The sequence below is a fragment of the Miscanthus floridulus genome, chromosome 1, assembly GCF_019320115.1.
Source record: "Miscanthus floridulus cultivar M001 chromosome 1, ASM1932011v1, whole genome shotgun sequence".
Taxonomy (NCBI): domain Eukaryota; kingdom Viridiplantae; phylum Streptophyta; class Magnoliopsida; order Poales; family Poaceae; genus Miscanthus; species Miscanthus floridulus.
Window position 1 is genome coordinate 96,190,563 of NC_089580.1, and position 72,089 is coordinate 96,262,651.

At 41.1% G+C, this 72,089-nt stretch overlaps 1 protein-coding gene, 2 non-coding genes and 1 pseudogene across 3 annotated transcripts; all 4 read left to right on the forward strand.

The window, feature by feature from the left end:
• The first annotated feature begins 10,463 nt into the window (after positions 1-10,463).
• Positions 10,464-10,572, forward strand: LOC136511902 (small nucleolar RNA R71). The gene has a single exon (XR_010772900.1). It is a non-coding gene; the product is annotated as a small nucleolar RNA R71 (small nucleolar RNA).
• A 7,129-nt stretch (positions 10,573-17,701) lies between these two features.
• Positions 17,702-21,924, forward strand: LOC136538017 (probable glucan 1,3-beta-glucosidase A). The gene is made up of 8 exons (XM_066530004.1): positions 17,702-18,017; positions 18,211-18,330; positions 18,420-18,608; positions 19,478-19,636; positions 20,446-20,615; positions 20,712-20,867; positions 20,986-21,338; positions 21,442-21,924. The coding sequence occupies exons 1-8, from the start codon at positions 17,802-17,804 to the stop codon at positions 21,627-21,629; spliced, it is 1,551 nt and encodes a 516-aa protein (XP_066386101.1). The 5' UTR covers positions 17,702-17,801; the 3' UTR covers positions 21,630-21,924.
• Positions 21,925-40,422: 18,498 nt separating this feature from the next.
• LOC136460616 (uncharacterized) lies at positions 40,423-45,148 on the forward strand (annotated as a pseudogene).
• Positions 45,149-69,705: 24,557 nt separating this feature from the next.
• On the forward strand, positions 69,706-69,812 carry LOC136511764 (small nucleolar RNA R71). The gene has a single exon (XR_010772831.1). It is a non-coding gene; the product is annotated as a small nucleolar RNA R71 (small nucleolar RNA).
• Positions 69,813-72,089: the final 2,277 nt, after the last annotated feature.

Sequence of the window (72,089 nt, forward strand, 5' to 3'; positions counted from 1 at the left end):
ACATAGGCATATACTTCGGCCTTTTATAAATGATTGTAAATCTAATTAATGTGCAACTAGCTTTCTAAATTAATTGAAAGCAATATAGGTTTTCCACGTCGGCCTTAATAAATGAATATTAAACTGGTTATATCGATTTAAATATATGTTTTGATTATAATTGGTTTAGCTGAACTCACATCATATTCAGTTATAGTGTAGATGCTCTTACATGTTCTTTTAATTTGAAAAGTTAGAGTTTATTTTGATTAAATAATACATGCACATCCGCTCCTTAATACATTATTAATTATTCCATTGATAAATCCTAAACTGATGTAATGCTTACATCATTTTGGTTTTCCTTTTAAAAATAATAAATGCTAGGGCTTATACGTGCTATATATGTTTTGAATATATACTCTCACTTGTTATTATATCTTTGTAAGTCAAAAATTTAAGTTGCATAAATGATATCAAAATAACTATAATTAAGATATGAATAGTTTATCTTAGTTTTCTAAATCTAATAACTCAAGTATAAAATGACTTAACTCAATTTTAGATATTCACCTGAGATATCTTATACATGTTTTATGATCATTAAAATAGATAAAGCATATAGTTTTCTTTCCAACGCAAATCCTTCGATAGATGTTTCTGTTTTACCGTAGCTCCGATTAGTGTGCCTTTCGCGTGTGTGTGATCGTAGCAATGCGTAGATTAGATTTCGAATCTTTTCATTGATTGGTGTATTGTTCTAATCTAGTATGTTTGCTATGCATGCTTGTTCAGATGCTTGTGTGGTGCTTTTCGGTCTTGTCCAGTCAGTGAGTTTTGCGTTGGTGATCTATAAGAAGTTGGAGATCAAGAAGAAGAAGAAGAAAACGTTAAAGATTAAAGCTTACCGAAGGATCGATGTTTAAGGCAAGTATAGTTTGGGTTTTCTTTCTGTGACCATGATCTTGAAACTTGATTAATGAATATGCTACAAACATAAAAGATGACTTGTTAGCAACAACAGGAGGGTTAAATTCCCTCTCCACAAGGTCTCATTTGTAAGTGATCATCCGGGACTTACAGTACAGCTGTGAGGGCTATATGGCTCTGGCTCTAGTTGCTTGGGAGACCTTTTCTAGCAGGCTTAGAGGATACTGTGAGTTGGGTATAGGACAGCCTCTGTCCTGTTGTGCCTTGCTATGGAAGCAGCCTTTTAATGGAAGGGGGGTTCCTATATCCGATGACCCTGCGGCCCTTCCCGGTTAGACAAACTTCTGAGTAGCTTTATATGATTTCCGGTGTTTGGACTTTGCAAACCCGTACATTTGGAAATCATGACTCACAGTGAAAGTGTACACCTCTACGCAGAGTTTAATAAACTGATATATCAGCCGTGCTCACGGTCACGAGCGGCCAAGGGATTCTTATGCCAAAGATGAGCACTTGTTAAATCATGCTTAACTGAGTTATTTTGAGCTATTTATTATTCAATTATACTTGATCATGTGGCTATGGAATGCACTACCTTGTTGCTATATTTGCTGAGTTCGACATGGACTCACCCTTGCAATTTCCCCCACACCTCAGGCTGGATGACAGTCTGTTAGAGACTTGAGAAGTTGGGCTTGTGGTCAACCAGTCAGTTGGATCCAGTGGAGTGAGGTCTGCACCCGGAGATCAGAGTTGTCTATCCGTTGATTGTTTTCTAAGGTTATCTCTTTTGCTAAGTTCGCTATATATTAAGCATTGTGAATTGATACCGCCCCTTCATTTGTAGCTATATGTGAGGTTTGATTACCAGGGCTCACATATGGTGTGCATTCGGCTTTGTCCTTAAAACCGGGTGTTACAAGTGGTATCAGAGCAATGCTAACTGTAGGACGCAAGCCTAGTAGAAATTGGTTGTTCTAAGGTTTAAAAGTTGCAACAAAAATCCTTGCTCTATAAACCTTGATATTATCTTCCCTACTACATTCTTACCCTTGATATTCATCCCCTCCTTGATCTTCTTTAAAAGCTTCTTGTTCCCATCTACTCCTTGCTCTGATATGCTTTTAGAATCTTGTCTTACCACCTTCTCGCGCAATTTGAAGTTAAGCTATAGGATCTTTACCCATAATATGAAGAAGACGATAGTATCGCAAGTGTAAGTCAATGATTGAATTGTGCACCTTAATTGCTTGTTGGCTTGTCATTATGATTATGTTTTGTTTTGAATCTTTGTAATGAGTGCAATGATTTTGTGGGATTTTCCACAAATTCATTTAGTTTATAGGCATAAGACATAAGGATTAATGAATAGATAGTTGGGTTTTGGTTTTCTCCTGTTTTCCTATCCTATCTTTCTGGAGCAACCTATCATCTTTGGTTTATATCTCTATTCTTGGGTAATTAAAAATCATGACAAAATTCTGGAGAACAGTAGACTTCAACATGTTTCTTTGACCGCAAGAATCACCCTGATATCTAATTTGGTTATGGAGTTATCAAAATCTCAAGAGGATATAGCTGTGCTGACTGAGATCTGGAGCAGTATGTGGTTTTCTGGTTATATCACAATACCTGTCCGAGAAAATGTTACAAAATTTCTATGGGATCAACTGGACTTCTGTACCTATCATATGCCTCCGGATTCACCCTCATAGCTATTTTAATTTGGGAAATATAGTCATCACAAGTTGAAGTTTCTGTGCAGTCTGAAACCTGGTACAGTTTCTGTTGTGCACTATTTTCGACCAACTTAGCTGTAGAATCTGGAGAAGTCTTCTACATGAAAGTTATAAAGGATTTAATGAGCTTTCCAACGGTGTAAAGTACGACATTATTGGATTTACAGAACAGGAATTATAGTAGTTTTACTGCACTGCTGTTTTTCTACTCGCGGATAAACTGAGGTTACTTGTTCCTACTTATACACATGAGTTCCTCTTGGTTATCAAAGGTCATCCTGATAAGTTAACTCACTTAGAAGAAGATTCAAGCTATCCTTTGGTGCCCTACTTGATCTTTTCTTAAGGGGGGTAGCCAAGGCATAAAGGAATCGCAAGATGGAGGTCTCATGCAATCTAGAGCTTCACTTGGAAGTATCGGTTATTCCTATGGTTGAGAAATCACTATCAGACACAAGGATCTTTGTTCAAGATTGTTAACAGGTTGGATCATCTACAAGGAGCTCAAATATTTTGTCAGGATTGGTCTTCGCTTCAAGCTATCATCACTTGGGAGTTCAAACTTCAACTCAAGACAAGTTGGCACTGTTGGCATACGAAAATATGATGATTGGACTTCTCTACAGTTGGTTCTTTGGCAACTTAAGTGAGTTTAGTGTGGATGGAGTTCTCTTTTTGGTTGTGGGATATCTCTACTGATAGAATCATACGGACAATCGCTCAAGAGAGATGTGTTGAGCTAGAACCCGCTTAAGTATGCAAGAGTGATTCAAAATTCCTTGGAATGGTAAGATTCTATCACACGTTCATTAGAGGTATTATAGTGTTGAACACAAGAGTTTCTTTTATAAAGCGGTTGGCAAGGATATGGATGTGCTCTATGTAAGAAAAGCAGTGAATTATGCATCAAGTCAACTATGGAGGCTTGAGATGGGCTACTTGACATATGAGATCTGGAGATATCCATTGTGGAGCATAGTGGTATTATCTACTTGGACATGAAGAGTGATATCTACGTGAATTATAAGAATCTAAGGGACACTTTCAGTAAGTTGGTTTGAGATGGTGACATCAGTGTTGGGTTCAATTAACCAAATGTTTTTGGTTTAGAAGTATGTGTTATCTTTAGAAGAAATAAAAGTCGTTGCCAATGCCGTTAGCAAATTGGAAGAGCTATGCTAAGAAGATTGAACGACACCATGGATTAAGTTTTGTGTTTAAGAGTCACAACTCAACCTGAGCATATATATAGTTAATAGTGTTTTGAAGTTGGAATCTATTTTGGACCAAGAGAGTAATACATGAGGATCAATTGGAATATGGATGTATGAAGTGGTCGATTTGATATCTTGGACTAAAAAAATCTAGCAAGACATGTTGAGAAGTATTGTGTTACATTTTGGAATTAGTGAGGACAAGAGTTTGTCACTCAATGGATTCCAAAGTGGTCTTTGTGAGAAGCATATGGAGTGTCAGTGTGAAGAATAAGCTAGCACCCAGCTGCAACAGTTCATTGAGGTTGTTAAAAAGGAAAAGCGAAGAGGCCTAACAATTGGAAGAGTACCAGAGAGTTGGTTTGTGGATACTTGAGAGTTAATTAGAGGGCCTATCAACATCTGGGGATCAGCAAGTATGCTATTTGGAGTAAAAGTAACAGGTGTGCAAAGTCAAGAGAAATCTTTGTCAAGACGGTGGAACTACTCGAGAAAGTGAAGATCCAATGGCAGTGTGCATTCCAGTGTCTTGATCATCATCTTCCGAATCTTGAGGACGAGATTCATCTTAAGGGGGGTAGAATTGTAACACCCTAAAATTAGCTACTTTCTAAAAAGAGTAAAATGATTTCTGTTAATTGTTTTGTGCTCATAAAAACATAGGTAAAAGAAATTTTTCTTTAAATTAAAATCCAACGTAAGGGTAACAACATGTTTGCGCATACATACCGTTGCATTGATACTTTTGTGATGAGTGATTTGGAAAAAAAAAATTCAAATCTCAATCTTTAAAATATTGCTTTCAAGTAGTGGTTTAAAAAGAATTTGAAAATTTGCAAAAACAAAAGTTAGATAAGATGCCTTGTTTTTAAAATCTAAAGGCTTGGAAAAGGTTTTAAGACACGTTAGGACGATGCCTCACTTTCCGAAAATCTTTCTGACCTTTTTCGGGATTAAATTCATATTTCTTGGAGTTTTATTTTTTTCCTTGATCAATGCAAAAGTCTTTTTCGGGAGCTAAACCACTTTGGTTGTGTTCCTTATCCTTTCATCTATTCCTGGGAATTTTTCTAGTATTTTTCGGAGCTCAGAGATATTTTTCGGAGCCTAAATAGTAATTCCCGATTTTCTGTAATTATTTTAATTCCGAAAATCAATATTTACTAAAATATCTCGGATTTCCAAAATATCCAAACCCTACGTATATATATATGCCGGCGTAGCCCTCGACGCGAGGATCCCAGAAGTACAGCCCGTTTTTCGAGCCGCCACTCGTAGCCCCGCAGATCGGACGCCGAAGTTCTCCATAGCTAGGTTTCCGGCGAACCTTCGACGAGCTTTTCCGGCCACCTCGGACGTCTCCGACGAAAACCGTCACCACCACGAGGTAGATCTCATCGTTCTCTACGACGTCTTGTCATCCTTTTCGCGAATCCGTGCCCGTTCGTCGTTTCCCTAACCTTTCTTCTTCTTCTCCGGTAAGGAACCACCATGGCTGACGGAGGTTCTTCATTTTTCGTTGATCCGCGTTGCAGCACCGTCTCCGGAACTTAGCCGCACCCCTGCGCTACCTGCCATCCGCCTGGACCGGCTGCGCTCACCCCAGCCCGGTCACCTCCTCGCGGCCCCTCTCCGAGCAGGCCACCGGCGCTGTGCTGGTGCCGCTCGGGCTTGCCGTGCAGGCAACCGCGGCACCCGCGGGCCACCACTGTGGGAAGGAGCCACGGCGCCGCCGTCCAGCAGGCCCCGTGGCCGAGGTCCCTGCCCTACTGCCGGCCGTCCTCGACTTCCCCTCCGCGAGCAACAGCAGCACCTTCCATGGTCATTGAATGTCTGTGTACGTACAAACAGACAGGAAGAAGATGAGAGAGCAAGGTAGATGATGCAATAATTACAGTTTTGCCACCCAACGTGTTTAGCCGCAGTTTAATCGTCTTAACTCCGTTTCGAGCGATTCTAGTTGCGTTAGTTTCGTAATTTTGTGCTCTACGCAGTAGTAGTAAAGTTTATCATGTCAGTTAATTATGAATTTATTAATTTAATACTAATTACATTAATAATTAGTTAGTGATTTTCCAATTAAAAACAATCAGTTTAATTTCGTTCTTGTTCTTTCACGACCGTGCTGATCATGAGGTACACATTAGTAGGAAAATTTATCATGTTTCACATCTTTGAATTTTATAAGTAAATATTAATTTGATTTGTGCTTATGCAATTGAGTTTCTAATTAAAAGTAACATAGGCATATACTTCGGCCTTTTATAAATGATTGTAAATCTAATTAATGTGCAACTAGCTTTCTAAATTAATTAAAAGCAATATAGGTTTTCCACGTCGGCCTTAATAAATGAATATTAAACTAGTTATATCGATTTAAATATATGTTTTGATTATAATTGGTTTAGCTGAACTCACGTCATATTCAGTTATAGTGTAGATGCTCTTACATGTTCTTTTAATTTGAAAAGTTAGAGTTTATTTTGAATAAATAATACATGCACATCCGCTCCTTAATACATTATTAATTATTCCATTGATAAATCCTAAACTGATGTAATGCTTACATCATTTTGGTTTTCCTTTTAAAAATAATAAATGCTAGGGCTTATACGTGCTATATATGTTTTGAATATATACTCTCACTTGTTATTATATCTTTGTAAGTCAAAAATTTAATTTGCATAAATGATATCAAAATAACTATAATTAAGATATGAATAGTTTATCTTAGTTTTCTAAATCTAATAACTCAAGTATAAAATGACTTAACTCAATTTTAGATATTCACCTGAGATATCTTATACATGTTTTATGATCATTAAAATAGATAAAGCATATAGTTTTCTTTCCAACGCAAATCCTTCGATAGATGTTTCTGTTTTACCGTAGCTCCGATTAGTGTGCCTTTCGCGTGTGTGTGTGATCGTAGCAATGCGTAGATTAGATTTCGAATCTTTTCATTGATTGGTGTATTGTTCTAATCTAGTATGTTTGCTATGCATGCTTGTTCGGATGCTTGTGTGGTGCTTTTCGGTCTTGTCCAGTCGGTGAGTTTTGCGTTGGTGATCTATAAGAAGTTGGAGATCAAGAAGAAGAAGAAGAAAACGTTGAAGATTAAAGCTTACCGAAGGATCGGTGTTTAAGGCAAGTATAGTTTGGGTTTTCTTTCTGTGACCATGATCTTGAAACTTGATTAATGAATATGCTACAAAATAAAAGATGACTTGTTAGCAACAACAGGAGGGTTAAATTCCCTCTCCACAAGGTCTCATTTGTAAGTGATCATCTGGGACTTACAGTACAGCTGTGAGGGCTATATGGCTCTGGCTCTAGTTGCTTGGGAGACCTTTTCTAGCAGGCTTAGAGGATACTGCGAGTTGGGTATAGGACAGCCTCTGTCCTGTTGTGCCTTGTTATGGAAGCGGCCTTTTAATGGAAGGGGGGTTCCGATATCCGATGACCCTGCGGCCCTTCCCGGTTAGACAAACTTCTGAGTAGCTTTATATGATTTCCGGTGTTTGGACTTTGCAAACCCGTACATTTGGAAATCATGACTCACAGTGAAAGTGTACACCTCTGCGCAGAGTTTAATAAACTGATATATCAGCCGTGCTCACGGTCACGAGTGGCCAAGGGATTCTTACGCCAAAGATGAGCACTTGTTAAATCATGCTTAACTGAGTTATTTTGAGCTATTTATTATTCAATTATACTTGATCATGTGGCTATGGAATGCACTACCTTGTTGCTATATTTGCTGAGTTCGACATGGACTCACCCTTGCAATTTCCCCCACACCTCAGGCTGGATGACAGTCTGTCAGAGACTTGAGAAGTTGGGCTTGTGGTCAACCAGTCAGTTGGATCTAGTGGAGTGAGGTCTGCACCCGGAGATCAGAGTTGTCTATCCGTTGATTGTTTTCTAAGGTTATCTCTTTTGCTAAGTTCGCTATATATTAAGCATTGTGAATTGATACTGCCCCTTCATTTGTAGCTATATGTGGGGTTTGATTACCAGGGCTCACATATGGTGTGCATTCGGCTTTGTCCTTAAAACCGGGTGTTACAGTTTAGATAGATTTTCTAATGGCAGAATTTTAACAGGATGTCTATCTAATATTTTTTGAATTTTTTATTTGTTTATATGCAAGAAAGAAAATATGTAGGCATAGTATATATATGTATTTTATTTTTATGCCACCATAGTGAATATTCCTTGGGCTTGTTACACCATAAAAATTATTCACATGGGGCTTAAAGATGCAATAATATTTTTCTTTTCTTTTCTTATGGGATGATGATCTGTAGTAATAAAACTTTTTATTTTTCTTTATATGCAAAAAATGAAATATAACTAGATGTAAGCATATATTTTTAACTAATGCAATGCTAATGTAGAAAAGTACATATGCTAAAGTAAGAACAATTCATGCAATACTGAAAATAAATATGGATAACTCCGATATTACCTCACGGCGAGGGTTCAGATTTTTAAGTCCTCCAGATAGGACTTTACTCTAGTCTTATTCATTTTTTGGGTGCATCATCCAATCTCGGTGATGGAGACCCTGATGGTTGCACCTCTTTGTGATTCTAATGATGTCACCTTCTCCTTCCACACCTGCTTGGTCGGTGGGCTTGACTTAGGCGGTGTAGGTTCCTTTTTCACAAATTCTTTAGGTTCTTCATCTTCCTCTCTTTCATTCCATAGGGTTTGGTTCCCTTGATGTCAGGATGATCGATGTCTCCTCCTGGAGCAGTTCTTCTTTGGCTACTCATAAGTAGTATAACTATTGAAATAACAACATACCTTTTCTCTAGGGAATTGGAAGTGGACTTGTCTAGATCCGACGTAGATGATCGCGTTGGTGGTGTTGAGGAACGATCTTCCCAGGATGATGGGTGTATCTTCTTCTTCTTCTTCTCCCATGTCCAATACCATGAAGTTCGCAAGGGCAAAGTGGTCGTGTATTCTTACATAACATCCTTTGCTATTTCTTCTAGGAATCAGATTGATTGGTCCACCATCTACAACTGCATATATGTAGGGTACAAGGGTTCGTTACCAAATAAATATTCATATGTTACCTTGGACATTATGTTGACACTCGATCCAATGTCGTAGAAGGTCCTGTGGAAGATTCTTTTTCCAATGGTACACTCGATCATTAGTACACCAGGATCATCCTTCTTGGCAAGGAATGGTGAAGCGAGGAGGTGGTCATACTCTGATCTGAGTGTGTTGATCATGTAGACTAATTCTTTTTTGTGGCTGCCTGACCTTGCTCTTCCTTCTTCTTCTATTCTTCTTCTTCTTAGCCACTGTTGTCTCTTCGGACAGGTACGACGTCTGTAGATGTCTAGGAGATTGTAGGATACGATTCTTGAAAGAAAACATCTCTTTCTTGTCCTTGATTGTGAAACAGATCTTGGCACTGTCCACATAGATGATGGCCTTTGCAGTGCTTAGGAAAGGTTAGCCCAAGATGATGGGTGCCCTTTCATGTCCACCTGTTTCCAAAACCACAAAGTCTACATGAACATATGATTGTCCCACTCAAATAATGGCGTCTTCAAGAACTCCCTTGGGGTAGCAGAGTGATTGATTTGCAAGCGGCAAATGCATATTTGTGTACAACAAAGGATCTCCTAGGATTTTCTCATAAATTACCTTAGGCATGATGTTGACACTTGCTCCAAAGTCACAGACAGCTTATTGGAAGATGTGAGGTCCAATGGCGATGGGGATGACAGGTCTCCCTGGATCGCTCTTATTTTTTGGCATGGTATAATCTATCCACCTTCTCGTCGATGGCTCCGTGTAGTAGTAAGCTGCATTGTGAATATCGACAAGATTTGTAGTTTTTAGATCTTCCGGTTGCCCCAAAATCTTACCTTTGTCGGATGGAGGAACAACAGCCGCCAGCTGAGCTATTTATGATTCTATCATTTTATTAAAGCTATGCTGGTTCTTAATGGCATAAGCAAAGCTATCCATTCTATTACTTATATTTTCTAGAATTTTATCATTGGTAGCTACCTTCTTAGATAATCCTTCCATGAGTCTAGATTGGCTAGCAATTAATTCTCTCAAGGGTAGTTGATTGAAGTTATTATAATTGTTACCTTGAGGGTCACCTTGGTAGTTACTTTGGTAGTTCAGCCTCTGTTGTTGGTTCCATCCTTGATTTTGTTGAGGACGATAGCAGTTGTTGTTGACAAAGTTCACATCCTCATGGGTTTTAGGGCAGTTGTTCCCTGAATGCCTAGTGTTTCCACGCTCTTCACATGTCATGCGGGAATCATGAATGTGCACAATTTCTTTCTTCTCATTAGCTCGGTCTTCGAGCTTCTTCATCAGTAGGTCCATCTTAGCAGATAGCATGTCTACCTCCTTGAGTTGATGCATACCTCAACCCCTCTTGTGGGTCTAAACTCGTTCTTCATTTCAACATTGGTTGGAGGTTATCTTCTCCACGACAGCTATCGTAGCTAGAAGTGTGAGTGATAGGAAAACACCTCCAACAGCAGCATCCATAGTCTCACGGGTACTGTTAGTCAACCCATGGTAGAATGTCTACATAAGTAGCCAATTTTCCATCCCATGATGAGGATATTCTAATATGTAATCTAGAAAGCGTTCACATGCCTCAGGGATAGATTCGTCATGTTGTTGCTGAAAGCTCGAGATTCTCCCACGCAGAGCTTTGGTCTTGCCTGTGGAAAAGAATTTGGCTAGGAAGGTAGTGGAGCAGTTATTCCATATAGTATTTCTATCTTTGTTGGCATAGAACCACTACTTTACCTTCCCCAAAAGTGAGAATGGGAAGAGGCGAAGTAGTATGGCATCCTTGGTTACTCCTTTGATGGTGAAAGTGCTACAGATCTCCAGAAAGTATTAGATATGTGCACTCGCATCTTCATGTGCCTTTCCACAAAACTGGCTAGCTTGCACCATGTTGATGAGAGTTGGTTTGAGCTCGAATCCATTGTCTCTAACTTTGACATTAGGTCCAATATGGATATTGGTAGTGGTTGGAATAGAGAATTCATGAAGAGTCTTGTCAGCCATGGCTTCAAATTTAGGTGTTAAGCTTTGCCTTATCCGGTTGTCTTCTGATTTTGAAGCTAGGACTTTCTTGAGTTTGGCACTAATTCTCCTGATTAATGCTTCGGGACCTTCAACGTAGTTTGTCAGAAGGTTAAAACCGATCATACATCACCCTACATAAGATACACAAGTAGACAAAACAAGGGTAAGCCTGTTTGAGCAGAGGTCAGTGGTTTATCTTGATCACATTAATAAGCATAAGTTTATCAATACCTCCTTTGTCTAGCTATCTTCCCCGGCAACGGCACTAGAAATGCTTGTTGGTATTTATTAACTTGTCACTTGTTTATCAATAAAATTATTTTACTAGGTTGTCATCCCTAGTGATGGTGCCAGAGATGCTAGTTGGTACTACCTAGCATCACTACTAGAATGATACTAAGTAGTTCTTTATTATTTTATGTGACTAGAAAGAATATAAAGATATATGAATCAAAAGGAATATGCAAGCACACATATAATTATACCATTGTAGCACTTTACCTGGGAGTATTTCATGTATCGTTATTTATATTTTACCACATGGAAGGTCTAGCATGGATAACTATTGATAACTTATACTATTGATGGAGAAGTAAACCATAACCAATATTCTACTCATAACAGGGGTAAGTCATAGGATAAGATGTATATATATATATATATATGATAAGTATTGATCATCAATAATGATAAATCACTCAAAATACTCCTTTCTATGGCATTAGCATGGTTAGGTAGAATATTAGAGGAATAATTCCTAAGTCATTCTTAATTATAAGTCAAAGCATACAATGATTAGTGCAATTACACCTAGTAACCATAGCTAAGATCATCTTTATATCTACACATAAGGGATATTACTAAGGAAGATTAAGAACAGAGCTTGTCTTCCTTTGTAACTAGATCCTACTTGTATACCTATATTAGGGGAGTGGACCACAAAGGACTCAACGGGAATGTCACATCTGTGATCTACCACATGGCCTAGAATATAGGGTGTATCCACAGGTAAACAATGTATAAGCACCATGCTTACACAAATGTTGACCACTCACCCCATGTACTTTGGAGTGAGCGTTATATGAACTTATGCAAAAACATAATGATAAACTAGCTATACTAAGTATATAATCATAGTAGATGAAGAACATTATAACAAAAAACATGAATAAGATAAATACTAATATTGTCATAACAATTGTAGAAAGCATATAAAAATAATGGATATACAAAATAGAGGGGGTACAAGGATTATATCAAACCACACTCTTGACACGATCAGAAATCCAAGCGAAGCTTGCTTGCCTCCCTATAGATCTAACCTAACTAGCTATGCCCTAGAATTGATGAAGCTTTGAGGATGATTAGGGTTTTTGTCTTCTCAAATGACTTGATGCCTCAGGGGGTGGCAGGGGCTAGTATATATAGCCCAGGGCATCAAAGATGAGCCCTTGGATCAAACCGACTTAAGGAATGGCATAGATGCAACCTAGGAGGTGGTGGAGAACCGACATTGCAACACAGAGACTGACAGTGGGCCCCAGGGTCCGGGCGGCCTGTACGTGGGGCCGACTGACCCCACTTGGTAGCCTCTGCCTCTCTGCGTCCGCATGGTGTCCTCTAGAACCTTCTAGTGTCCATGTCATGGTGGATAAGCACAATTAAATCTAACATGTTGGTCCACCTTGACGATTTTCTGGTTAAACCCTATAGAAAATATAGATTCACCAAAACTCATTGAATTTATTAGTTTAAACCCCTAAACCTTTGTTGGTGATCATATTTATGCCCTTATGCATATTATATTGATAGTTTATAATGGTTGTTAACTACCATCAATAGACATATCACTGTCGGTTTAAACCACCAGTTGATAGTGATCTTGATGTGGAGCCTATCATTGCTGGCTCATGGCTTGAGGCGGCAGTGATATATCCTCACTGCTTGTAACAACCCGAGTTCGTTACATCATAGGCAGTCATTTTTTACCATCTAAGTGAGCAACCATCTGAGCTCTCGTATAGATCCCTAATGCCTTGAGCTAAGTCAACCATTGAGAAATCTATCAAATCACCCCACAGAATGCACCCGGAGAGCCATTATCAAGCTCACACCCGAAGTGATGGAGGAAAGCCCGATTGGATTGAGGAGACATCCTATTGACATCATCAGCACCAAGTCGAGCTCAAGGAACACATTAAGATATGACAACTTACTTCCCAAAACCATGCCACTCGATGATAGAATTAATTTAGCAAAGACAGTGAAGTACCGTACAGTCTACCAGCATTACCAGACCATCCGATGGAACTCAGATCAGTAGCAAAAAATGGAAAATGAGTTGTTTGCCACTTAAGTGAGTGGGACCCTCATGTCATCACGAGTTGGGATATTTCATCAGCTGAAGCAACACCCTCTCACCCAATATCTCACTCATCCATTCATTTACCACTCTCCCTCTCTCTCTACACCCCAAGAACAAGGATGAACCCTAGAACTAGAGAGAGAAAGTGTCAGTACAGAAAGTGACCAACTAGTGAATATTTGTAGTTTTGTCGTACGTTGTGATCAGAGGTGGCCTAGCACTCAATGACACAGGGTTTATACTGGTTCAGGCAATGTGCCCTACATTCAGTTTGAGTCGGTCGATGACTTTATTCCTGAGCCTAGGTGCTCGAAGTCTGCAGTGGGGTTACAAACGAGAAGGAGAAAGATGGGGTGTACGAGAGGTCCGGTCGGAAGGGCTAAGAGCGACAGGAGCTCCGCTATGAGCTAAGTGTTCAAGATAATGGTAGGTGCCCACAACACTGTTGATGTCACTGTAGAATGTTAGATGCATGTGGGAGGTTATGTCGTCTTGTTCGGGTATCTCGGGTATGGCAGATATCGGTATCTGCTATACTATTGATGCCTAGAGGCATGTGAGGGGTTTTCACCATGTTTACTCGGTACGGTAATTCTAGCGCCCACAACACTATCGATGCCCAGGGGCATGTGGGGGCCTTACTGTATGGGAGTCAATGGCGCCCACAACACTGTAGAGGGAAATGTCGGCGCCTACAATACTATTTGTGTTAGGGCGGTTATGGAGTACTGTTCCGTGTAGGGTATGGTCCCTAATACAGTGGTTTTGACTTGTGAGCCTTGCCTTGCTTTTCTCCGCACGTCTCCTGGTCCCTTCCGAGCGGGTGTCCCCGGTCGGTTGATCTCAGTCGGCTCTGTTCGTGCCAGTCGGAGAAGGACGGTGAGCAGGGGCTGGGCATATCGCCGGTCAGAGAGAGCGGGGTTAGAGTTGGAAGCGGTGCTTTTGGCCAGTCCTTCTGGTCGAAGAGGCCGTCCGGAGGTGGGCTGGTGACTGAATCAAGCACTTCGATCGAAGAGGTGGGCCGGAGTTGAAAAATAGGTGTTGTTCCTCCTCGGCCTGACCTTCTGGTCAGAGATCGCACCACTCCCCCGGCCTATTGCTCTGATACTTGGGCCAGCCCATGAGTTGTGCGTTGCCAGTTTGGGCCGAGCCTTTGTCTAGGAAGCTGGTCCCCGAGGGACCCCGGGTCTATGAACCCGACGGAAAGGATTGGAGGGAAGATTGAAGAAGAAGAAGAGGAGGAGGAAGGAAGCACCCACACCACTCCATGAACACCATCAACATCTTTAATCTTGTTCATGGTGAGCTCAAGAAGAGTAGCTCTCATTTCTTGGATTTTCCACCAAATGCTTAAGTTTTGGTTTTGGTGAAGGATTGAAGGATTTCTTGCTGCTGGTGGTTCCATATGTAGAGAAGCTCATTAGTGACCTATCTTATGGATGAAGAAGCAAGAGTGAGGAAAGCTTGGATCTTCATGTTTTGGCTATGAAAGCTCTCAAATCTCAGAGCTAAGGATTTCATATCTATCTCAAGATTGCATCTTCATATCCTCATATCTCTAAGTTTGATCCTAAACCTATAACTACACTTAGCAAACTGAGCTATAAATCTAGCTATCTTGAGCCTAGTGAGCCACCTAAGCTACCCCTAAAAAGGTCTTGCACATGCACAAAGCACAACCCAACACATGTAAGCTTGAACCCCAAGATCATCCAAGAAAATAGGTTCTATCGACAGCCTGACAAAGCGTCCGTCAATCTGACGGAGTGTCCACCAACCCCAGAAAGCCACCCATCAGAGTCTTATTTGCCATCAACCTAAGTCAACAGAGCGTCTGTGGCTCCACCAGAGTGTCTGTTGATTTATAAGAGTGTCTAACCAAAGAACCTGAGAGCACCGAGTTCTTAGCGGAGAGTCTGTGACCTCTCACGGAGTGTTCGTTGATTTATAAACTCAGCAACCCAGAAAACCCGAGGCCACCAAGTTCCTACCAGATTGTCGTCAACCCAACCAGAGTCAAACCAGACCTAAGTCTCTTCAAAGCCCAACCCGATGGAGTGTCCGCCACCTGGGTCAGAGCGTTCGTCAAGTTAGCAGCAAGGATGAAGTTGTCTATATAGCTTACCCAAGAGGTCAAAAATACTGGGTTAGGCTTAATTGGAAATAGTGCAATAGTATAGCCACAATTAGATGTCTCTTCCCAAGTTCCAAAGCAAGCCTTTGCCTTCAAGTCCCCATCAGTTATCCTCAATCCTGATCTTTGTCTTCCTTTAGGAACAGAGTAGCGTGAGGACATGTTTGAGTTATCGTCTACAACCTCGAATTCGTTCGAGCGGCAAACCAGGCAGGCACCCCACTACTATGAACCCTATTTTGGATACTTATTGTGTTTCATTATGAGTTATGCATTTCATGAGGATTGGCTAATCAACTTAATGATGTTTCACTAAGTTAGAACTACTCACCTTTTAATTAGAGCCTTCGTTTGATCAATGGGCTTGGTAACGTTTAAATGCTTACTTGCTTAGTAACGGTAGAAGTCAAGTATGAGAAGGGAACTCATGCTTGCGCGTGTAGGAAGCTACACTAGGATAATTAACTACTAAAAGGAATGAGGATTACAACTTATCTATCTTCCCTAATATTGACTAAGGACTCAACCTAATCTTGATGTGTGAACTTGATGATCAATTTGGTAATATCTTGCTCAGGCGAGGGGTGGTCACTATGAGTGTGGGATCTCAAGTGACGTAGCTCGTGGAGCAGTTAAGGACCGAGCATTGGGATACGTGAGTCTTAGTAATCGCCGGTACAGACCACATGTCGCATATGGGGGCAACAAGCCTAGTAACTAATTGTGACCGGTCTGGCGCCGGTTAGCTAGTGGTAGCACTAACCCAGCACTAGTCGACCATTTCATGTGATATTCGGGCCGATGTAGGGAAAGGTTAGAAATCATGAGGCAACCCTTATTCCTAGATCCGGACTATGGTGGTTAGTCCTGCATTTCCGTATGGGTACAATTTGTACACCTCTGTAGAGTTTTGAAAGTCTGAAGTCCCTCGGGACGGAACCCTTTGGTTGTTCCTACTTTTTATACCCATGGTAGTGTAATGATGAGACATGACATGAAATGGTTTACAAATGTTGATCACTCTTTTGGATATCGTACCTCATTAATGTTAATACCTTTAATAATGAGATCATGAGCATGTCATTTAAGAGACGCCATTGCTTTTCTGTAAATGTACAAATGCTTGATAATAGCCTTGCATCCACCAAATATTTATATGTTGGAATTAAGTCCTGCGAGTACGAAATATACTCACGGTGCTGCCGTTAATTTGTTTTGCAGGTGTTGTTGCCTTGGTGGACGGGGGGTAATGCTCTATTCATGGCTTCATAGTCAACCTTGGATTGGACGAATCCAAGATGAGCTACAAGTTAACTCCGATAAGTATTTCGAGTGATTTGCCGAAGAATTAAACCTAGAGGGAGAAACAAAAATTGTGTATACTCTATGTATCATGTATTTTTTGGTAAGTATAATGATTTTGATAGTTGGGCATGATGTTGGGCGTTATATGCGTTGGTTTGTCACTTGGGGTGTTTTGTGTCACTCGACCGTTATAAAGATCCTGAGTCGCGACAGGCGCTGTGTCAGTTGGGCCGGCCACGACACTGCCAGTTTGTGGCTTGAGCTGACAGTGTTAAGGGTCTTCACTGTCGGTTCCTTAGGGCCCCGAATTATTTTTGGGTTTTCAAGTTACGAACCATCAGTGAAGGGTTATCACTGCCTGTTTGAGAGCAACCGGTAGGGATGGTCCAGCTCTGTAGTAGTGTGTGCATCTTAGTTATGCAAAAGGCTGAAAATGTTTCAAGATCCTTGTATCAACTTGATATAATGAACTTAAATATAATAAAGCTTGCCTTATCGAAAAAAGAGGATACAACATAGTGTTCCATTGCTAAAGAAGATAGAAGAAACTCTACTGGAATATCTGATTGGAATAGAGCAGGACATGAGAATGAAATCGGATGAGCATGGCCTGAACTAAGCTACACATATCAAGTGGATAACATGCTTGAGATATAAGTTGGACAGACAAAACAAAAAGGTAGACTGGGCATTCAAATACCCACGACCTCCAAACAGATGGCCGAGTACAAACCAGAGACCGGATCGGCCTAACTTGTGGCCGGTTCTGGACGATTAAGCATGCACGTCATTAAAGCCTTCAAATGTTTGACCTGGAATTGGCATAGAATTAGAATCGTCGAAACGTTGGTCAATCAATGGACCTACCGCTTCTTAAAGAAACTCACTAACATCTCCCTCGATCTGTTGTGCCATTCACAAATCACACCACAACGTACGTCGCGCGCGCGGCGACGCAACGGTGGGCAGGGCAGGGGCAGCGGCAGCCCGCTGCATCTATATAGGCGAGGGTCTTGGTTAGTTTAGTGGTCATCTGCCCCATGACGAGCGCGGAAACCCATATCCTCTGCCGCGTGCGACTCCCTCTTCTCCTCCTCCTCGTTTGCTCTTGGTGGCTCCTCCCCCAGTCCGATGCCAGGAGGACGCTGGCGGCGCAGGAGCTGCCCATCCGGGCTGTGAACCTCGGCGGCTGGCTCCTGACGGAGGGCTGGATATTGCCATCCCTCTTCGATGGCATTCCCAACAAAGACCTACTGGTTGGTACAGTACATTTGTTTCTGTAAACGCTTACAATCGTGAATCTCATGGCGAAGGCGCGAAGCTCGATTGAGATCGCCGCCCTACCAAAGTCCACTGGCACTGCATAGACGACGATGTTAACTACTACTCCTAGTCTTGCTGAATCCTGCAACTAACGTAATAACGTCCGCCTTCAAATAAATTGTACAGGATGGCACCCAGCTCCAGTTCAAGTCCGTAATACAGAACAGGTACCTCGTCGCTGACCAGGGCGGCGGCGCGGCCATCCTCGCCGACCGGGTCCAGGCGTCCGGCTGGGAGACCTTCAAGGTTGTTACCTATTAATTAGTTGGTGATTGGTCAGAAATGTGCATATGTAGTTGTGGAGGATTTAACCAAACGACGTACGCATGCTGCAGCTGTGGAGGATTAACGAGACGACGTTCAACTTGCGCGTGTTCGGCAACCAGTTCGTGGGCGTCAACAGCACCGGCGGAGTCGTGGCGACGGCCACCACGCCTGGGCCCTCGGAGACGTTCCAGCTCGTGCGCTGGGACAGCGACAAGAGCCGGGTTCGCATCAGGGCGCCCAATGGCCTCTTCTTGCAGGTAAACACAGCTGCTGCCACTAGGATTTGGCATTCCATTGGCATGTGCAAGGACACCAAGTTGCCTGCACGCGGACATATGGCCGGCCTATAGTGGCGTGCATGGCTAGCTACCTTCCGCGAAGTCGCATGTATGCTGCCTGTATGCATTTTGGATTCGTGCGTTGACGGCGATTTGTGCCGGCCCATGGAGGTCAGAACTGGAGTCTAACAATCTGCGAGCGACTTGTTAGTGGTGTGAGCACGCTTAAATTAGCTTACGGTACAAATTATATCTTCATAAACATGATCTCAACCTAACTTTTCATTAGGGACGTACTTTGGTCTATTTCAAAATATTAAGACGCCCGCATATTTCAAAATCCAAACCAAATCTGTGAACAACAATTGGTCGCATCACGTTTAATTTGGTATAAATTTTATTTCACACAAGTTATATAGTTGTTGGATTAACATTTATTAGAAACAATTCATAGTGTTATTAGAAGTTTGTTTTCAACAAAAGAATATCGCATAGGTGAAATTAAGTATCAAATTCTAGTTCCGCAGACAGTGATAAGAAAGACCACACCTTATTGGAATGGAAGGCGAGTATAGTAACCTAGTTAGCACAAAAAATAACTCTCTGTTAGTCTAAGTACGTAAGATCCAATTCGATTCAAACAAGTGGGCCAGTAGTGCCGTAGTGGCGTACTACTGCCCTGCTGATAATTAATGAGGACCAAAGTCAGAATTACTATACTTTGTCTAATATTCAAAGAAGCCAATATATAATGTTCAAAGCCAATAGTATATATTATCGCTGTCATGTTCATTTGAATTTTTCTAGTTGTATTTCAGTTTTTTTTCTCAAAATTCCAATATATGTAGGCCAAGACCATGGAATCGGTGACAGCAGACCACAACAAGGACACAGACTGGGGTGACGATGACCCATCAGTTTTTCTGACAAATAATGTGGGCGGCTTACAAGGGGAGTACCAGATATGCAATGGCTATGGCATAACAAAGGCGACACAAGTGCTCAGGGTAAGAAACAAATTAATCGGCGCGGTTCGTCGTCGTACATCAGTTTCCATCAGTTAGCTGATGTACTTCTTCCGTTCCAAATTACAAGACGTCGTGGCTTTTTCAAATATATTATTTTTGCTATGCTTTTAGACATAGTGTATATTTCAGTACATATAGCAAAAACTAGAAAAGTCAAAACATCTTATAATTTGGAATGGAAGGACTAGTATTTTTATGATATGCTGCATGAAGAATAGTTCAGTAGAAAACAATGCAGAATAGTCGTGCATCATTTACCCAACCTATGTTAGTTAGTTCATTGTTGAGAATGACAGGTGGGGTAGTTTGCAGGTGTGAGAACATTTGCATGAATTATATTAATTGTTTCTACTATATTGATTAAATATAAATGTTTGTACTAGTTTAATTTAGTTTACAAACTAGAGATCCAATCTAAATGTCAAAACTATAGCTACTCCGATACAAACGGGAAGTTAAGGCCTTGTTTTGTTTGACTTATTCATTCGATATAATGTCGACCATGCATACTGGACAGCGAAGGACAACGACACACTTCGTTGGCATGCATGGTCGAATTGTGCAATGATTATAAGGAACCGCTGGCAGGGAGCCGGCACCTGCGCTTGCGGTATATATATGTATACATAGCTTATATATTAATCTGATTGGCATGTGTGGAGTCCGATTGAATTGAACCTTTAGAAACTCTTTTTTTTTATCGATTCTCAGCAGTAGCGAATAATCGTGTGCGCCTTGCTTCCAGGTCATCAGTTTATTTGACTCTTCTTGTTTGTTTGTTATTCCAGAATCACTGGAGCACATACATAAATGAGAGCGACTTTAGCTTCATCGCATCAAGCGGACTGAACGCGGTGAGAATCCCAGTTGGATGGTGGATTGCCAGTGACCCCTATCCTCCACTTCCTTTCGTTGGAGGATCTCTGCAGGCCTTGGATAACGCATTCAGCTGGGCAGAGTAAGTATATATACTACATGTTGAGATGTATATCATCATTCCATTCATTCGTGTCTCTCTAGAATTCAATCAATTGAACAATGCATGCATGCACAGGAAGTACAAGTTGGGTGTTATTGTGGACTTGCACGCTGCACCGGGGTCACAGAACCCGTATGAGCACAGCGCAACCAGAGACGGGTCGCAGGAGTGGGGCACCACCGATGCAAACATCGCTCAAACCGTGCAAGTCATCGATTTCCTCGCGGCAAGGTCGTACGTTTATCGGATTTCATCATAAAATAAAATCTAGCTAGTACGTACTAGCAAAATAACCCATTTTTACTTGCCGTTTTGTTGGTTACTATCGATCATTTAATTTGATGTACAGGTACGCGAGCAGCCCTAGCCTCTTGGCGATCGAGCTACTGAACGAGCCGTTGGCGCCGGGCGCGATCCTGTCCAGCCTGACCAAGTACTACCAGGACGGCTACAACGCCGTGCGGCGGCACACATCCGCGGCGTATGTGATCATGTCCAACAGGCTATCCGCAGACGCGACGGAGCTCCTCCAGTTCGCCGGAGGCTTCTCCGGCGCCGTCCTCGACGTGCACTACTACAACCTGTTTAGCAGCGTGTTCAACAGCCTCACGGTGGAGCAGAACATCGACTTCGTGAGGAACAACCGCTCCGCCGACCTCGCCGCCGTCACCAACCAGAATGGGCGCCCTCTCACGTTCGTGGGTACGTATGTAATAACGACCTCTTTGGTGGCACACTTCTTTGAAGTGGCACACGTACGTCTCGTGTGGTTTTTTGTTTGATGTATGTATGCTACTATTTACAGGGGAGTGGGTAGCCGAGTGGGACGTGGAAGGTGCGAATAAGACGGACTACCAGAGGTTTGCGCAAGTGCAGCAAGATGTTTACGGGCGAGCTACTTTTGGATGGGCTTATTGGACGCTCAAGAATGTCAATAACCATTGGAGTATGCAGTGGATGATCCAAAATGGATACATCTCACTCAAAACCTAGTGATATGCACACCAACAATAGGTAAACTAAATACATAGCAACACAAAGACGAAAGTCGCAATGGGAAAATAAATTACATACATGTCTCGAGTGGTTTCCGTTTTATGTATGGTATATATGTACGTAATGGGCAGTGGCACAAGTAGATGTAATGGGGGGAGCAACTCAAAGAGGAAAGCCGTCTTCTACGGGGCGGCCTGAGAATACTCAAATAAATTTATATGCTTGTTGTAGTTGATGGCTTTTCTCGCTACTTTTGGATGTTTTTCATGGAAAGCAATGATAAGGATTTTCACATGCTCGAGATTTGATTCTTCGGTTGCAAAATGAGTTTCCAAAACTTGACATGAGAGCGATTCGCAATGGCAGTGGCACAGAATTCAAGAATACTCAATTTGAGACCTTTTGTGCTTCTCTTTGGAGTCGAGCATCAGTTTTCTCCATATGTGCCTCGACAGAATTTTGTTGTTGAACACAAGAATCTGACCATTGTTGAGATGGCTAGGATTATGCTCAATGAGCATATGACTCCTAGTAGTATTGGGCCAAAGCGATCAACACAGCTTGCTATGTGTCAAACTGCATTTTTCTTCGAGCTTTCTTGAACAAGACTTCGTTTGAGTTGCAACTCGGACATTGCCCAAGGTGAGCCACTTTTGAGTTTTTGCCCCAGAACTCTGCTGGCATCTTCTTGGCCTTCATCATGATCCTTGACATGTCGTCGACCATCTGGTTCTGCTGTTCCACCATGTCGTTCTGCAATGGCGAGTATGGCACGGAGAGGTGTCGCACCAATGTCGTGGTCGGCGCAATATTGGCCAAACTCCACCGAGGTGAATTCCCCACCTCGGTATGTCCTTAGCATGTGTAACCTCTTGCCGGATTCCGCCTCCACCCGTGCCTTGAAGTGCTTGATCACAGCCGCCAACTCATCCTTGCTCGCCAGCAACTATACCACATGAAACAGCTATAGTCGTCCACCAGTTGCAGGAAGTAGCGGTGCCCTCCATGCATCACCGAGGTGTCACAGGCCTGCAGAGATCACCGTGCACGAGCTCAAGGAGCTCACCGGCATGGTACTTCACGTCTTCGGGAATGGTAACCTCCTCTGCTTTCCTGCCAGGTAGTTGTCACACAGCTCGATAGTGTGCTTGATGAGCAGGGAGCCCATGCACCTGTCCACCCTCACCATCCTCCCAAACGCGTCGAAGCTTAGATGCCTGAAACTGGCATGCCACAACCACGGCTCCTGGTCCACCTCCGTCGCGAGGCACATCGGCTGTACAATGCGAAGATTGAGGATGTGCAGTTGATTGCTTGATAGCTTCACCTTGGCGAGGAGGTGTCACTGTCGGCCACGGATCCGAAGCACGCCATTGTCAATGAGGACTTGGCATCCTCGCTCGTCAAGTTGGCCGATGCTGACGATGTTTGACTGGAGCCACAAGATGAAGTAGACGTCCATCGGTGCACAACGTTCACTATTTTGGCACTTGAACAACACTGTGTTTCACCCCGTCAAGTCCACCGTGGATCCATCACCAAAATTCATGGTTCCAACCACGCCATAGTCGAGCTCAGCAAAGGCGTCTCGCTCATCGGCCATGTGGTTGCTGGCGCCTGTATCCAGTACCAGTGTCTCTCTCCATCACCGCTGCCCTTGCAACTGAGGTTGAATTGCGTGCATGACATGTCGAGGAGGATCCCCTACTTCCTCTCAAGCGCCAAGCCCTACTCTATGACATCATTGAGCGCGCACACTTGCGCCATGAGTAGCGTCGGCTCTTCGTCCTTTTCCTGAGCTGCGAGATGCGTGTGCTCCTCACTAGTACACTAGAGATTTCTCTTGGCGCCATGCTTTTTTTCACTAGTGGATGGGAAAGAGGTGGCGCCAGTAAAGAAAAATGTGTGGGCCAGTACAAAGGACCGCCTGTGTAAAAGCATTTACACTGGCTGTTCCTATAATAAAATCGCCAGTGTTAATGGTCTATTTACACTAGCGGTTTGCATTACCCAACCGCCAGTGTAAAGGCCATTTACACTGGTGGCTTGCTTACGTAAATGGCCGGTGTAAATGAACATTTACACTACGGTTCCCTTATGTAAACCGCTAGTTATTATCATTTACAGTGGCACTTTTTTTTGTCAACAGCCTATAAGACATCCCCTATAAATGCTGCTTCTTCCTCCCCCGACCAGTACTGTTCAGCCGAGCCATCTTCGGTTGGGATCAATGACTTCAGCGCCGTTGTACCACCACTAACTTTTATGGGTGGCCCTAGCAAGGTTATGGTTGACTTCAAGGACATTTGGTTGATGTTTGACCTCAGCAAACTCGACGTCCAGCTCGTGAGCGTGTGGTGCCTGTGAGTGTCGCTCGTACATAATTATGTTTTATTACTGATATAATGTTAGGGCATATGAAGTATCACCTGACAAAGTCAGACGCTTTACAAAATGCAACAAGCCGACCAGGACATGCAGTTTACTGAGGATCCGTTTGTTCACTAGGGGAAAAAGGTTGGGTATCTCGACCCGGCCAGAATAAGCGAGAACGAGCACACATTTGTTATGGGTCCTGATCATGACTTGTTTTTGGGCAAGACCGAGGCTGAAATAGCAAAAATTAGAGTGCAGGAGCAAGATAGGCTGGAAGTCGCAGTGGCCACCTACATAAAAACGCGTTTCTTCGATACCAAGACAGGAGAATTATATTTGCACCATACATGTTCAAGTATGTGTTGGTCGTAAACTCCCTTAATAATTTTTATTTACAAAGTTCTTACTGTCTTAACACATGGCTTCATTGAATCCATGCGGGACCATTGGGTCTATATATACATTTGGCTCTACGATGCACGGATTTTAATCCTCAACTCCGCAAATTTCCTACAGAGCGGTTATAAAAAATTCATCAATATTTTACAACAGTAAGTCAAGATTTGCATGCGTGCTTTTTCATATTTCTATACTATCTACGAGAGTTTGAATATGACATGTTGAATTCATTCGAGCTCTGCAGGGCATACAAGTTCTATAAGTTCAAGGGTGGACAGTACGATTTAAAAAGGCCAGAAAACCGCTACATGTGCAGACTAACTTTAAGGTAAATTTAAATAGACATACATATTTGTCTTGTATATATGTATATGTAGCAACTATGTAACCGCTTGCCAATTCTTATATAGTGCCACAAGCAACCACCAGGATCGTAGCACTGTGGGTACTATGTGTGCGAGTTTCTCAGAGAAAACAGGAGATACACCAACAACTCTAGCAAAGTAAGTAATAGTCATATGTCAAGTTTTGTCACTACTGATGCCTTCTCCGTATTTGTTAGTTGTAAATGTATGATGACTTATTATATTTTGCAGGTATACAAGTGTGACCTCCAGAATAAAGAGCTCATGAACATTTATGAGGACTTTAGCTGGTTCATCGTGAAAGAAATAATTCACTTTGATGGGAAATATTTTGATCCAGAGTCAGAAATAGCTCGACCACAGAACAAAGATCTCGTAGATATTGCCAGGCTAGAGCTAAACCACGACGATTATTATTAGAGGAGGACGTCATGGGACCGAGCTAGCTATGAGTGGAAGAAACTTTGTTTTATGTATACATTATTAGCGTGTGATGACCTTGGTAGACCACAACAAATATTGTTTTTTCATGCATGCAAATATAATTTTCTATGATTTCTATTTGGATTCGTTTCAATTTGTATACAATAATTCACTGGTGGGAAATATATGGCGCCTAATTTTGAATTTTTAAAAACAATTCACTGGCGGTTTTGCTAATAAACCGCCTCTAGAAAAAATATTCCACAAGCGGCAGATTTAGGTCAACCACCTGTGCTAAAACAGTTACACTGTCGGCTGACTTAAACAAACCGCTGGTGCAAATACTTTAACACTAGCAGTTTATTTACATCAACCGCCTGTGTAAATATTATTATCACTAGCGGTTGCCTTAGAGGAACCATCGGGACAAATGTGTTAACACTAGCAGATCTTAACTAACCACCTGTAATATTTTAGTTTTCCATTGGCCTTTCATACTGGCAGTGGGTTCAGACGCCAGTAGAAATGCCTCTAGAACCGCTAGTGCTGAGCTCCAGTCTACTCGTGCCTTCTTCTTGGAATTCTTGCAAATCTTGGGCCTAATGACCTGTCTTCCCGCACCTACAACAAGTGTCCTTATCGAGTGGATGGGACGAGTCACTGATGTTCGTCTTCTTCTTCTTCAAAGGCTTTGTTGGTATTTCTTACATCACGAATAGATCTACAAGCGTATTGATACCGCTGTAGCTTTCACCCGAGAGTATTCAAGGATATCAAATCCATAGGGAACGTGTGTACTCTTCTAGCTAGTTTTTCCAAGGACAGCACAAGGATAAAGTTCGTAATGGTAGAGATGGATTCCTATGGCTTTAGGGTCTATAGAAAGATAAACTCTACTTTTTCTTGCTTACTTCGGGCACCGGATCACACCTGGTCTGCCAAGCAATCCAGGCCTATAACTCTATGCCGAACCTAAACGTGGGGGCTTAAAAGGGATAGACAGGGTTATCACCACCTGTCGCCTACACCTTAACCGTGTGGAACGAGGCAAACAAAGGTAGCCTCTATCCTAGACACCATGTCTACGCTATCGACTACAACTCTAGCATCGTACGTGGTTATCGGTCTTTATCAGGAGCCCTCTACTAGAGTATCTGCTACGAGAACAGACGATGAACCCACAAGCAAATAAGAGTAAAGCTTAACTAATCAAGAGACTCGCTACCATAAGAATCACCAACACTCACTTAGCGAAAGAATCCGTCGTGGTACAGAGTAGGTGTTCATCAGGGTACACCCTAGGGAAGACTACTGACAATCCTGTTATTTCCCCGTACTCTCCCTATCAACTCTAGCTAGATACGGCCTAAGCCCTTGGAGTGATCTTCTTGCTATTCTCTTCTTATGTGTTGTGTGACTGGGGGTCTCCTCCTCCTTTTATAGTCTCCCAAGGATAGTTCTAAGGGGAATATTCGAGGGAATCATCCATAACCACCTTAGGGCATTGAAGTGGAGGGCCCACATGTAGGCTCGCTGGAGGCAGTGCAGTTAAGGGGTCGGGTGCCCCCTGGGTGCGGTCGCCCCCTTATTGAGCCACCCTAGCACCACCTTCATCTGGTGGGCCTTTGGTTGCGTCTGGGCCATGTCCCTATGCGCTTGGGGCCCAAATTCCTCAAGTAGGTGGGCCTTTCCCTCTTTTGCTTTGCGCAGGATGGCATTACGCTTTGTCCCTTTGCGCATTTTGAATGTGTTTTCCTTATTATTCAAACATGTGTCCTACAAAACACATAAGCACCAAAACTTGTGGAATTTGATAGTTATAAACCCTAATGCTAAGTTTGGTGTTTCAAATAAATGGATTTTATTTGAGAGTTGGTAGTTAAAAATAGGAGTTAAGGACCGCCAACAAGCTCCCCCACACTTAGCCCTTTGCTCGTCCTTGTCTCCTCGAGTAAAGTTCAAGGAATAAGGTGGAACATCCCCTCAAAAGGTATGATGCCTGCATATAAATTATTGCAAGCCTCACCTATACATGTGAACTTTGAAGTGTCTAACACACCCTCTTGGGTGGTTGAGAAATGGAACAGATCAGAATCCAATTATCTTTACTTCTCTTGCTCAGACAACTTGAGTTTTTCAAAGATTTTCAAATTAAAACATAGTCTTGCTCCTCAAATGATTCTCTTAGATCGCTCAATGTGTATGATTCCTCACCAAGGCATTGTTTTGCCTCTTTTCATCCTACTTCTAATAAGACTTTTGTGGATCTTGGTGTAGAGAATGAAAAGGAGGCATACTTGCATTGCATATGTTGCTAAGTCAAAACCGGATCCGAGGAGAAGCAAGTCATACAATCTAATCAAGATGTGCAAGTGTATGGATATGTGAATTAAGATAACTCATATTTTATTCATGATCTCTCCTCCTTAATAAACTTTAGAGGGCATGCCAATTTTTTGCTTGGGACTTCATGTGCCCAAATATTTTCTTTCTTTCTTGGACCTTCACGTGTCCAACCCCCCTTTTTCCCATTGCCATGCCTCTTCCTCATAGATAATTGGGGATTGAGGTCAAAATTCCCATGGAGTTCTTATTTGGTGGATGGATGGATGGCATGTTTTTGCGCAACTTCTAGTGTAGAAGTTGGCATATAAGGGTGGAGTGTACATGATCTTGATCATGAAAGCATGAAGAGTTTCTCACAAGGGTCAGAACAATTTGACAAAGCTCAATGCAAAAGCATGTAGCATATGTGTAAGTTTTCATGAGACTAACATATGGCCTTGGTAGGAATTTTCAACATCACTGAGGAGACAAGCTATTGATTTTGAATTTTTTTAAGATAAAATTCACAAGTACTTTGCAAAAAGAAAGCAAGGTTACTTTCATCACACCATATCTCATTCATCAACTACTTAGATAGCATGCTTTCGATCCCAATGATAGATTGTTCATGAGTGATAGGAATATAAGCGAGGAATAATGAATATGTGAGCCAACCATAGAAACACATGTTCATCATGAGGAGATAGCAGGGATAATTGAGTTTAATTTTAGTGATCAAGGTTTATGTTTGTTTAAACTCCAAATTTTAGGGAGTTGAGGGTACTGTTGCACAAACCATCATTGAAGAGGAAGGAGCTAAGGGGAGTTAGAGGTGGTTTGGCTGAACCAGAAGTTCAGCTGACCCTCCCTGGAGCCCATCTGTCTTGTTCTTCTACATGCTGGATCATCCGATGTTATGCAACATGTTGGTGGGAGATCTCGAATGTATGTTTGTTATGCTTGAGAGATCAACCCACACTTATTCTTGTACCTGTTTATTCAATAGAAAAACAAAAATGGTAACAAGCAAGGGCTCTACCAGCTAAAACACTAGGGAGCCTAAATTTTATTAACTCAAGGCACAACAGTGTTTGAGGTGCTTGATTGATTTTATTTATTTATTTATTATTATTATTATTTTGAAATTTGTTCACCCAACTTTTTATCTTTTCACATAACTCAAGCAAGGCTTAATGTAAAGTTGGAGTGTAATATTGGCCTTGGTGTATCCCCATCATAGATTACCTCCATTGTTTATGAAACTAGTAACTCAAAAGTTCATTAATCAAAATTCAACACCATGTCAAATTTTGATTAAAGAAGGTTATTTTAACCAAAGTACCATGCTTAATTTAAAAAGCCTATGGATGTACTATGTATGAATACGCCCAAATCAGAGCATACGACATAAACAAGGGAAGCGTGAACTTGTATGAGCAAGTTTTTTTTCTTATGGAGACAAAAATGAGTAAAGGGGTTGGTGAACATTGAGTTACCTTTGCATGCCAGACTATACTTACCAACAGTGTATGTAGATGGAAGCTATGAAGTTGCTGTAGCGGTTGCATGATCACATATGGTTGCCATTGACTCTTTTGGGCTGAAGTAGAGGAAGGCACACCATACCGACTCTGCCTAGCAACAAGGCAAGGCCACACACACAACAAGTGTGTAGGGACCATGGGCCTTGGTGGTAGTAGCAAAGGCTTAGAAGAGGAGAACCCTTTCTTGCTTGTATGTGCATAGGATTTTCTTAGAGCAAAACTATGCAAGGCTGGTAGTGGGTGGAAATTATGCTAAGACCTACATGCGCGCAATAGTAATACTGGGTGGAGTCAGGCAGCACATTGGCATTTTATGGTGGCCATGTGGGGCTAACCGGCTCCTTCTCTCTCTTCTTCTTAGTTTTCTCTCTTTTTTTATTCTTTTCTCTTTTTTAGCAAGGCAGAGCTGATGTCACCCTTTTTTTAACCGGGATAGCCTTTGGTGTGTATAGAACTTGTAGTGAGACTCTCACCATTCTCCCCCACACTTAGACTTTTGTGTGAAAGTCAAGTGTGCAACTATCGGGGTCTCCTTTTGAGTGTGTTCCATCACCAAAGAATATCAAGGTGTATAGTTGATGCAGCTCCATGCTCTCTAGCATTGTATGTCCCCTGTTCTTCTTGATCTTTAACCTAAAAGGGTTAGCAATCATGAATACCCAAAGGTGCATACTATCTTGATATCATGTTCTTGCTTTAATTGATAAGAAAGTTAATTTATGATAATCTGGGCTATCTCTGGTAGTGCTTTGTTTATGGTCACAAGCTCGACCATGGGAGCTTCATCCTATAGCTATCAATGGTGGTGTAGTTCCCAGCTTCACCACCAAGCATTTAGCATTATCATTCAAGCTGCAAGGTTAGTGCCATAGTGCAACTATGAGATTTGCAATATTTATGATAAAAAAGCATCCACAACCATCCTTCTAAAAAAGTTTGTAAACAAGAACTGAGAGAGATGGTTGTGATCCTTGAAAGAGCACACGGTACTAAGATAGATGAAATCTGGACATTCTTGGGGTGCTTTGAAAGAGAGGTTTTCATGCTTGTCTATGGAATCCTTGCCCTTGGACTCTAGAGTTAGTGCTTCAGGAATGTCCATAGCACAAAAGTTTTCTTTCTCAAGAGATATATTGTGTAGGATCAAAGTTGATTCTTGACCACTATCGAGAATAATATTTTGATGGCTAGAGGGTCATGGATTAAGTTTGAGTGAGGGTGATGATGGACGTTCTGTTTCATAAGGATGAGAAGAAAGCTTAGGTGAAACGAACAGGGATACAAACTTCACCTCCTCAATCGGGACATGGTTGGGATGATGCTTTGCCATTGGGATTTTTCAGCGTGAGATAGGAGTGGCGAAAGCAATTTTCCCAAACTTTTCATTAAGGCTCCCATGGGATGGTTTTTCTTGAAAAAACTTTTCCAAAGAGTAGCCTATGAGAAGATCAAAATTGAGGATCGCAAAGATGTGGAAGTCCAAGCGAACCTTGGTTTTGTCTATTTCAATTAGCACGGCCCTGGCAATCCCACAACACTTTGAGTCCTAAAGGACTTTTGAAGAGTTTGTTGGTCAGAACTAGCGGCATATTTCCCAAGAGATTTTCCATAAGGAATTCTAACATGATATTAGTCTCCATAGTGGCATTGTGAAGGGCTTCTACAATAGTTCCCCTTAATGAGCAAGGCATGGTCATGGAAGGTGGAAGAATCTGAATTGCTTCGTTAGAGCATTTCATTTCCATTAACCATTCCTTTGATGGTTCCACTTTGGGGGAATCTTCCTCAGGAAGATCAAAAGGGTGAGAGAGAGGAAGTGTCATAGGCTTCTTGTGCCAAAAATGATTCGAGGTATTACCATAATCCTCGAATTTGATAGGGAACTCTGAAGGATGAATTACTCCTTGCTTTGGTGTTCGTGGTTCGGGTGAGGGCTCATGAGTTGAATCTAGGAAAAAGGTAGGTACGGATTTGGATTTGGCTGATGAGGGCTTCTCAAAGTTTGACATGACTTTCTCATGCAGGGGTTTGGTTTTAGATGGAGGAAGTGTATTTTTCTAGGAAGTGTTCAAGAAATTTCACTTGTTCCATCATAGTTTTGTGTGTAAAACATCCTCTAGTGGTCATGTCGAGGTATAGGTCAGCCTCTATGTCAAGACCCCAGCAAAAGAGTTGCAACAGCACGCTATCAGGTAAAGACAAGTTTGGGCTAGAGTGTATTAAAAACAAGAACCTAGCCCAGGCTGCACCTATAGACTCCTTCTCGTACTACTCAAAGTCGAGAATCTCCTTTGGTAGAGATGTTACGGGACATTGGGAAGAACGTAAGATAAAACTTATCCTTAAATTCATCCGAATCTCCATTTGTACTTTCTACGGCATGAGCATACCATTGCTTCGCCCTCTCTGTGAGAGAGAAGGGAAATAGTTATCACTTTAGAGTTTCTTGTGTCATGCTAGAAATGCTCAGGCACAAACACATTTCCTCGAACTCTCATAGGTGATGACATGGGTTTTTGTTATCAAGCCCAAAGAAGGATTGTGCTCGAACCATGGCTATTAAGCTAGGGTGGAGTTCATAGCCAGATGAAAGGATTGGTTTTGAAGGTGGTGGCTCAGAGAACTCACCCTTTGAAGTGGAAAGGTTTTGAGTAGGAGTTGTCTTCATGGTAATTTTTTGAAAAGAAAAGATACAATATACGAGTATGAACTAGGTTCAAAGATAATACAACAACCGTTCTTCGGTAATGGCGCTAGAAAGCTTGTTGGTATTTCTTATATCACGAATAGATCCGCAAGCATACAGATACCGTTGTAACTTTCAACCAAGAGTATTCAAGGGTATCGAATCCATAGGGAACGTGTGTACTCTCCTAGCTAGTTTGTCTAAGGGCAACACAAGTATAAAGTTCAAAAGGGTAGAGATGGATTCCTATGGCTTTAGGGTCTATGGAAAGATAAACTCTACTTTTACTTGCTTACTTTGGGCACCAGAACACACCTGGTCTGCCAAGCGATCCTGGCCTATAGCTCTACACCAAACCCAAACATGGGGGATTACAAGAGACGGACAGGGCTATCACCACCTGCCGCCTACCCCTTAACCATGGGGAATGAGGCAAATAAAGGTAGCCTCTAGCCTAGATACCACATCTATGCTATCGAGTACTACTCTAGCATCGTACATGGTTATCTCTTCTAGAGTATCTGCTACAAAAATGGACGACGAACCGGCAAGCAAATAAGAGTAAGACTTAACTAATCAAGAGACTTTCTACTATAAGAATCACATACACTCACTTAGCGGAAGAATTCATCGAGGTACAGAGCAGGTGTTCGTCAAGGTACACGTTGGGGAAGACTACTGATGTTGGCATTTCTTAGTGCAATCACCAAGTATGGAGATATAAACCATCCCCAGTAATAGCACTTGAAATGTGTGTTGGTATTTCTTAGCACCATCACTAAGATTTAGTAAACCTTAGCGATGCCACCCAGAAACACCAACATGATAGTTCTCAACGATTATAGAAAATATCTGCAAGCACATAGATCTGTCATTGAAGCATTTCACCCAGAAGTATTCAGGGTACCGTTATTTATATTTTCCCAAAGGAAGGCATGGTGTAAAGATTCTAGTATAGATTTGAACAAGATTACATGCTTGAAAAGTGAACCAAGGTCTATGACAGGGGTAAACATGGTATATTCAGTATAGTGGCCACTACTAACTTCCAACCCTTATGCCACGCTTTTTTGTCATAACGACAGGATTTAGTTGCAACAAGGTGTGTTATCGCAAACATTTGCACTTTCGGTTGTGATAGATGGGATTTTTGCCACTCAAATTTTTTTGTGGCCATAAATTTGGAGATCGTTGTGAAAAGTAAGTGTTATCACAACCAATTATAGAACGGTTGCAATAAGTGATCACTATTGCCACGCTTTGATTTGCATTGCGAGAAGTTTTATTGGCGTTGTAATACTAAGATGATATTGCAACTCTTTAGTTGATGGTTGCGATAGCCCGTCTATGTCGAAATGAATATGTTTTATTGTATGTAATAGTTGTTGGTGTTCACTACAAGGTTCTACCTCTAATGCCACGCCACATGATTGCAACACCACTAATTTGGTTGCCATAGGTGGGTCGTATTACAACCTTTTCAAAAAATGGTTGCAATATGTGCCTATAATGCAATGGACTAAATTTGTTGCAATATGTGTGGTTTGTTGTTACAACAGGCTTGTGCTATTGCAACCATTTAAGAATTGTGTTGCAATTAGTTGGCATTATTGCAATGGCATTTTTGAGTTGAAATAGTATTGGTTTTCATTGCAGTTACTTTGTGTTATTGCAACTATATTGGATTTGGTTGCTTCTGCTTGTAACTATTGCCACGGTTATTATAGGTTGCAATAATGTTCCATGGTGTTGCAATTGCTAGGGTGGTTATTGCAACAAGATTTCTGAATGGATGCAATAGCATGTTCCTATTGCCATGGTTTTCTAGGGTTGTAATAATTTTTGTGGCGTTGCAATTGTTAAGTACTTATTGCAACTACAATCCTAAATGGTCGCAATATCATGTTAATATTGCCATGGTTTTTTTGTGTTGCTATAGGCTACCGCTGATGCAACATCCTAAAAGTGTTGCAATATAAAAAATTGGTTGCAATATACAAAATGCTCCAAGCATTAGACTACCCCTGATGCAACGGCCTAAAAGTGTTGCAATATACCAAAAATGGTTGCAATAGACAAAATGCTCCACACATTTTTGAATAATGTATTCTATTGACAAAAAAATGTTCCACAGAGGATTTGATCCTAGGAACTAAAGTACAAGCAAACACTCATCTACCACTAGGCTACTAAGGTGTGTTCAACATTAAGCCACCTTTATATTACTTGTTTACATGATGAAGATGGCTAATTCACTTCATATGTCAACAAGGATGATAACCATCCGCATCTTCCATGACAATTTCAAAAAATAAAAAAATTGTCCAGCTTGCTGATATTTGTGCTTATGATAGAAAACAAACATGAGTATAATAGTTTAAAGACCAACTATAGCTATTCATTATCCCAAACAATGAGATTGTTTTAAAAAATCTAGAAAAAACATCATTGTTGTACAAAGGATAAGTATTTAAACAAAGAAATCATCTTCTATGCTTTCTACCGCAACTGGTGCAACAACTCCATCATCAATGTAGGTGTCATCTTCATCATCATCATCCTCATCAAGTAAGACCGCATCATCTGGTTCGAGAACTGCTTCGCCACACACCTAATTAATAACAGAGGCATCACCAGTTTTGCCTTCCTTGTGTGGTCTTGTCCAATTTGACAAATCCTCATTTGGGCCTAATAGATTCATGTCTTGGATTCCCACATCAAGTAGATCAACTTCCATGTCACCCTCATTTTCTGCTTCTGGCATGGCAAACAAATTTCGTGGTCTCACCGCAACAACACTAGACCATCTTAGCTTGTTCGCGAGGTTGACAAAAAACACCGGTTCGACCTGTGTTGCCAGAATGTAAGGTTCATTTGAATATCTGAACCTAGAAGTATCGATATCGATAACACCATATTTATCCCTACTATATCCTCTACTTCTGCTGGTACTGGCAGCCGGCACATCATACCAATCACATTGAAACAATAAAACTTCTTTTTGTGCAGGGAACTCGAGTGAGATCATTCTTCTAATCACTCCATACCAGGTCATGTTGCCAGTAGTACCATCACCCCTCACAAGCACACCACTGTTTTGTGTGACGAGGTTTCTCTCAATGGTAGTTGTTCAAAATAGCCAGTTATTGATGTAGCATCTATTGAACACACGAGCTCGATGGTCTGGTCCTTGAGAAAGGGCATACATAAGTTCACTTGCTTCACCTTTCTCGTATAGTTTGGTGATTTGCAAACATAGTTTGAAAACAAATGCCAGTTAATAAGTACATCATTCTAACCATCACATGGAATAAAAAAATTAAAAAATAGAACTAACCTTGCCCTCGAACCACCTTACAAAGTGCTCCTCGTGTCGTTTATTAAGATTCCTTGTACTATTTTTTAGTTCTTCCATCTGCTCGCTGCATTGAAATAGCCAATTAATTAATTAGTTGATGCCAGAAACAAAAAGTAGATTAATTAATGATGGTATATTGCAACTTACTCGACCCATAGTGTGGCTTCATCGCAGTTACTAATTATGTAGTGCCTCATCTTCCGAACCTCATCTGCACCAAATATCTCGGTAGTCTATCCTCTCCTCTTGTAATCCATTTCTCCAAATATGATCCGACCAGATGGCGGCTCATTCACTATTGTACTTTCATGACGATCAACACGATTCAGCTTGGTGTCGACGTCCAAGAATCTAGAGCAAAATGTAAGGCACTCCTCGGCTATGTATCCCTCGGCTATTGAACCTTCTAGGTGCGCCTTGTTTCTCACATAGCCTTTAACAGTACGTAGATACCTCTCAACTGGATACATCCATCTATAACACCTGGCCCCTCCAAGTTTAGCCTCTTCAGCTAGGTGAACCGGCAAATGAATCATGATATCAAAAAATGCAGGTGGGAATACCATCTCAAGCCGGCAAAGAGTCTCTTTAATTGAACTGCTAAGTTTGTCAAGATCTTCTTCCACCAGCTCCTTCGAACAAAGTGCACTGAAGAACCTACTAAGCTGAATCAATGGCATGACAACTTCTTCGAGCAAAATCTTTCTAACGACTAAGGGTAATAATTTCTGTAGAATAATATGGTAGTCATGTGTTTCTAGTCCAGACACCTTACATGCATTTGCGTCAACACATCTCCTTATATTGGAGGTAAACCCATCAGACATCTTCACTCCATGTAGAAATTGGCATAAACTTTTCTTGTCAGCCTTATCTAAAAAGTACAAGGCTGGAGGCAAGCTATAATTATCATTGTTAATGACAGGGTACTAATCTTGCCTTATCCCTAGTTGTTCCATGTCAAGTCGGGTCTTCTCGTTGTCCTTACATTTACCTTCAATTTCAAGCAAAGTACCCAATATGCTCTCGCATATGTTTTTCTCAATGTGCATCACGTCCAAATTATGCTTTATGGGCAAAGAAGACTAGTAAGGGAGCTCAAAAAAATACTCTTCTTCCTCCAATTGTGCCATCTTTTATCTTCGTAATGCTTCCTCTTTTTTGATGTCGCCTTTCCAAATATCACTTGATCAAAAGTTTCATACTAGTCCAATACCTATTGACTAGACAGTGGTACTAGAGCCTCCCTGGTTTCCACCTCATTGTTGAAGCTCATCTTGTTCATGTGCCAAGGATGGTCCAACGGCAAAAAACAACGATGTCCCATGTAGCAATGCTTTTTTCCAAATCTCAACCACAAATAATATGTATCCTTGTGGCAGTATGGACATGCAAATTTGCCTTTTGTGCTCCAACCAGAAAGCATCGCATATGCAGGAAAGTCATTAATTGGCCAAAGCAGAATAGCATGTAGTTTAAAATTCTTCTTTACCTTGTCATCCCATGTATCAATTCCCTTTTCCCAAAGATCCTTCAGCTCATCAATGAGGGGCCTCAAATAGACATCAGTATTCATTCCAGGAGATTTTGGACCAGGAATCAACATCGACATAATCCAATAAGGCTGTTTCTCAAACAACCAAGGAGGCAAATTGTAAGGGATGAGGATAACAGGCCATGTGGTGTATGTAACATTTTGCATGCCAAAGGGTTGAAGCCATCAGAAGCAAGACCCAGCCTAATATTACGAGCTTCCTTTGCAAACCAACCATACTTGTTATCCACATGCTTCCATGCCTTCGAGTTAGTAGGGTGACACATTTTGTCATCATCGACCAATTCTTCCTTATGCCATCGCATTTGTGATGATGTGTTCTCTGTCATATATAATCTTTGTAGCTGAGGAGTAAGAGGAAAGTACCGTAGGATTTTACGTGGGACATGCTTCTTGTTTGTTGTATCAGCATCACCATCTGCAGCGTCCTTGTGAGGACCGTCGTCGGTCGTTTTCCACCTAGACTCGCCACATTTGGGACATGTATCCAGATTTGTGTTTTCCTTCCAAAATAACACACAATCCTTCTCACAGGAGTGTATCTTTACATAGTCCAAGCCTAGATCTCAAACCACCCTTTGCACTTTCTCCATTGTGTTCGGGACACAGTGGTCTTTAGGAAAAAAAAACCTTGTGAATAGATTAAGTACTACCCTCCAATGCTCTGTTACTAATACCGTGTTCAAGCACTTAACCTGAAAAAGTTCCACAATAAAAAAGACCTTAGTAGCATTCTCGCAACCTGGATACAATTTCTTTTCTACCTCCTGTAATAATTTGAAGAATATCTTCGCATGTTCATTGTCATCAGTATCTCTGATCTCTCCATGTATAGCACCTCTGATTAGGGATCTAACCAAATTAGTGACACCACGGTCATCATCACTCGGTGCACCTTCTTCATTGTCTACTCCAACTTCATGTGGTGCGGATTCATTGTCTACTTCTACATCAGCTGGTGGTGGTGCGTCATTGTGTACTTGTACATCAGCTGTTGGTGCGTCTTCGTTGTGCAATCCCACATCTGAACCTTCCCCTTCCCTCATAAAGCTTTCATCAAACCCTCAATGAAGCTGAACCAGAGGTCGCGGTCTGTATGCCATGCATACACATCTAGGACATGGACATGTAGCAGTTCCACCTCTCGATGTGCCACTAAATGTGATGTCTAGAAAATTTTAGAGATTCTCCTGCCACTCAATTGAAGAACGAGGCAAGCGCATCCAACTCCTATCATCACCTGACATTATTCTGCAATGACGAGATGCACCAATCGCGGTGGACAGGTGGAGGAGTAGTCGAACGAGCGGAGGAGTCGGACAGGCACTGGATCGACGGCGATGCTCGGCACCAAATGTCGCGAGAGGAGGCAGCATCGATGATGCAAGGGTTTCAACCGAACTAGAACAGGAGAACTCTGTGTCACACATAAAAAATTGCATCCATGTGCTACGCTACTTGCAGGGCCCATGTTGCTCTCATGGATGGCCCCTCTGGCACAGGAGCGCTATGTACGAGAATTTGTGATCCGAAGTCCAATTTTTTTGGGAAAATTTTAGTTGGCAATAGGTGTTAAAAAAAAGATCACCCGACCTAGCGTTTCATAGCCTCAATGATGGAGCGTCACCCATGCTACTCCTCACCTCTGCCATCGTCAATCTTTAGGACTGTTCATAATTTAACTCAACGACCAAGGGTTTGTAGCGCAGGAGCTGACGCAGACATGACAAAAACCTGCACCAACACACACATTTGTAGGTTACCTAGGAGCTAACACATGCATGACACGATGAAATCTCACCCACTTCCACAAATCCAAAGCAACATAGCATGCCCGATGCCTTGGGAACTACCGAAGAACAAGCGGAGGAGACAAGGAGACGGGGAGATGTATGTGTACATGCATTCATAGGCATACATCCACATGCATTCAAAGGGGTAGATGGTGGACATGACAGATCAGTCTTAATTCCCCATTGTCGATGCCTTGGGAACTGCCAAAGAACAAGCGGAGGAGACGAGGAGACGGGGAGATGTATGTGTAACACATTGACATAGGCATACATGTACATGCATTCAAAGGGGTAGATGGTGGACACGGCCAGTGACATAGCAAAACATGACATGCCCCGAGATGGTAGATGATGGACATGACAGATCAGCCTTAATTATGAAGATAGCTTTCACATGCCATATTATGAAGGACAATGAGTTTGATGTTGTATTTCAGGAGCCCACTGAGTTGCCTCCTCCTCGCTCATGTGATCACTCTATTCCACTTATTGAAGGTGCCAACCCAGTCTTCATAAGGCCGTATCACTATGCTCTAATATTGAAAACTGAGATTGAGAGATTGAGCGTCAAGTGACGACATGCTGCAACATGGTATTATCTAGAAGAGCAACAGTCCTGTTGGCCCCTTGATCTTCGGTACGTAGCATATCATATACTATGGTCTTTGTGACAACGAGTCAATGACCAAGATGCATCGCCACATACAATACCAATCCAAGGGACGATGTAAGCAAAGCGAGGTCATACAATGCAACATCCAATATGTAAGCAAATAAAACAAGGTCATGCAATGCAAGTATCAACCCAAGGTGACGATGATCAAACAAAGGATTCAACGACATAGTTTTTTCAGCACCAGTAAATTATTACATCGACCTAAGACATAGATTAATCACGGTTTTTCAACCCTGCTGCCGGTGCTCCTCTTCATGCTTCTTCTGCTCAGCCCTGTGCCGGCGTCGTTCTATGTCCATCGTGAGACACCGCTCGGTCTCCTCCTCCTAGCGGCAGCGCTCCTCCTCCTCCTCGTGGTGGTGCTCCTACTCCTGGCGGCGGCGCTCCTCCTCCTCCTAGCGGTGGCACTCCTCCTCCTTGGAGATCTCGACGACGTGCTTCAGGATACAGTCATCGGTCTCCTTCTACGTGATGGCATGGAGGCGCTAGTCCTCCTCCTTCCGAGCCGTCTCCAATGAGTCGAAGACGACCTCCACCGGAAGAGGTTCTGGCTCCTCCTCTGATGCGGTCTCATGGTCCGAATCATCCTCAATGTTCACCTTGAGGTCTAACTCAGATGACGGCACCGGTGGAGGCATCGGGGGCAACATGAGGACAATGGGTTCAACATCGCCCATGTTGTCTTCAAGTGGTGAGGCATTGTGGTGGCGAGTCGAGGGCCGAAGCGAGGTGTGCGTGGGAAGGATGCTTCGCTTTCTTAACGCGCGGTGGTGCAATGGTGTCCGACTATGCATGGGGACTGGGCTTATATAGGCGTGTCGATGGGTGGAACTGATAGTCCAATAAATCGCACCCCTCGGAAGACAGAGCATGCCTGCGTTGGGAACCGGCCCGAGCAGCCGATGGACTCCTAGGTAAACACGGTGTCTCTTTGTGGGGAACTGAGGGGCCGCGACCAGTCCAAGGACCGGGTAAAATGGTGGCTCTTCATGGGAACCGCGTGACCAGCGTGGCTGGGGAGTTGAAGGGTCTACACGCAAAGTAAGGGACAAATAATCACTCAAAGGAATAAATTCCTTCAAACTTACCGAAATCAGGTGATAGCTCAATGGTTTGTCTGCTGCTCTGGAACTTGTAGGCTTCGGTTCGATTTAGGGATGCAACGCATTTTTTTTGCATTTTCTTTCAATTTATGTTCCTTCATTTTTAATTTACAAGTTTTTTAGTCCTAATTTTTTGCTAATTTAGGTTTATACAATTCCAATATATAATTTCTTAAGTACTAACGCAATGTGCATGAGGGAGTGGATGCTATCGCAAATACAAAGGTAAGTGTATATCACTAGCTTGGTTTATCACAAATACAAATACAAAGATAAGTGTATCTTGGTGTCACTGAACCCAAACCTAGGTAAAGATGTCACGCTGCAAAAAGATGGTTTGTGCGATAAATCCTATCCTTGACGACATCGATTACCAATTTGCACTGAAACATTGTCTTAGCTCCCACATGAAATCACCTCAAGGCAAAGAAGGTGACATTGAACATGATACACCTATATGATATGCCATATATATGATACACCTAACACATTTTTTTTGCATTTTCTTTCAATTTATATTCCTTCATTTTTAATTTACAAGTTTTTTAGTCCTAATTTTTTGCCAATGTAGGTTTATACAATTCCAATATATATTTTCTTAAGTCCTAACACAATGTGCATGAGGGAGTGGATGCTATCTCAAATGCAAAGGTAAGTGCATATCACTAGCTTGGTTTATCACAAATACAAATACAAAGATAAGTGTATCTTGGTGTCACGAACCCAAACCTAGGTAAAGATGTCATGCTGCAAAAAGATGGTTTGTGCGATAAATCCTATCCTTGAGGACATCGATTACCAATTTGCACTGAAACATTGTCTTAGCTCCCACATGAAATCACCTCAAGGCAAAGAAGGTGACATTGAACATGATACACCTATATGATATGCCATATATATGATACACCTATATGATACACATTTGATCAAATAAGATTCCAACTTGCCTATTCATAAGCCCCTGGTACCTTGGACACATTCGAAAAAGGTCTATTCATTGTAGAGTACGTAAATAGTAAAGAAAATGACAAAATGTTAATACAAGGGGTCGAGTAACACAATGCAAATAAAACCACGTGAAAGGAAAAAGTTTTTCGAGAAATTGGAAAAAAGAATCACCTGATTTGGACAATAAATGCGAAACCTAAACATGTTTAACGTTTTTACAATAAATCAAAGTAAAAAAGATGAACACCATGAACCCGGTGCCAACAAGTGGGTCCCTCATGTCAGTGGCACACCCTTTTCCCACTTATTTTTTTTTGTAATTTTTACCGAAAATTGGCTTGGCGCCCGCTTGCAGCCATTTACCACCTAATACCCCGCACATTATGTGAACAAAACGAACCTTAACCTCCCCACTTCCTCATTATCCTCCCCATCTCCTCCAATTCTTTCCTTTCCCTCCTCCAACTAGGTTCCCGATCTGCACCCACCGCCACCGCTTGTCTTCGCTGTCAGCGTCATCATTGGACGGTCGCCAGTTCAGGATAGGCCGCACCCTAGAGGCCGCCACGACATGCCTCCCCATCGTCGGTGCTCAAACCTCAAGGACTCCTGGACTTCCTCTTCGTCAGAGTTACGGCAACCCTAAAGCCATTGATCTATTCACTTTTCACTTACAAAAGAGTAATGCATGTACCTATGTGTCTATGTAGTTAACTTGTTGAATGTAGCTGGACTATAGATTGCATCAATGGAGACTCAATCGATGTCACCTGCGTTCAACACGCCAACACCTGCTTCATTGTCTAGACCTAGGGCGATGATGTCGCTTTTTGAAACACCTTCATCTAGGACGGCGACACCTCCTACCGATGAAGATGGAGGTGATGGCAGCCAATCACAAGAAAACCTCTAGGAGTTCCACTAGGACGACGACTAGGTAATGGCATAATGTATGTCTGGATGCTACTGCAATGATTTAGAATTCGACAAAAATACTTCAATAATAGTGAGATCCTTCAATAAACGGTAGTGAGATGCTTCAATAATATGAAGGACACATTATTGTTTGCCATTCTCAAGTTGTTCCTTCTTTAAATATTATTTAGGGTGTTCTTATGTTTCTCATTACATTCTGTGACAAGCTAGGAACAAACATGGACTATTTCTTTCACTTGCAAGGGGGCACCGGGGGACAACAATTTGCTCAGTATACAATAGCCAGGGATGACCTCACATTTGGTAACTTAATAACAATGAAATCAAATTTCAGGTATGGTACCAGGGACTACTTGTACTACAAGAGGAGAAGTGGTAACTCTGTAGCAACACTAAATGAGATCGAATATGATGTCGAATGTAAATGCAATCATATCAAGTAATGCAAGAGGAGAGGGAGGTCAGATTAGTATTGTCAAGGGATCAAATAACAGAGCGAACTGTGGACATAACACCCATTAAATTGCCAAGAACTATGGCATCAAATAGTGAACATTCCATAGATGAGTCACTTGATGATTACAAGGTGTGGCTTAAAAATATGCATAGACAGGGCCAAGGCATGGGTAAGTTATGTTGCTGCCCTATTATGAATTGTTATATTATATTATATTGCAATGGCCAGATCACTAATAGCACCATGGCTTTCATAGATTTTGAAGATATATACAGGGATGACATAGTCAAGACTTACAAAGAATGGTTAAGGGTGCAAGGACAACTAGATCAAATTAGTAATATATACCTTCTTTTCCCAAAATGTCAACCAACTTATTATTAGTCCTTCGCAATACATTTATAGTTTACACTTGTGACCTATTGTCTGCAGGTGCATATGACAACCCTACAAATCAGATAGATTTACTAAATTCAAGTCAAGATAGCAATCCAACACCACCTCTAAACCAGCCATCACATGCTCGGCGTGAGAAAACACAGGGAGATAGTAAGTGATGCTTATTGTGATTTTATTTTGATGTTCAGTTCAGTTTTCCCTATGTAAATGATTTTGTTTAATCTCTTGCACTGTATATTGTTTCGATGGACAAGACTCCCAAAAGAGGAAGGCATGAGGTACTATGAAAGGATTGGCAGCCAGCCATAAGAGATCAAAGTAGGGCAGTTAGAAGCTTAAAGTCCAATTCTCTACACATGGAGGAGTTGTAGGTGAGAACACACGCACATTTACTGATGAAATAGTAGTGTACACAAGGAAAAAGAGCACCACTCATTGGGGTGAGAACATGGAAGGATATCCACCAAGATGTCAAATATTCAATAGTATCTGATATGATGGTAAGTTTCTGATTTGTTTGTGCTAGCATACATAGTTTTGTTACCAAATTAGTTAAGAAGTGACCTAGAATTTATGTTTTATATGTTGAACAACATAAGTGGGACATTGAGAATAACGAAGAAAACAGGAAAAAAATATGGACCATCACTAATGAGCGTTACAAAGGATGGAGAGCAACATTAAGTGCTACGTACAGGGCGTACACCACCTATGAGGAGAGAATGAGACATAAGCCAGAAGAGTTGGACATTGTTGAATGGCACTATCTGGTTTTGTATTTTGGCAAGACAAGTTTTTAGGTTTGATGACCTTTACTTTATTCTTGCCATTTGCACTTGATGAAATAAAGGCTATGTTTTGGTACATTGCAATATTTTTTATAATCAACTCCTTGTGCAGAGGGTTAGTTGCAAGAATTTTCGGAATCAGTAGAATGTAAAAATACACCATCGGGCAGGATCAAAGACTTTTTCTCAATGTGGCTTTGAGAAGGTAATAACTTCAAAAGCACATGACCATTCTTCCTTACCTTTTGAAACATTGCTAATTTGTTACATTCTTGCCTAATTAGAGGGACCCAATAACTGGTGATGAGCCAAATGATTTGGAGCTTTTCATGATCACGCACAGTAAGAATGGGCAATGGACAAGCCAAGAATCTAGGAATGTCTATGTGAGTATATAACAGTTTGTACAAACCTTATTAACTGATGCAAAGTGACCACCTACAAAATCATTTTCAATTAACTACTTCAACTATCCTCCTTTGTTAGGATAATGCATGCAGCAAAATTTCGGAGAGGGAAACAAATGGAGAAGCACTCATCATCTCAGACGTGGAGCAAAATCAGATTTTCTAGTCAGCCTACTAGGAAATAAGAAACTACAAATCAACCAAGATCTATGCTAATGGATACTTGGCAAAATACCCAACTAGAAGGCAACTACTATCTGAGGATTACCAGTACCAAGTGCGTCAGGAATCGGCACTAGCCGAAGCATTTTCAAAGCTACAAGAGAGATTAGAATCTCAAGAGGCTAAAAGGGAAGCTAAAAGAGAAGAACATAGGCGTCAGATGGAACAAATGATAAAGGCAAGGGAGGCCAATAGAGAAGCTCTTAGGCAAGAGTTTATGGCAATGATGCAAGCAACACATGTACAAGCATCAATACAACAGGTAATAGTCGGCTACAAACCATGCATCATTTTTGTAGTTTCAAACTCCACTCATGATTTTTCTGGCCAAAATTGAAATGCAGGCTAAAAAAGATGGGGGACAAAATGCAGAGGTTGCTGCTACAACAAACATGGATGAAGAAAATGTAAATACAGAAAGTGAAGAAATATCACATCAGCATGTAGTTTGAGAACTGAAGAGTGTTTAATGTTGTCATGTGATAGTCCTTAGTATGAGGCATAATTTTCCCTCCATCTATTGATTTGCAGGAAAACCAAGATAGCATCCCACCACAAACACAACTCGAAGCTACAACAGCGGCAGGTACAAGTAATGGTCGCACAATTAGAAATAGTGCTACGAATAAGACTCAAACTGACCAAAACAAAGGAGGGGATACGACAGTTAGTTTTACTACTACTAAAGCACTGAGGGATGCTGCGGCTAAGAAATGAGCATTATCCAAAAGGAATCAACAAGCTAGCAAAGCATAGGTGATTTTTTACTCCACTACTTGTGAATATTTCTGAATCAGATTTAGTTGCCTAGTTCCTATTACTGTAAAGTGAAATGATACTTAGCTAAATACTAAGTTTATGTTTGCTGAATATACCAATGTTAATGATTGTTTCAGGAGCAAGATAGAGTTTGAGTGGAGCGCACAACGGATGGACGGTCAATGTCAAGCCAACCTTTGCTACAGTACTACACATAGCTTACTACATTTTGAACTGTTCAAAGTAGCTACTGTGCGTCAGATACCTTATGTGTTTCAATTGTTGTGCGTGTGTGATCAACTAAGTTTGACATTGGATGTGGTTTCATTAAAGAGTTGTACGAACAAAGCATATTTTGGATTAATGGATGTCTAAATGCTTCTTTCAACATATATTGTTCGGCATGCAATTATTGTTTGAAGCAAACAGAGCATTGCAATATGGACTATCGACAAAATAATTTGGCGTTCCAATATATGATATAGCAACAAACAAACGGTGTTGCAAAAAACATCATACCAATGGAATAGTGGGCGTTGCAATAGAGTCTCCAAACTATAGCAACACAATAGTTAGCGTGGCAATAGAGGGTCCAACAATAGCACCAGTATTGATCATTGCAATACAGAGGCAACCTCTAGCAACCAAACATTTACCGTGGCAATAGACGGAGCCACCTATAGCAACCACAATGTTTAGTGTTGCAATAGAGAGGCTACCTCTAGCAACCAAATATTTATCGTGGCAATAGACGGTTCCACCTATAACAACCAGTATTGATCGTTGCAATAGAGCGGCTACCTCTAGCAACCAAATATTTATCGTGGCAATAGATGGTTCCACCTATAGCAACCACCGAGATAGCGTGGCAATAGAGGGTCCATCTATTGCAATGCTATTGATGCATGGAAATAAGGTCTATTGCAACACCCAATATCGTTGCTAGTGCACCTATTGCCACGCTTTGGGTACGTGGCAATAGGTATTTCTAGCAACACCGGGTGTGTTGCAATAGTAACTATTGCAACACCCACCATAGTTGCCTATACTATGGGTTGCAACACTACATAGTGTTGCAACAACACTCCTTGGTGTTGCAATAGGGGAAACCTATTGCAACACCAAAATGAGTTGTTGGGCAAACCTTTTGCCACGGTTACTATGGCAACACTGGCCAACGAAAAAAAAGTGTTGCAATTTTGTCTATCGCAACCATTTTTAGTATATTGCAACGCTTTTAGGCCGTTGCATCAGGGGTAAAACCTTGTAGTGGTTGCAAAAAAGTTGCACGTATAGCAACAAAAAAATAAATCGTTGCAATCACTAAGGTTCTAGAGCACAATGCTTTACAAAAATATAAGAAAAAAGAATTGTAACCAGGTTTTAAACCACTAATCTCACACTCTAGAGGAAAGTTATTTACCACTAGTGTATACTTGTGTACTTGACATTGGCAGCCATAAAAGTTTATGCAAACTAGTGGTCATGCAAGTATTTATATTTGTGATGTGTGAGGAAGGAAAATATAAGATTTGATCAAACTTCAAATCCCAATAAAAATCGGGAGATCCATATGCATGAAGCATAGCTTCACTACCTAGAGGTAGGGCACATCTTCAAAAAAAGTTATATACACATTTTTTTAATTTTTTGAGCTATAATGAATTAGTATGAACTTTTCTAAAGATTTAGTGAGGTTTTAATCATTTTTAGAAAATAATTGAAACTCCTTATTTTTTAAAAATGACAGACTCACACGGCATGCACTGACTTATGGTCTATGCAAAGAAAAGCTATGAAGCGAATCTACAGGAATGGAAATAAATAACATTTAGCAAATACATTTTGAAAATCGGTATGGCGGCCTCCAACTAATATTAGCATCTTGCAGAGAATAAAAAGGAACCAAAGAATAAAAGAATGTCCCTAAGTGGAGCAGGCTTAATCTAATATAGCCATGCAAAGAATAGTTGATAATCATACAAATTACATGGTTAGGGCTAGACCTAAGTGTAAGATGGATGGGGAGATCTCTGGGCACTGGTCTGCCAGCAAGCCAGGGAGACTTTATGAACTCCTATATGAATACCCGAACATGGGGGATTACAAGGGATGAATAGGGCTATCACCACCTATCGCCTACCCCTCAACTATGGAGCACCATCACATCCGAAGGTTTCTGTGCACCTGGGCACCACGCCCGTGTACAAAGAAACTACACATATCCCTCTGGGACTCCGACCCTATGGATCGACAAGCATAGGACATGGCCAAACCCGAAGGAACGACAAACCACCACCTCAACTTAGCTCTAATTCTAGTCATATAAGTTATACGAATGATTAAGCATAAAGTTCTACATGTTAAGTTCATAACATAGAAACCATATGCTAGTTCATATGTCAAGAGCATAACATGAAAACTATACTTGTTGACGGTAGATAACAAACATTATAAACCATCAATATAACATGTATAAGGGTATGAAAGTAATCACCAACAAAGGTTTAGGGGTTTAAACTAATAAATTCTACAAGTTTTAATGAATATGTGCTTTCTGCAGGGTTTATGCAAAAAACCATCAAGGTGGACCTAGATGTTAGATATAATCACGCTTAATTGCGGCATAAACAACTCTAGAAGGTTCTAGAGGACACCACACCATGACAGAGGGCGAGAGGCCACCAGGTGGGACTGCCCAGTCCCACCTACAGACTGGCCATCCTGTGGGGCCACTTGTCAGCCTCCGCCTTGCTACGTCGGTTCTCCACTGCCTCTTAGGTTGCATCTACGCCATCCATTCAAGTCGGTTTGATCCGAGGGCTCAGAATTGAAGCTCTGGCCTATATATACCAGCCCCTGCCATCGCCCTGAGGCATCAAACCCTAATCAAGTTAGTTGAGAAGATAGAAACCCTAATCATCCTTAGAGCTCCACCATATTCTAGGGCATAGCTAGCTAGGCTAGGTCTAGAGGGAGGCAAGCTTCGCTTGGATTCCTAATCTTAACAAGAGCGTGGCTTGATATAGCTTTTGTACCCCCTCTCTTTTGTCTCTCTCATTACTTTTATATGTTTGCAAAAATTGTTATGACATTGATTCTCATATTAATCATATTCCTAGTTATAATGTTCATCGTCTACTTTGATTATATGCTTAGTATAGTTAGATAATCATTATGTTTATGTATAAGTTCGTATAGCGCTTGCTCCAAAGTACAAGGGGTGAGTGGTCGACATTATGTAAGTGTGGTGCTTATATGTTGTTTACCTGTGGATGCACCCTATATTCCGGGCCATGTGGTATATCATGGATGTGACACTCTCGTTGAGTCCTTTGTAGTCCACTCGCCGAATATAGGACAAGTAGCATTTCTAGCGTCGTTGCCGGGGAAGGTAGCTAGGCAAAGGAAATATTGATAAACTTATACTTATTGATGTGATCAAGATAACTATATACTCCTGCTCAAATAGGCTTACCCTTTTTCTGTCTACTTTTTATATCTTATGTAGGGTAATGTATGACCCGTTTTGACCATCTGACAAACTATGTTGAAGCTCTAGAAGCATTAATCAGGAGAACTAGAGCTAAACTCAAGAAAGTCTTAGCTTTAGAATCGGAAGACAACCAGACAAGACGCAGCTTAACACTAGATTTTGAAGCCATGGCTGATAAGACCCTCTGTGAATTCTCTGCTCCAACTACTGCCAACATCTATACAGGACCAACAGTCAATGCTAGAGACAACGGATTTGAGCTCAAGCCAACTCTCATAGACATGGTGCAAGTTAGCCAGTTTTGTGGAAAGGCACATGAAGATGCGAGTGCTCATCTCCAACACTTCCTAGAGATCTGTAGCACTTTCACCATCAAGGGAGTATCTAGAGACACCATACTACTTTGCCTCTTCCCATTCTCACTCTTGGGGAAGGCGAAGCAATGGTTCTACACCAACAAATATAGAAACACTACATGGGATAACTGCTCTAGTGCCTTCCTAGCAAAAGTCTTTCCCATAGGCAAGACCAATGCTCTGCATGGGAGAATTTCAAGTTTTTAGCAGCAATATGATGAATCTGTCCCTAAGGCATGGGAATGCTTTCAAGCTGCTGCTAGAGGTACTTTCTTGTCACTCACAATCCTAGGTGCAACAGCTCTTGTAGAGAAGATGGCCTCCAACCAAGGTTAGAATGAAGAACATCTTCAAACCCGCAAGAGAGGTGGAGGAATGCATCAACTCAAGGAGGTAGACATGTTGTCTACCAAGAAGGATCTGCTCATGAAGAAGCTCGAAGACCGAGCCAATGAGAAGCGAGAAGTAATGCACATTCATGATTCTCGAATGACGTGTGAAGAGTGTGGAAACACTGGGCATTTAGGGAACAACTGCCCCAAAATTCATGAGGATGTAAACTTCATCAACAACAACTACTTTCGTCCTCAACAGAATCAAGGATGGAATCAGCAACAAAGGCCAAACTACCAAGGTAATTACCAAGGTAACTATCAAGGTAATAATAATTTCAATAACCAACCACCCTTGAGAGAATTAATTTTTGGCCAAGCTAAAATAATGGAGGGCTTATCTAGAAAACTAGCCTCCAATGATATAACCTTAGAAAATATAAATAATAGAATGGATAGCTTCGCCTCTACCATTAAGAACTAGCATCGCTTTACTAAAATGATAGAATCACAAATAGCTCAGTCGGTGGCTGTTGTTGCTCCAACCGACAAAGGTAAGATTTCAGGGCAACCAGAAGATCTAGAAACTACAAATCTTATTGATATTCACAATGCAACATACTATTGCATACAACCATCGATGGGAGGATGGATAGATTATTCCTTGTCTGAAAAGAAAGGTGATCTAGGAAGACCTGTCATCCCCATCGCCATTAGACCTCATATTTTCCAAGAAGTTGTCTATGACTTCGGCGCAAGTGTCAACATCATGCCTAAGGTAATTTATGATAAAATTAATGGAGATATTTTGTTGTACACAAATATGCGTTTGCAGCCTATAGATCAGTCACTCTGCTACCCCAAGGGAGTTCTTGAAGATGCCATTGTTTGAGTGGGACAATCCTATGTTCCCATAGACTTTGTGGTTTTGGAAACAGGTGAAGATGTAAGGGCACCCAGTATCTTGTGCCGGCCTTTCCTAAGCACCACAAAAGCCATCATCTATGTGGACAGTGCCAAGAGATGCTTCAAAATCAAAGATAAAAAGGAAAAGTTTTCTTTCAAGAATCATATCTTGCAATCTCCTGGTCATCCACAAACGCCGTACTTGCCCGAAGAGACAACAATAAACAAGAAGAAGAACATCCGAAGAAGAAGGAAGAACAAGGCTAGGCAGCCACAAGAAGAATCAGTCAACATGATCAACACAATCCGATCAGAGTATGACCACCTCCTTGCTTCACCATACCTTACCAAGAAGGACGACCCTGGTGTGCTGAAGATTGAGTGTACCATTGGACAAAGAATCTTTCACAAGACCTTTTGCAACATTGGGTAGGTGTTAACATAATGTCTAAGGTAACATATGAATATTTATTTGGTGACGAACCTTTGTTCCCTACATATATGCAATTGTAGATGGTGGATCAATCAATCCGATTTCCAGAGGGAATAGCGAAAGATATCATGGTAAGAATACAAGATCATTTTGCCCCTGTTGAATTCATGGTTCTAGACATTGGAGAAGAAAATGAAGACATACCTATCATCCTTGGAAGACCGTTCTTCAACACTACCAATGCAATCATCTATGATGGATCTAAACAAGTCCACTTCCAATTCCCTAGAGAAAAGGTACGCTGCTATTTTAATAGTTATACCACTTATGAGTAGCCCAAGAAGTCTTGCTCCACGAGGAGACGTCGATCATCCCAATGCTAGAAGAATCAATCCCCAAAGAATGAATGGGAGGAAGATGAAGAAGTTTTGAAAGATGAATCTACTCCGCCTAAGTTAAGTCCACAAACCAAACATGTGTGGAAGGAAAAGGTGGCGTCGTCATCAGAATCACCATCACAAGAGGTGCAACAATCAAGGTCTCCATCTCCGAGACCGACAGATGCACCTAAGGAATAAACAAGATAGGAGAGAAGTCCTGTCCTGAGGATTTAAAAATCTGAACCCTCGCTAGGAGGTAAAATTGGTAGTTATCCATATTTACTTTTCCGCATTGCATAAATTATTTCTACTTTAGCATATTTACTTTTTTGCATTTGTTTTGCATTTAGAAAATAAAATAAAGATTTCATTATTGCGTTATAAAATCCTAAGCCCCATGTGAATGATTCCTCGGAGTATAAAAACCCATAAGAAACATTCACCATGATGGCATAAAAATAAATAAAAATACCATACATACAATTATATAAGAAAATCAAAAAATATATTAGACAGACATCCTGCTAAAAGTCTCCCAATTCAAAAATATTTCTAAACCTCAAGAATAACTAATCTCCAAATGGCTGACTGCTAAACCTTTATCCTAATCCGTTCCACGAGTTTTGGTGTTCTTATTTGTATTTTGTAGGATGATATATAAAGATCAAGAGCAATTTCACCCGTTTGACATCATCTCACTCCACTCCTGGACGAGAAGGACATCTGCTGGCAAATCTGCTTTGAAAAGGATCACTAAACTTCAACATTCGACCACGACAACATCCAGCTTGGGGGAAGGGCATCCCCCATGTATCTAGATAAGTATTTTTCCCTTTTACTATTTATAAGTTTGCTATATATATTAAAAAAATGCATAATCTAAAAACAAAATAAAAAATTATCTTTGTGTTATATATTGGTAAGGTGTGATCTTAAAAATATATATAAAAACAAATAAAAAGTTTGTGTCTAATTTGATTTTTAAGAACTAAATAAATAAATGGACTCCGAAGGTAATCTCTTGAATGGAAATGATGAATAGTTGCTCTATTGTAATTCCTTTCAAGTACCTTGTGTTCAGCCTTGAATTCTCCCGAGTTTTGGATAAGACTGTTTTGATATAAGAATTTACTCTGAACTTGAAACTCGTGGGTAGCACATGCTTGATATAAGTCTTGGTAATTGACGGATATGATATGAGAAAGTCTGAGCTGTTGTTTATCTTGTTCCAAGTGATACTAAAGTTTTGGAGATTTATCTTTTGAAAAACATAAAAATACTATATGATGAGTTCCTATATGATAAAGCTTGAATTCCTACCAGAGCCAAATATGATATTTAGACTAGATAAACTTCCACTCATATATGTTGCTTGTTTTACATTGAGTTTAGTCAAGCTTTGTTGACCCTTATGAGAGGTTTGTCATGCTCTTAAAATCAAGATCACGTACACACCACCCATATATGCACTACTCCTACACTAGGGGTATTTCATGTCTGCATATATAATTGTGGGGTTGGGCTGAAATGAAATCCTTCTGCAGGTATGCTAACAACGAATGCATAGATTGAATGTAGCTGATGACTAGCTATATATATCGAGAGAATACATGTTATGCCACCACATAGAATGTGATTGCCACCTTAGGCTGGCAATTTTGTGATGACGAATAGGACGGTCATGCGTCATGATTGTGCTTGTGCATAAATATGCTTCCCTCACTTTGTTCTAAAACTAAGTAACTTGTGATCCATGTGAGGTTGCTATCTTCCCTGTGTGAAGCTAGACAAAATGCCTTGTTCCATGTTGCTTGAATAGCTATGCTTGAAGATAGTGTGTGATTAGCTTCACCTTGTATGTTGCTTCCAAAGGAAATAGATGACAAGTTAATAGTTAGCAAAAAGTTGACCCCTTTGAAAACTAAAATGCAAAATGTAAGTAAAACTTGTTTTGTAGAGATATCCACCTACTCAGTAAAAAGGAAATAAAAGATAACAGTACCTTACCACCATGTTTCGCATGTTTATGTGTAGTGGTGTTGCTGTAGGTAACTGCTTGTTATGTGCGAGCTTTGTGCTTAGTAATAGTCACTTTAGCTAATTGGATTGAGTGTTTTGAAATGCTTACTTAAGACCATGATGTATGTGTGAATGCTCGTTATCTAGGTAGTGCCGTAGCTGTCACTCTTTTGTCCACGGTGAGCATACAAGTGTTGAAGGGCCTAATCCTAGAACAGCATCCAAGTTTTGATAATCTAATGGCTGTCGTCTCTAATTAAGTTCTCTCTTAGGAGCCTGAGCCTAAGCATGTGGTTGCTAGCCCTTGAATGTGCGCTACGAAGACCTTTATCCATGCCTTTGCTTTACCTTAAGCCCAAGCTTAGTTCCCTTGAATGCTTCCATGTGTCATGGTTGTGCCACTCCTATGTGGGAGGACCCTACTCAAAAATCCTTGTTAGGCCTCATTGCTCCTTCTCCTACAGATGATCTGGTGCAACGCTAATCGCTATCTACCCTGGCTTTGGAACCTTTTCCTCACAGATCACGTCATTGTTTTATCAACTGAATCCCAAATCAGTGCATTGGCTCTGTCCCTTGAACCTCATTTGTTTTGTCTTCAATCCTTTCAAGTCTCTGGATATTTATCAGTCCTAATCTCATGTTGCTGCTCAGCAAGACCGAATCTCATGTTAATCATTATCTGGTAATCACTTTGGTGGACACAAGGAGTATATGGAAATTAGGCTATGTTCCCTTACGCTATGTTTTGATCTTTGGATCACCTGCTTGTTGACTCCTAACCTTTGTGACTACCTTTGCTTGATATCCCTCCTTTGCATAGTGCTTGGTCATCTGACCCAATTTATGCAACTTGAAATTTCACTTGGGTGTGTGATCAGTAATGGTGTTATGAGTAGCAACTATGGTGCCGTGATGAAACCTAGGGCATCCTGTGGACTGCAGCCACAAGGTTGTGCTGCTCGGCACGCACTGGTATCAAAGTTCTTAGTCATGATCCATTGTAGAACTACACCGATGTGTTATTTTCATGTGAGGACTTCCTTGGTTATCTCTTCTTATCTTGTCAGAAGATCTATAGGTCGAATTAGATGCAATAGGACTTTCTTCTGAAGTCGTCCAAAGGATAACCTTAAAGAACAGGTCACTGACATGAACATAAATAGACTGCAAGAGATGGTAGACAAGTGACTCTACTTGACTGTCCTTGTAATGACATCGGTCATCTAGTGAGCAACTTATGTCATCCCATTGGATTAGGAGGCTACATAATATTTAAAAGTTGGGCAAGTTATCAGTCGGATGATAAATGGACCAGGATATTATGTCCTATAATAGGTCACCTGGTGCTTATGAGCTATCTATCTTAGCCTTGACCTTTCTGTGCAAGATGATCAACCGACCTTCTTCAGTATAACCCTTTTCTGCTAACTTCCATGGTGACTGTTTGTTTACACATCAACTACAATTGTTGCCATCAAAAAGAAGTTTTGAAACTTTTATATGTTGAGAGACAACTACTTAGTTACCAATAGGAAAGTTAGTCTCTAGCTAGGTAACGACTCTTTGGTAACTCCAAAGGCTATGTCTCATAGGCCAATGCTAAGTAAAGAAACAACAAAGCCAGCCAACGATGCCAGTACTGCTTTCTTCTCCAAGCCCTGTGTCGTCAAGTCAAGTCCATCTTGGACAATCATATGGGTAGTGCAAGATGTTGCATCAGCTAAGTAAAGAGCTAGAGAAAGCATGTCCCTAGTCTCGGTCAGCATCATTATGTATATGGTGCTATTGGAGGAAGTATAGAAGGGTAGTTGGAAATGGTCCCTTATCCTGTAGGACTACCCCTCCACGTGAAGTATGCATTGCGCCCTACAAAAATAGCCCACCAGTCCAATGCTTGTGTATCGTTGAGCTGGTGCCTAAATCAACTATGAAGTTGTTCCCTAGGAAGCATATGAGGAAAACCCTAGCCTCCATCCTCAGTGAGAAAGCTACTGCTGTCATAAAAAGAGTTGGAGAGTGCAGAACACACTTCCCAATGTGTAAATCCTAGGAAAAGAAGAGCGGGAAATCTATCGAGATTTCATAGCTCTCAACCGGTCATCTTTAAGCCGATGATTAGAGGATCAAACATGGCTGGGTTGCCACAACACTTGACAATCTCATTCCTCATTTAAGGTACTTCGATGTCTTAAGTTGGTTTAAGGATTGGTTGAATAAATCATCATATTTGAGAGGTGTTTTGATAGTTCGGTCCTAAACTTTTAGAACAAAGCAGATTTGGTAGATGATTTGTTTGGATAGTCAAATGGTGTTTGTTTGAGCTGAATTTTGGACAGTAGTCAAAGGACTCTTGAATCTAAAGGTCTACCAAAATTTGTGCACAATGGAGCAGTAGTTTGTAGGATATGAACTGATTACCGAGAGGTACAAAATCTATGATATCTTTGTTGACTACTATCATCCCTCATATTAGAAGGTTGTGTTTGCAGCACAGGTCATGTTGGCAATGTGATGATTGTTAATACTTTAGATGCCCTAAAGAAGACTCCTAGCACCCCTTTGTGCCTTGCTTTTTTCCTCTCATATCAACAATGCTTGAGTAGTCAAGGTGTTCTACAAGTCAATTTGTGCCTTTATGAGTCAAAAACAATTTGAAAAGTGTCAAACAACAGATTTTAGATTTTGCTTATGAGTTGTTGATTGACATTAGAAAGGAAGCCTCAATGTCAAAAGTAGTCCAACCGGGCTAATTTTGTGATAGTGCAAGTCAACCCAACTTACTGCACCACTGCACCATGGAGGCAAATTGTGCTCAACCTGCTTAGTAGTGTACTGTTTTTTCAATCGGTGTATGCTTGCAACTTTCGTTGACCTCCAGAACTCGCTGTCATCCTTCTTCAGCAATGTTTTCCAAGGCAGACTTGTCCTTGGTACATTTTATGTGTTTTTACCCAAGAGGTTGCCTCAGGTTCAACCCAGATAACTGCTGCCACTTGGATACGAGGATTCCCTCAAATGATGATCGTCGAAAATGCTGAGTCAACAGAGTCAGCTATCACATTCACCGCTCACTCAACGAACTTAGATAATACAGTTTTATCATTAGAGAAAGAGAACTGCATCCATGGAACATTATGTAGTTTTCCATCGGTTGGCATCTGAGTGATTAAATGGTTACGACCAGCATAGATATTGTCTGTTGGTTACTCGGTTTCTCACAACCTCAGAGGATGTTTACCCCGTCTGTGATGTCATCTCTTATGAAGGGTTGTACTCAAGCTACTTTGGTAAAGAACTATTTTTCAAACTTTGTGAACAAACATGGAACCATTGTAATGAGTAGCTTTCAGAATGCTTGCAGTCTAGTGCAAAGTTCACATGGTCCATGCTATATTCACTAGGGAAATAGATACTATGGGTAGTTAGTTTATGTTTCGTAGTACTCTCTGTATCCCAAGAATGAAGTGTTGTGCTGTCTTGGATCCCTCCCAAAGTAACAATGCTTCATGGAAGCTAATGAAGGAAATTCTTCAGACAAAACTCACTACGAAGAGAAAGTATCAGAAAGTGTCTTGACCAAATTAGCCTCTCTGATACTCTAAAGTTAAGTAGGCTAAGGCTATCACTGATGTTGGAAAATGGATGACGTGCTTCTCTTCCCTTAAAAGTCTTTTGCACCTGAATCTTGGGGCAAGATTCCCATAAGGGGGGAGGGCTGTAACACCCTAGGTGTTTGTCACTAGTTAAGCAATGGGTTTGAGCTCAAACATGACATGTTAAGTGGTGATGAAGGTGTCAACATCAAATCTACAAGAGTGAGCTCCAACTTAAACTTGGACAACACAACCTTACTTACATGTGGACCCTTGTTAAGATTATGCAAGAGTAATGTTAAACATGCTTATTTCATGTACATTACATCAACATGCATCCATCTTGACTAGTGGAAAAGTTTCATGGAGTTTGGAATCAAGAAGTCACATGAAATGATAAGTTATAATCTTTCTTGGATTGCTTTATTTAGTAAATGGGAATATGAGATGTCGACCAAACCTTGCTACCTTGCCCAAATGACTCTAAATGAACTCTATAACAAAAGTCATTAAGGGTTCAGTGTTGAGCTAAGGTCAAGAAAATTCCTCAATCGATCAAAAACTCTAATTTAAGCTTTACCGTGATGCTATTTTGACCTATGTTGACCAATCGCTTACAGTGCTTGCATGGAGTTACACCTTAAATCAAAGTTGAAGTTTGAGCGGAGTAGAACAAACTTTGTTTTTGGACCAAGAGCTAGATCAGCTTGTAAGCTAGTCAAACCGAGGCTCAAACTTTGAATCTACAGCTGTTTTCAGTACTTAAAATTTTGCTAAGTCTAGAATTCATCGTCATCGACCTTGGCATCTTGTGTTCTCATGATTTTGTTAAGCAACATGATCGGGCCCCAAAATAAAAGTTGTAGTATACATGATGGAGAAGCGCATGTATAAAGATGGCACTTAGTTGACTTCATTTTGACCATCAATTTTGGAGTTTGTTAATCGTCGTTAATGCATTGATAATGCCGTCTTGGAGTGTCATTAACTGCTAATCTACTGCCCTAATGACCATGGTCCCTAAATCAAGATTATAGAGTAGTTCATGTAGATCAAACTTTGTTTTGGGCCCAATGTCTGATTCGGCCTAGATCTGGCCTAATTTGGCTCCCACCTTGCCCACCTCACTGCACGCCACGTGTTTGGTGAAAGGTCGACGCATCGTCCATGCACGAGAGCGCGCTCCCACCATTGTCATGCGCCACTACCACATGGCTTGCCTCACTATCGTGTCCCTGTGCCCTCCTGAAGTGGACGCCGAGTTTCCCTCTCTCCCTCACTCGCTTTGTCGCTCCCCGCCTCGCCCTATCGCTCTGTGCCGCGCGTGGACGTCAAGCACCACCATTGCTACCGAGCTAAGCACCATGGCCACCCCGTTCCCCTACTCCCTCTCCATGGCCGTCAGTCTAAGCACCGCTGCTTACCGACGCCCCGATGCGGCCACGGCCCTCCTTCGCAGCCCACCGGCCAAGCCCCAGCGCGCTCGCCCTCGCCTGCACAGTTCATCATCGTCGGGCTCCATGGCCTTCTGACCGCTGGTGCTCGGGGCCAGCTGCCCTCGGGCCGCCATGGGTCAGGACGTGACCACCCGCTAGTGCGCGTAGGTCCCTAGGGCGACCTCGCAGCCTAGCCCTTGCTGTCACTGGCGCCGGACTACCAAAAATTGGGCCGAGCTCCGGCCTCCTCTGCTCCAGTTTGCGAGCAGGGGCCTCGTGCTCAAATAATGAAGAAGGGAGGGGGTTAAGTGAGGAATCCGTGACTCATATGAATAGTGCCTTAATAAATTTGTTTGTTCGAGTTTAATTTGTGGAAACTGCAGGGTCCCCGATGCAAGATCTACGTCCCTTTTCTTTGGTTTTTGCAGATTTGGATGATCAACTTTTGAAAATCGTAGTAAATTGTAGAAAAATCCAAAAAATAGCAAATGAGGACTTTTTGGAATCCTTGTGAAATTATCTATGAAGTAGATCTATAATATGGCATGCTATAATTTAAAGTTTTTGCTGTAAAAATCAATTTATGCAGTTAGGTTTTTAATACTAGTTGTGTCTTATCTTTTATATAATTACAGTTGTTTTGCTCAAATAAATGTGAAATTTTTATGGAGTGCTACTCAAGTGATGGTTGATGTCTAGTAAAAAATTTAGGATTTTAGGCTTGATAGTTTAAGAGCTATAAAAATAACAAATGCCCTATGTTGTTTTGCTCCTATTCTGATTAGGCCTGCATGTTTGAATTAATTGGCTCAGTTAAGTTATGAATCATGCCTTGATGACAATAAATGAGTTGTAGTACGTTTCTTAAGCTTTTCATGCCTTGCTTGAATTAATTTGATAGTTTAAGAAGCATAATAGGGTTGCAGTTGTTAGTACTGTGGGGACTTTTTAATAGTAGAATTAGCTCTATGTGTTTATAAAAAAGTTGTTTAGAATTTGCTAAGATTTCTAAAAAGTCTAGAACCACATTTATTGGACATGTGGAACTCTAGTTATAACTGTTTAAAGTAGCATGTCAGATTCTGTCCATGTGTTGGATAGAGATGCATTCATTGGATTAATTGATCCTTAGTTATCTATAGAATCATCTTAAGATAATAATAAGAAAGTTGTAGCTAACTTCATATGCTTTTCAAAAAGTTATGATTCATGTTTGTTGGAGGTCTAGAACTCCAGTTATGCTTCTCTGAAGTTCCTATCTATTTTTGGTACCACTAGTTGTTTAGCTGCATATGCAGTTTTGCTTGTGCAATTATTTTCGTAGTGTAAATGATGTTTTCTATGGTTGTAGTGAAGACCAAAGTTGTATCTAGTTTCGTAATATAGCTTGTGTTAAATTTTCATGACCATAGGCTTGATAATTTAGGAGCTATAGAGTTTACAAGTTCATTGTCAGGTTTTGCATGCTCTCTGTATAGATCTGAATGATTGTGTTGTTTGACTTAGCTAAGCTTTGAATCATGTCTTGGAGATAATATAATAAGTGTAGTGATTTTCATGAGCTTTCTAAATTGTTAAAGATCACACCTTTTGATAGTCTAAATCTCCAGTTATAAGCTTGTGAAGTTGCATGGCAGAATCTATCCAAGTCTGGATAGAGGTACACAATTGTGCTCGATTGACCTTGTTATTTGTGGAATCACCTTGTAATGATAATAAACATGTTTTATATAATTTCATAGGATTTCTAGAAAGTTAAGGTTCATGCTTGTTTGATGTCGGTAACTCCAGTTATACATTTTTGAAAGTACTACTACTTTTCTGTCCTAGTTCTGTGTAGATCTAAAACATTGGCATGTTTGACCTAGTTAGATTTGGAATAAGCTTTTGGTGATAATAACAATGTTGTAGGAAATTTCATTAGCTTTCCAGAAAGTCTAGGATCACCCTTGTTGGATGCTTATATCAACAGTTATGGTTAAAACAAATGACTATTGTGCTGCTGTCCAGATTTCTATACATGTGTTAGGTGATTGCTTTAGCTTGCTCTTGTTTTGACTAAACATGTTGGTTAGTTCTTGATCGATGCATGTGTGCTATATATGAACTTAAGTTCACTTGTGTGCCATGCCTAATATGCTTGCTATCCCTCTATAATAGGTTGTGTGATGTTTAGTTAAATAACTCTAGGTGCCTATGTCTTGCATGATCTTATGTTGCCTTGAATGCTATTATGTGATGCATCTCATATTACCATTCTTCATATTCATGCACTTGCATCTTGCATCTCATCTAGGTATGCTAGATGAACCACGTGAAGGACGTGATGTTGGAACCAAACCCGAAGACGGTGTATGGTGGACCTATCCCGAAGATGGAAGAACCCCTGGAGTACATGCCTGAATAGGATATGCTCACCAAGCGAGTGTCATCTAACAAACATTGAGCTAGTGTTGGATCATAGGCAAGCTCTGGAGCATTCTAAGCCTCCTAAGTTTTTACAAATATCACTTGAGTCCTTTATGTTTGATGCATTAGGTTGTAAGAGTTGATTGGAACCACTTGATGCATATAATTTCCTTGTCCAGAAATCTACCTTTAACCCTGTGTAGGTCCAGGATCGAATATATGCTTAGCCATGCTTAGACCGGTAGAAGTTGGGTGATTTCCTATCACCTGCGAGATATAGGTGGATACCGAAGCATGGTTGGCTATATTTGCTATTGTGAAAAAGAACCATGGGGTAATGTAAATGGAGGCCGAGCAGAGTCTATGTGTAGGTGGATGCATGTGATTCTATCTGTGCCGATTAAGGACCGTACCATTGTTGGCACTTCTGATAAGATTGAATGCATGCCTCTCACTTAGCTGGCTGGATAACTCATTCCGACTGCAAAGCTGAGTAGCTCAACTTAGGCCGGGCCCTGCTCTGTTAGAGTGCGCACTCTAGATGGTAGTAAGGATGTGCGGGGAGCCAGACGTGAGCCCAAGGGCAGGCTGGGCCTGAACGTCCTAGCAGCTAGTTGTCCCTAATTGTGCGACGCTGGTCGAACCCACAAAATGTGAACCTGAGTTGTACCAGAGGTGACCTAAGGCTACCATGGCAGGTAGACCTAGGTTTGTGTTAGGAATAAATTCCCAGCTGGTTGAAATCGATTCGAATCGCCGTCTCTCCCAGACAGTGAGAAACTTGGCTAGCCCCAACATCGTAGTAATTATATTATGGAATGTGATGGTTCGGATAAACATGGAATTACTACACCGGCTATGGTTACTATTGTTATGCTACTAAATGATATACCACATGTTTGGCACAGGTTAGTTGCTAATCTAGAGATGAATAACTATAATTAACTTGATGATAGAATTATATAATGTATAGCTGAATTAGTGGTTTTTTATGCAAATTGTTGTCAATCTACCTCCACTTATAAAGCCTTGCATAATCCTTGGAGTCACTTTATTTCTGGTTTATGACGGGTAAGTCTAGCTGAGTACATTCGAGTACTCAGGGTTTATCCCACCATGTTGTAGGTGAAGTTCTCGACCTGCTGAAAGATGGTGGCTAACCGCCGATGGGCTTGGTGACTCTATATTTATTTCTCATCTATATGCTTTTATCTGAGGATGTCACCTATGCTAGCAATGTATTTGGAACTTATATTAATGTAATCATTTGAAAGCTATGTTGTTTTCACTAATCGGTTTTGAAACCCAAACTTGTACTATTATTTGTGAACCCATTTGTAATATTATTTCTGTTGCAACTCTGCGTATGTGATGTGTATTTTCTTAATCACACGATCTTGGTTGTGAATGTTGATTTACCGAGGTCCTTTGTGACACTCAGCGGACAACCGGGTTTATATAAGGTGAAAGTATGCGCGTGTCAATGTGTTAGCAGGGATAGCCATACTTGATCTTGTATAAATTGGGTGGTTCCAGTCATAGGGTAGGACATAAAAACATGTCATTCCATTTAGATCCACCCAAAAATGTTTTACACCTACAATGGGATAAAACACTAAAATATTTTTGATAGGATATTCACCAAATAAATGCTCCAATTTCTTGTTGCTATCTCTCAAAAGTTTGTTGCAGAAAAAGGCATGGGCTATGCAAAAGTTATTCATAAAACAAGGGAAAGAAAGAAAAAAAGAGTTGAAAAAAATGGACAAGTGTCCGAGATATTGAAAACATTGGGTACTTAGATGCCCGCCTAAAAATAGAGAAAAGAAAAAAAGAGAGATGAATAAGATAGCCCATGATTTCTTGCAAAGTTGTTTCTTGGTTCAAAAAGAGAGATATGTTTTCAAGGAGCATAGTAGAATTAGGTTAGCCATATCCACCATATAATCCACATAGATGCACATCTTGATTTGATTGTATGACTCAACTCTCTTTGGATCCGAGGTTTGACTTTACAAGTATGCTCTTTCATGCTTTCTCCACTCCTATGAGATCCACATAAGCCTTAGTTGTAGGAAGAGAAAGGCATAATGTTGTCATTGCCTTGGTGTGGATCCACAAATACCACATATATTGAGAGACTTAAGAGTGTCATAAAATGGAAGCTCTGAGTTTTATTTTGAAAATCTATAAAAACTATAGAATAATGGTTGAGCAAAGAAATCAAGACATAGTGCTTGACTTGATCGTTCTGTCTTTCAATTGCTCAATACCCAAGTGAAGGCTAAGAAGCCACATGGTAGGAGGTAATATGGGTAAGTTTGAAAGTCAGATCAATTTATTCTAATCTAGAGGGGAATTCTTGCTTGAACGCATGTGTACTTTTGAGGAGTGAAAACATTGAAGCAACTCCTGATCCATTTGCTAAGTTTAGCTTTGCTCAGGGATGAGCAAAGGTTAAGCTTGGGGGAGTTTGTTGATAGTATATAACAAACATTATAAACCATCAATATAACATGTATAAGGGTATGAAAGTAATCACCAACAAAGGTTTAGGGGTTTAAACTAACAAATCCCACAATTTTTAGTGAATCTATGCTTTCTGTAGGGTTTATCCAGAAAACTATCAAGGTGGACCCAAGATGTTAGATATAATTGTGCTTAATTGCAGCATAAACAACTCTAGAAGGTCCTAGAGGACACCACACTATGTTGGAGGGTGAGAGGTCGCCAGGTGGGACCGACCTAGTCCCACCTATAGATCAATCGGACCTATGGGGCCTACCTATCAGCCTCCACCTTGCTACGTCAGGTTTTCCACAGGCCTCTTAGGTTGCATCTACGCCATCCATTCAAGTTGGTTTGCTCTGAGGGCTCAGATTGATGCTCTAGCCTATATATACCTACCCCTGCCACCCCCCTGATGCATCAAACCCTAATCAAGTCAGTTGAGAAGACATAAACCCTAATCATCCTTAGAGCTCCACCATATTCTAGGGATAGCTAGCTAGGCTAGGTCTAGAGGGAGGCAAGCTTCACTTGGATTCCTGATCTTGTTAATAGCAGTGGCTTGGTATAGCTTTTGTACCCCCTCTCTTTTGTATCTTTCATTACTTTTATATGTTTGCTACAATTGTTATAACATTGATTATCATATTAATCATATTTCTAGTTATAATGTTCATCGTCTACTTTGATTGTATGCTTAGTATAGTTAGATTAGCGTTATGTTTAAGTATAAGTTCATATAGCGCTCGCTCCAAAGTACAAGGGGTGAGTGGTAGACATTATGTAAGCATGGTGCTTTTACTGTTGTTTACCTGCAGATGCACCCTATATTCCGAGCCATGTGGTAGATCGTGGATGTGACACTCCCGTTGAGTCCTTTGCAGTCCACTCCCCTGAATATAGGACAAGTAGGATCTAGTTACGAAGGAATACAAGCTCTGTTCTTAATCTTCCTTAGTAATATCCCTTATGTGTAGATATGAAGTTGATCTTAACCATGATTACTAAGTGTAATTGCACTAATCAACGTATGCTTTGACTTGTAATTATGAATGACTTAGAAATTATTCCTCTAATATTCTACTTAGCCATGCTAATGCCATAAAAATGAGTACTCTGAGTGATTAATTATCATTTATCATTACTTATCATATACATTTATCTCTTGACTTACCCCTATTGTGAGTAGAAGCTGGTTATGGTTAATCTCTCCATCTTGCATATAAGTTATCAATATATTCCAACTACCCGTCCTTTCCTATGGTAAAAATATAAATAACGATACCTAAAATACTCCTGGGTGAAATGCTACAATGGTATATTATCTGTGCACTTGGAGATCCTTTTCATTCATACATTTATTCTTTCAAGTCATAAGTAAATACCAATAAGCATTTCTGGCGTCGTTGCTAGAGATTAAATTCGAAACCTTGTTTTTAGTAGCGACATTAAGGAATGCCAACAATACTCTAGTTTATTAGCACAACTATATTGATAAAATGAGAGCAAGACTATGGAAGAGCAAGACTATATTGATAAAATGAGACCAAGCTCTCCAAGGTAGCTCTTGCTAGCTCCAAATACTACTTAAATTTTAAAAGAGTGCAAGAGTGGTGTGAGGTGTAGTGGCTCCAAATGAGGTGTGTGTGTTAGGGGAGCTCTACCCTTCCTTTTATACTAGCTAGAGGTCGGTTTTGTGAGAGATAAATTAGGAAACTAGCCTAAACCGACCCTAGGCGTCATCAATGCACCGCCTATGCAAGGTGGGGCTTGGAGGTGGTGGGGGCGGTGCACTCGCACCCCTAGTGCAGGCCGCACCTAGTGCGGCCACACCAGGGCCAGCCCACCTCGGCACCACCTTCGTGCTGTGGGCTATTGACTGGGCCTAGATCGTTTCCATGTTGGTGCTTGGCCCAGATTTGACAGTTGATTGGGCTTTCTCTTGATTCCTTTGCATAATATCTGCTTTACGCGTTCAGAGTTGCACCTTTTGTCTTGTTTTCCACTTGTATTCAAATATATGTCCTACAAAACCTGATTGTTCCAATACAAGTGGAACTATATCAATAATAAATGCATATGTGCTATAAGATTGTTTATTTCTCCTATTTTGGATCTTAGTTGGCAGTCGAATTTGATCGTTAAGGACCGCCTACAAAATCCCCCAAGCTTAACCTCAAATAGCTAAGTTATTGGTTGTTGATCAGGAGTTGCTACTATGCTGAATATAATTCATAAGTGTCATGTCTATAACAAAGTATTCTTCCACAATTTAAATAAGTTGGCATTTTTATCCACCCTTTACCATTGATCCTTGTCGGGCTTATAGCTTTTCCAAGTTCATGGACTGGTTGCAAGATAGAACGGTTATAATAGAATTATCAATCATTCATTCCTTGATCAACCTTTTATCTAGAGGTTTTATGAGTTTTTACAAAGAAATGTAAGTTCCTCAAATGATTCCTCAATTACTCAATGTGTATAAAACCTCACCAAGGAATTTTGATGTTTTTACCTTCTTTTCATCCTACCACTAAAGGCTTTTTGGTGGACTTTTGGGTAGGTATGAAACTAAGGCATACTTGCATCACATACTTTTGGGTAGGTATGAAACTAAGTCAAAAACTGGATCCAGGGAGATGCAAGTCATACACTTTGATCAAGACGTGTAAGTTTGTGGGATTTTTATATCTTCCTAATTCTAAAATAATTTTGTACTCCTTTGATCATGACTCTCTCTTTTGAACAAATGCCTTTTATTTGAAAGTATGGGCTATCTTTCTTTCTTTCTTTTCTTTTCTTTTCTTTTCTTTATGCTCTTTGGCATGCATTTTTTCTCTCATGCTCTTTAGCAAGGATGTCTTCTTCTTTTTTCTTTTTTGAGCATAGTCCATACTTACTTTTTGCACATGAAAACTTTAGAGAGAGTGACTCATGATAAATGAATGGAGTATTTATTTGGTGGACGGAAAAACATGTTTTTGTGTAACTCTCAGTGTAGCTCATTAGCATTTTTATTTGTGGATATACGTGAATCTTTATTATGGATGCATGACAAGAATCTAAACAAGGGTGACAAACAATTTGACAAATTTCAATGCAAAAACAATTAGCATATGACTAAGGTTTTGTATGTGTATTTTATCATATGGACTTGGTAGGTATTCATAATCATTGAGGAACTTTGAATTTTAGCATTTTTGAAATTGAAAACTCTGGATGTCAAATTTCTCTTAGAACAAAATCATAGCAAATTCTATTTGTATCATATCATAACTCGCAACAACTTAGAAAAGGAGCATGCTTTTGCTATGCACAAGTTTTTAAGTTTTTAGGATGAGACATTTTTAGCTAATAAACTTTAAATTTTGCGGAATACTAAGTTATAGCCTAAGCACAGATGAATTATAGATAGAGCAACTATTCATCATTTTAACTTTGGAGAAACTAAACATTATTAAAACACATATGAGGAGTGGAATTTGTATTTTTGTTCATATTTTATTTTTTTGGTATTTTTAATTTTTAGTTTTTTTAAATGCTAGTAATTAAATAAATGCAGAAAAATAAAAATGCAAGAAATAAAAGATACAAGGTACCTTTGCAGGGGTCCTCCCCCAAGCTAGCTCGAGTCCTATGGTTTGGGATTGGATCCCATGGACCGTTCAATAGGCCACCTGCTCATCGTGTTGTTGCTTCAGCAACACGTTCATTTGCGCCATCTATTACTACTGCTTGAAGCTGCCATTGGGTTGTATTCTACACGTGAGTGTTAAGCGTATTTTGTATCTCACCTGTGCAGATCTCCAGTCCTTCGAGTCGGGTGTTGACATCTTCCCATCCATGACGGTCCGAAACAGACTGTCGTGGATGAACTGGTGGTGGTAGCCCCTCAGAGTCGGAGGAGTGAGCTAGTCTCACCCATGCTGCGTTGTGAGCCACCTGCTGCCTTGATCCTCTTGCCTCATGTGGTTGCGTAGTATGGTCCCAACCAGGGTGGTACATGGGTGTAAACCTAGGGTACTTGCCTAGTCGGGAACCACTCTACATGGTATGCCTGTGGCACAGCTGGTGTAGACGTCGGTTGTGGATGCTGCCGAGCTGCCTGCTTCATTCCTAGCCCTACTCCTTGTAATCCGGTTAGAAACAAAACTCCTGCATGCTTCCTCTTGTGGAACAAGAGAGAAAGTTAGTTCTGGAGACTTATACAAATGAAGTTACTAGGTTAGGTAACGGAATTTCGTTTGTATACCCCGGGAAGAAATATACAAGGTTTCCTACAGCATTATTTTTCAGGTGGTGCCCTTGCATCAAGTATTGCTCATTAATAATGATGCGTGAGGTAGAAATATATGTCACATTTTGTCCCTCCAACGCCTCAATATTAGTGGCAATACGTGTTACAAGGGTGTGCATGATATACTTGTGGAAGCCTTGAATAAATCTAACCAATGTTTGAACATTTCTTTCATAGAAGCAACTTTAATTTTCTTAGTCATGGCATAGGGCAATTGCATTTTAGCATGATGAATGAATCGTATGTCCTGTCTAGGAAACAAAGACATAGCAATCCAACGATGCATGAACCTCAAAGTAGGATGTTGTATGTTCATATTACGAGGTTGAAACTTGCCGATTACATTTTGACTAGAAATTACTCTCCAAAATTCATGGCGATTAAAACCTCTGAGAGCATGATCTAAGTCAATTGAGTATTTTCTGTTAAATCCTAAGTGAGAACTAAGATCTCTCCATGTAAGAAAATATTCTTGCTCAAAAATATGGTAAGTAATCCCATTCTCAACTTCTTGCAAGGACCATAAAAATTGGATAGTCAGGATGCGAGAACCTTCGTCCCAAACTGGGAGCAACATCCTCACATCCAATAGCTTTCCAAATGGTGGTAATTCGACATCCATAACTGATCTTTTGGAGAAGATCGGGGTCATACGCAGGCGTGTGGATGAAACTCGAGATTCTTGATGAGGTTGTACGCTTGCGTCTCTCAGATCTCCTTCCAAGTCGAGGTGGGGTGCGTCATCATCATCCTCCATCGGCTTGCTCTTGCTCTTCTATTGGTGTGGTTTCTTCGTCTTCATGCAATGAGCTCTCTTTGGGCTCGGTGAAGTGTGCGCTTGAGCTTCCACTGGGAGCAACTTGAGCTCAATCCCATGATCTTCTCGAGGGCATCCGACGACCCTCATCCCGAGCCTACCAATGGTAGAAACAAAAAACAACACGAACAACAAACAATTTCTTAGGTGCGAAAAAGTTAGCAAGAATAAAATCTTTGCACAAGAGAACTTGCTTGACTAGCTTGAGCTGAAACTTTTGCATGGGTTTTTTGCACTAGAACTTTGTTATAAAATGCTTGAAAGAAATTTGGGAGCAAGAGAGTGAGTGAGAGTGAAAAATGGAGAGAGCTGAGGGTGAGTAGGGCCTCAACCCTGGCTTCTCTATTTATAGCCGGCCGAGCACCGACCCTAGGGGCATGGCCTCAATGGCTAGGAGCCATTGGTGGTGGCAGTGCATGTGTGGTGCCAGGCCTGGTGCGGCCGCACCACTGGTGCGCCCGTACCCTTGGTGGGCCCTGCTGCTGCCCCCCTTGACAGGTAGTGGCCAATGGCCATTTCAAACTCATGACCATTGGGGTCAGCTCAGATCCCCAACGGTCTGCTCAAAATTGATTTTCCAACAAAATTTTAATTAAATTTCTAATTTTTATAATTATTGCAAAAATGATAACTTGTAATAATAAATTATTCTTATTTAGGAAATGATTTTTTAATAATTTTTCAAGAATTTTTATATAATTATAAAGTTTTGATTTTTTTTTTGAATTTTTAAACTTGAAAAAATAAATGCAAGATAACTATCGATTTACCTTCGGCAAGGGCTTGACATTTATAGTCTATCGGGTAAGACTTCTCCTTTATTGATATATAGCTGCATGAATAAATTCAGGGGATTTCTTCAGGTTGCCCCAGGATTTTCCCCGAATGGTTGACCGGAATAGCGACAGCTATTTGAGCTATTTGAGTTTCAATCATTTTATTAAAGCTCAATTGATTTTTTACGAAGGAGGACAAACCTTCAATTTTAGAGTTTATATTTTCAAGCATTTTATCATTATACATTAACTTTTTAGTAATATCTTCATTGATTTTAGCCTGGCCTAAGACCAGGTCTCTCAAGGAAGGTTGATTCGAATTGAAATTAGAGTTAAAATTAGAATTACCTCCTTGCAGGTGTGACTGATTGTTCCACCCGTTATTGTTTTGCTGTCGAAACCCATTGTTCATGTAAGCAGAGTCTTCATGGGTTTCGTGGCAGTCGTTCCCCGAATGTCTGACTTCTCCATAGACCTCACATGTCATATGTGAGTCCATAGCCTGGATGGTACTTTTCATGGCCTCCTTCTCATGGGTCCGTTCGTCCAATCTTTTCAATAGTAAATCCATTTTTGTGGCAAGCATATCCGCCTTCTTCATGGTATGCATGCTTTTTTGTTGTTTATTCATCCCTTTCCTCCCCCAGCTCTGATGTGACACCATCTTTTCAATGAGAGTCGTAGCTCCATCGATGTGAGGGAGAGGAAAGCTCCTCCAGCAGCGTCATCAATATGCCCCTTCGACATGGCCGTCAGCCCATCATAAAAGTTTTGGAGCACAAGACAATTCTCAATCTCGTGTGTAGGGCAGGCTTGGATGTATTCTTGAAACCTCTCCTATGCCTCAGGAATGAACTCCATGGCGTTCTGCTAGAAATTTGAAATTCTTCCTCTCAGGGCATTGGTTTTGCCCATGGGGAAGAACTTCATGAGGAACATCATGGAACACTTGTTCCATGTGCTGACAGCTTCCTTGTCCTTGTAGAACCACTGCTTTGCCTTTCCCACAAGGGAGAAGGGAAAAAGGCAGAGCCTGATGACAGTTAGGTGTGTGAAAGCTCTAGTTTGGTTTTGGTAAATTGATGAAACCCTAAGTGCTAACCTAGTTTATCAAGTGATCATGAGATAGGTAGCACACTTCAAGTAGAGAAGCAAATGAAGATCATAACATGACAATGGTGATAGCATGGAGATGATCAATGGGCTTAAACATGAAAAGAAGAAAGAGAAAAACAAAAAGCTCAAGGCAAAGGTATAACTTGTAGGAGCTATTTTGTTTTGGTGATCAAGACACTTAGAGAGTGTGATCACATTTAGGTTAGATAGCCGTACTATTAAGAGGAGTGAAACTCGTATCAGAATACGGTTATCAAAGTGCCACTAGATGCTCTAACTCATTGCATATGCATTTAGGATCTAGTGGAGTGCTAACACCCTTGAAATTGTTTGTGAAAATATGCTAACACTTGTGCACAAGGTGATACACTTGGTGGTGTTGGCACATCTACAAAGGAGGTGATACCCTTGAAACAAAAAGCTCAGCAGGGATTCGGCGCTTTCGGGAAAATGGAATGCCTATTTTCTATTGCGCTGGATGCAAATTCTTGTGGTTGGCACATTGGAGCAAGGGTGGAGAAGATAGAAGTGAAAATAGAGCTGATGCCAGCGTTGGTCCAGTGACCGGACGCTGGATCCAGGAGCACTGGACGCTGACTACCTGCATCCGATCGCGTTGACTGTCGGTACAGTGGCTAGGGTTTACCACCTGAACGCTGGGATGTGTCCGGTCAAGGTGGACCGGATGCGTCCGGTCGAGGAAAACTAGGTTTTCGACCCTTACTGTACTCGACCGGACGCTAAGGTTCCAGCGTCTGGTCAGTCTCTACCGAAGCGTCTGATCAGCGTCATAACCATTGGAATCTGACGAACAGCGTTTGAAGCTAATGACGCGTGGCAGTCCATCTATGGACCGGACGCTAGGTCCTAGGGTCCTGGTTAAGTGGACTGGAGCGTCCAGGTCAGAGCGTAGAGTACCCAGTGAAGGGATACAACGGCTCTATTTCATGGGAGGTTCTATTTAAGCCCCATGGCTAGGCTGTGGCTCATATCTTTGGCCATTTTCATTGACATAGCAACCTTGTGAGCTAAGCCAAAGTCCTCCCACTCATCTACATCATTGATTTATCATCATAGTGAGATTGGGAGTGATCCAAGTACATTTCTTGAGTGATTGCATCTAGAAGCACTTGGTGTTCGTGTTTCCCTGCGGATTTCGCTTGTCACTCTTGGTGGTTGCCGCCACCTAGATGGCTTGGAGCAGCGAGGATCGTCAAGCGGAGGTGGTGATTGTCTCCTGCTCTGGTCGTGGTGATTGTGAGGGGTTCTTGACCTTTCCCCGGTGGAGCGCCAAAAGGTACTCTAGTGGATTGCTCGTGGCTTGTGTGATCCTTATCTTGTGTTGGTTGTGCGGCACCCTATTGAGGGTTTGGCATGTGAAGCCAATTAGCGCGTGAACCTCCAAGTGAGTGAATCGCCACAACGAGGACTAGCTTGCCGGCAAGCAAGTGAACCTCGGTAAAAATCATTGTGTTCATCATTGATTCCGAGGTGATTGGTCATCATTGTTATTCATCTTTGTGATTGATTGGTTCATTCATCTACACGGTGGTATAACCCTCTTGATCACTCTCTTTACTTTATCGCAAACTAGTTGACAAGCTCTTTAGTGTAGCTAGTTGTGAGAGCTTGCATGCTTGGTTGGTGTGGCTCTTTAGTTAGCCTTTGAGAGCACACTAACATAGGGTAGTGTCATTGCTCTTGTGTGAATTGACACCATCTAAACTAGAATTGTGGTAGGTAGGCTTGCATTTTGAGTAGGCTAGCGCAACACTTGCTTCGCCTCATAATTGTCTAACCATTTGGTTAAGTGTTGTTGTAGAAATTTTTATTAGGCTATTCACCCCCCCCCCCTCTAGCCATTAGGACCTTTCAGTGTGACATCCTTGATAACAATGGTGTCTCACAACTCAAGGAAGTGCTAAAGGTGGGCGTTTGCGTCCTTGCTAGGCAAACCACAAAATGAGTTTGCCTACACCATCATGATTAGCCTAGTCCAGAGCTCAAAGTTTCAGGTGCCCATGTTGATAGCGGGCCCGACTAGCACGTTGGCAATAGTAG

What these genes read in the sequence shown, in the direction of transcription:
- LOC136538017 (XM_066530004.1), top strand. Translation starts at nt 17,802, where the DNA reads ATGACGAGCGCGGAAACCCATATCCTCTGCCGCGTGCGACTCCCTCTT. An exon ending in CCGGCTGGGAGACCTTCAAG is followed by an intron (nt 18,331 to 18,419) that starts GTTGTTACCTAT and finishes CGCATGCTGCAG; the next exon opens with CTGTGGAGGATTAACGAGAC. An exon ending in CCAATGGCCTCTTCTTGCAG is followed by an intron (nt 18,609 to 19,477) that starts GTAAACACAGCT and finishes CAATATATGTAG; the next exon opens with GCCAAGACCATGGAATCGGT.